Source organism: Lactuca saligna, chromosome 4 (genome assembly GCF_052625555.1).
Source record: "Lactuca saligna cultivar CGN05327 chromosome 4, ASM5262555v1, whole genome shotgun sequence".
NCBI classification, from domain to species: domain Eukaryota; kingdom Viridiplantae; phylum Streptophyta; class Magnoliopsida; order Asterales; family Asteraceae; genus Lactuca; species Lactuca saligna.
In genome coordinates, this window is record NC_136420.1 from 18,262,758 (window position 1) to 18,334,846 (window position 72,089).

The 72,089-nt window shown below is 37.5% G+C and overlaps 2 protein-coding genes across 2 annotated transcripts; both read right to left on the minus strand.

Moving 5' to 3' along the window:
- Positions 1-31,566: 31,566 nt before the first annotated feature.
- Positions 31,567-32,697, minus strand: LOC145039338 (uncharacterized). The gene is made up of 2 exons (XM_078987408.1): positions 32,094-32,697; positions 31,567-32,030 (listed from the first exon to the last, which is right to left on the minus strand). Exons 1-2 carry the CDS (start codon positions 32,695-32,697, stop codon positions 31,567-31,569), a joined length of 1,068 nt encoding a protein of 355 aa, XP_078843534.1.
- Positions 32,698-52,318: 19,621 nt separating this feature from the next.
- LOC145039339 (histone deacetylase 5-like) lies at positions 52,319-53,965 on the minus strand. Its single transcript, XM_078987409.1, has 7 exons — positions 53,947-53,965; positions 53,693-53,795; positions 53,404-53,615; positions 53,255-53,319; positions 53,103-53,177; positions 52,836-52,913; positions 52,319-52,375 (listed from the first exon to the last, which is right to left on the minus strand). The coding sequence occupies exons 1-7, from the start codon at positions 53,963-53,965 to the stop codon at positions 52,319-52,321; spliced, it is 609 nt and encodes a 202-aa protein (XP_078843535.1).
- Between the last annotated feature and the right edge of the window lie 18,124 nt (positions 53,966-72,089).

Genomic DNA, 72,089 nt, shown 5'->3' on the forward strand with positions numbered 1-72,089 from the left:
GAGGTTAAGGTGCTTAAATAGGGTTCAAACCCTGAAAATTAGGGTTTCACTCTGGCAGCCCTACTCGTAGAGTCGGGGCTCCCCAACTCGTCGAGTAGGTCTCTTAACCCATGTCCCCCAAAATATTCCCTGATTGACGAGTTCGTGGCTTCCAAATCGTTCAGTCCCTCTTCAATAATGAATGAATTATTTTAAAAAACATACTCCAGGAACCGGGGGTTGCAAATCTACCCCATTTATCTTAAACTTCATCCTCAACATCTACCACAATCACCTATACCAAAAGTAACCACACAATAAGCCCACGACTCCTTAGATTTATCATGAACCAACTGTCATTTCTTCCACGAACTAACACTTGCCATCCTGAGGGTACAACCATCACCCTGCGTGATCAATGGCTTTCCCAAGGCAACTGAAACTTCTATCCTATATATATCACCCGAACCTTCAGCCTTTGTGAGCTACTTCTACTTTATGAAACCTGAAACGTATCATAATATGACTTCCCGTCCACTCTCCCATGCTAAAACAACTCAAAATAACTCTCCGTCAATTCCATCAACTACTAGTAAAACAATCACAACCCTTCCAACTTCGTTCATATATTGGCCTACTCCGATCTACTGAAACCATTCTTAGAGTAACTCATCAAATTCAGTGAAGAACAACTCCTCGATATCTGAAATAAAACCAACCTTTCATATCTAGAATTTGAAACTTGTGTTTCAATGGTATGGCTCCCTATCAAACCCTTCACACCGAACTGCCATCATCCCATCCTCATAGGGTCTGACACCACAAAAAATGTTCCCAGTCCTTGGCCACATTGTCGTCTCGATGGAGACAACATCACCAACCATATTTCACCTAAGAACACTTATCTCGACATGAGGTTCAGATAATCCCTTGAGTAGAAGATTCATCCCTGCAACGGTTATACTCATACGAGAGCTGCATAATAGGGCCAAATCAACTACTCTGAGATGATTTGATCCCACCGCGAGTGACTCATCACTTCCTAATCAATCGGTCTCTTTGTTCGTACATGACATCCTATAACACCATTACCACTCGAGACACTGAAGTTACCTGAAGTACCGAACTGCATGTAACACTGAACTATCCGAAACACTGAACTGCCTAAAACAGTATGTTGCCTCTCGGTTGCCTTCCAAACCCCACCGAGACCTTCCTAGTCTCAATTCATCTGTAAATCGTATGAAATACCGAGTTCCTACCTGGTTACTGAGCCAAAGGCTACCATAAACTCTCCCCACACGAATTTCGAACAAAATCCTCATATGTCGATAGTTACCATTAGTTATCTTACCATTATAGCCCTAACGAGCTCCTGATTGAACCGATCGAATCCATACGTCGAATCCTGACGTCACGAAATTCGAGGCTAATAGTGATTTCTGCATGACTGAAGATAGCATTATATCACAAACAACCTTATGCGGTCCATCGATTCCTTAATCCCATGACTGTCGTGGTTTTCCTACAGTCTATATCACTGGCTCAACCAGTTCTAACCTATTTGTGTAATTCTGTAACCCAGTCCATAGATATTCATGCCCTTACTACTGCACCCAACTGATGGGTACTATTGTTTTCCTCATGATCTAACATCACTCTCATACTATATATCAACGGTAACGCTTGTGTTTCTAGGCTAAGCATTAATGTTGATGTAATAGTGTAGGTTAACCTTTATAACCCATTTTGAAGTAACAGAAATGTATTATTTGAGTATTATGTGTTTATTGCTTAATTGTGTGATTCAAATGAACTAAGGATAAAAATTAGAGATCAAGTAAAATATTAGATAAACCCTATATCTATGAAGGAAGTTGTAGTGGTCGTGACAAGGGTTGCGGATATATAAAGAATGCCAAAATCCAAGTTATAACGAAGAAGTTATGACATGTTGAAGTTTCATGACAGAACCAATACGACACTGTGTGACATAAATAGTGACTTTACGATAGAGCGATATTTAGCCTTAGTAATCTAAACGAAAGTCATAGAATACGTTAAACTGAGAGCGTGCATAAAAAGAACGTCTAAATCTGATTTCGTATGAGGAAGTTATGATTTATCGAAGTTTTGACTTAGCGGTATGTAGCCCAAAGTTTGAATATGAGATCGAGTGATTTCTAGCCGAAACAATCTAAACGATAATCGAAGATCTCATCAATAGTAGTCCAATAGTAAAAAGACAGATGAAAATGGATGTCAAGTGAAGGAGTTGTGAATTCCTAACGGAGTTTTCCTATCCCGGCCTAATAAAAATAATATAATAAAAGTTAAATTCAAAATTAGCCGATGAAAATGAATGAGAGTTGTAGAGCATAATCTCACCTACACGTGTATCTAAAAAACATAGAAAACAGAGCTCGTATGCGAAAAATATGAATTTTCTGATGTTCGGGGCGCAATCCCTGACATTGTGTCAGAGTTCACGAAGTGAACACAGTGTTCACGACGTGAACTCAGTATTAATGACTTCTAGAGCCTAACAGGCCCAAGTTGCGATGATGCACTTGATGACTAGATTTACGATGTGAATCCAGAAAAATGGCCCTATAAATAGAAATCGAAGGGTAGCCGGCCACGGTTGCTAATTCACTTACTCTATCACTCCCGATACCCTCTCTAGCCCTCTTGAAGTACCCCCGAAGCCCCAGTATCACTCCGAGACCTGAAGTGAGTCCCGAAGAACCGAAGATCCCGAGAAGAAAAGAGTTTTCGAGTCGAAGCTCTACCCGCGAAATACTACACTTAGAGTCGTAGTGTTGTCCGATAAACATTTTATCAAATGAGTACATAGTCCCTTTTATATACACGATTTTAATACAAGTATTGATGAATGTATTAGATATATGGTATGATTAAGTGTGTAGGAACTTTTTGATAATACACATATATGAATTATACTCTATGAAATACATGCTATGTGATTATATACTATTTGTTATGTAATATGAGTATTGAATGAATATGTTATATAGGTTTTAAGTTGTATATAAACAAGTATATTTTATCTACAAATATGTTGGGTAGAACATGGGTAGATAGTGATGCGTGATTAAATAAAAATGATGAGAGGCCTCGATGTGATTTTGATCTAGTTGTCCAGTAGAATATGGATGACAACCATAGACTTTTCTAGACAATTCAATGGAACGCTGGCATACTCATAACCTGTAGGTGTAGTGAACTTGGGTGTTCATTTGTTGTATTCTATCCCCCTCATGGTTGCCTTTAGGACATCTATTATTAAGGAAATCCCTTTACAGTAGTGTCCGTCCCGATAAAAATTCCTAGACTAGGTCCCTTGTGATAGTTGTTGTTTTAGGGACGTAAAGTGAGGATAAAGGGAATGGGTAATCAGGTTATTGTTGGTTGGTGAAACTAAATATAATTATTTATTGTGGGTTGAAAACCCTATAAACTCACCAGGATCTCAAGTCTAACTCACTCAGTTTCTTTGTATTACAGGTAGAGGGTGCGAGAGCATAAGTTGGAGAACTTGTGAAGATGATTTTGTTTATAGACTAGTATTTGTATGTAACTAAGTAAGGTCTATGTTTTATTGTTTACGCTTTTGTGTCTATATCGGAACATGACATCCTGAGCTTTGGTATGTAACAAAATACATTTTTATAAAGAAATGCTTTGATAAAATGTATTTGATCATATTGTGTTTTGGTGACAAATTCTGCAACTCTTTTAAATCAACGGATTTACTCTAAAATTATTTTAAAAGCATAAATAAAACCAGTCTTTTCTAGCCATGATTTTGGGGATCATAAAGACCTAGTGAAAGCTACAACTACCTTCGCAAGATTACAACACTCTTAATGCTATCTGACAACCTTGTGAATGCTGCGGCTACACCCGTAGTCTTACAACACTTCTAACGCTCCCTATCAATCTTATGAATGCTACGGCTATCCCGCAGTTTTACAACACTGTCCATACTGACCGACTGCTATGGAATGTTACGGCTATCACGCACTCTTCCAACACTTTTCATGCTAACTCAACCGTTGACCATGGTCTTACCTTTGATTACTAATCCGAACACACCCAAAGTCGAGTATACATACACGATCCAGTATCCCAAGCTGAACTTATCTCCTGACTGAAATCCATGACCCAGTTTCCTAGGGCATGCTATCAACCATCACAAGAATGTGATATCAATGTTGGCGAGTCTCCTGACTTCTAACTTACTCTACCCTCAATCCATACATCCATTTGGGCTGTCTTTCTTCCTGACAAGGATGAAAAACTTATCCTAGTTTTGCCCCTATTTATGCTCCTGAATACCCGATCGATTCTCCCCCACTTATATTTGACTAAGTCTTCACGGCACGTGAGAACTAAAGGATTCCCAATCCTTCTTACTCCCTAATAGACCACTGTCGACAACATGTGCTTACCCATGCTAGCTATCAATTACAAGTCAAACCCTAAGATCATCCATCCTCTAAAATCTTGAATTGTACTCTTGAATTCTGGTCCAGTCCGATACCTCAATCCACTTTTCATGCTATAATAACAACTCTTTAAGTTCGCATGCTGGCGACTAGAAACCTTAACATTTACTCCGGCTGATGAATCCTCGTAGAACTACTAAACTTTAATAAACCACAACCCATGCGAAATTACAATTTCCTTGGAACCTCCAATGGTTAAACAACCCATGTGACTATACTCGTATCCATCTGCTACAACTCCTCTCCTAGCGACGATAGTGCCAGAACCCAAAAGTTCTCCCATAGATCACCGCCGATCATACCAGGATAGATGATGTAACCACTATACCCCCCTCGATACTGGTTGACTAACTCGATGAAGTTGACCACAACCTTCTACATAACGCCCCTGACCGATCTCTACTACAAACCGACAGAACACTGTACTCCCCGGACCTGCAAAAGGGAACGACCTTTAACTAATCCCTAGTAATTCATGGTATGCAGTTAGCATATGACATTTCTTAAAATATAATCCAAACATAAGTTGAGAGCTGACCCCATGGATACACTCACTCAAACCCGATGCAAGAAAACAACCACAAAATACAGGTAGAACTGAAAAAAGAGAATAGGATGTATACCTGTAACTTCTCCTGCTAAAATCCTGATCTCTCCCTCATGTCACAACATAGTCTAACTTCCCTCTGCTGGAGCCCTATCTCCACTCTCTCGCCCATTGTTAATCCTTAAGTGTCTAGGGCAGGTGCACTCACTGATTCTCCCCTTGGACAGTCGGCCTTCTTGTGGCCCACCTGATCGCAGTGAAAAAAATGGGCTTACCCTCTGAGAACAATTTCTACTGACATGACCAACCCCACCACACTTGTAGCAGCCTAAACCCCTTGAATGATAAACTCCCTTATGCACTTTCCCGCATATGTTGCACTTACTCCGGCCCTGCTGGCCTTTCACTCGATGATTAGAAGTCTTGGGTCTCTTCCTGGAACCCTCTACTATATGTACCTGGCATGAACCTCTCTTCTCAAACTGCTCCAAATCGATCGCACATCCTCGTACTTTGGAAGTCATATTCTCCAGGGTCTGACACTCTGTCACGCTTACTAGCTTACTTGCCAATGGCTGACCTATAGCAGCTGGAACATCCTCTGCCCCCAAACAGGGTCATAAATCCTCCCCGAAGCTTCTTAGACTCTCACCAATTCGAGTAAGGATCATGTGGTTTCAGTAGTATGGGCCGAATGCTACCTTCCACACCTATCCATACTTTCCTCAGCAATCCTCAAACTGATACACCAATGTCTCACTAAACCTCATTACTAACCCACTGAAGGATATCATAGGCTTTCCTAGGTTCCCGAACCCACCTAGTCCCCAGCTGATGAACGATTCCCATTAATGTCAACTAGCAACCACATGAATATAGCCACATGCAACAGAGATTTGATAATCCTTCGAGTAACAGACTCAATCCTAGAAAGGTTAGTGTGACAACCTGAAATTTCAATCTTGTGCATCCATTCGATTCAATCAAATTCAGACTTGCTTTTGGGTATCTTTTAGCCCTGTTAGAGGTCTGTTTTAGTGTGTTAAGCCTAGTACCTTAAAGGATATAACATTGGGAAGCATCGTATGAATTTAGGGTGCAACTCACAAGCTGGAAACTCCAACATAAGGCGTTTACGGCCGTAAACCCCTCCCATGTCGTGCACTCGCCCCTATAAGTATGAGATGCCTTCTTCCTTCACCTCTTTCGCACCTCTAACTCAAGAAAACGAATTTTCTCTCAGCTCTCATCAAGCTTTCACCCTAATCCTCCAAAATGTAAGCATTCTTCTATTTTATTTTGTGTTATCCTTCTTAATCTTGTATCACCCATTGATTTCATCCATGAAATCATGTTTTTGGGTAGATCTTCAGGTGCTCATCATTCTCACCAAGAACACTCACTACTTCTTGGGCCGTGACCCCCCCCCCCCCCCCCAAGCCTCTAAAGTGTAAGTATTTCATTCATCTCCTAGTTAGGCTTGATAAAACTCTGATTTTTGGCCCTAAAACATCATTTGGAGCATGAACACCAAGAGTTTACGGCCGTAAACCCTTACATGGTCGTAAACCCTTGTGTTGGTTCATGTTTTGGCCTTCAAACTCATCTAAGTCCAAACCTGGAACCAAGAACACTTAGGGAATGTTTGTACAACATTAAAACACATCTTTGGCACAAAACATTATAAGTTTAAGACCGTAAACTCATAGGGCCGGAAACCCTATGGTCGTAAACTCATGTGGCCGTGAACCCTTGGCCGAAAACACCAAAGTGTGGACATACTCCCCTTATATACAATCATATGTGATTTATACCCTTCCATTCAAGTGCATCCTTACCCATAAGATGTTTTCCCTTACATGATTAGTTGTATAAACACTAATTATATACATATATGTACCATTGTATACTTATTAGGATCTACTTGTGCTTGAGATTTCACTTAGCACTCAGCATCCTTTTCCGATCTTTCAGTCAAACCACTCACTACAGGTGAATTCATACCCCTGAAATCACCCTTTTAAACTGTTTTAAATGCTTTTAGGGGGTGCGGGGGGCGGGGGGGGGGGGGGGGGGATAAAAGTGAACACAATTGAAATTGTGTTAGTATGAACATTCATATACTTGCTAAACATCTTGTTTCAAACTGCTTTTAAACATTGTTAGACTTCATTATAAAACACTTTTTAAACTAGTTTTAAACTCTTGTCAAACTCTTTTACTTTCAAAACCATATTCATTTATGTATTAGCGTATAAGTATGATTTAATGGACTTAGGAATATTGTGGATGACTTTGACTCCTGTTCCTTGTTCGGTTGTGGGCTTAGGGTAGGATAATCTAGTCCGAATTTCGATTAACTCATAGTTAAGCATGCTAAATACGTAATAGAATATAAATTTTTATCTTTAAATGTTATACCTAACTCAATTGTTCAAGTTGAGCAATAGAGCCTTTTCTACAAGTCAAGATAAAAACAAACATCTAGTAACTATAATATGTATAGTTTAGTGAACATATACAAACAACGGAAGCGAACATATACATATGCATATACATTTACATATAAAAAGAATGGAAGCGAACATATACATATACATCTACATATACAAAGAATGGAAGAGAACATGTACATATACAAGAACATGAACGAACATATACATATACATATACATACAAGTACAGTAAGAACACGCTAACTAGAATGTGAAATACTACTTTATGATACAATAATACATTGTTGTATCATATTTGTAACCAGAGTCTCCTAGAGGGAGAGCGGGCATCATGTGTATAGATCTATACGAGACAGGCACTCCCACACCCTGATTGCTAGCCATAGTCCCAGCCGGTAAGGCCAAGGGGTGACAAAATGTTACCTTACTATTTTATGATGCTAGAAGGTCGTCAGGTATTCAGCCGTCAATCAGTATGGTTACAACAAATTCACATCTAAACCTTAAATTAACCAAATCAGAATTAAAGGCAATAAGACTCTCCAAGGAGTACAATACATTTAATACGACCTTGAGTCTTCATTTTTATCATTTCATATTCAGTAGTGTCACTGTTGAGTTAAAACATTCTATTTTCCTAATAGATGATAGTAATAAATGGGAGAAAACATACTTTTACACATATATAAAGTACTACTATATTTTTCCATACTATTCTAAGTATATATGCGAACATTACATTTTTACGAGAGCAAACATGTAAAACAGTCGGGCCTCGGGTAGAAGTCTACTTTAATTATAAGCAGGAAATATAGGATTTTCTAGGAAAACTTTACAAACTTTTCAAGGTTTTAATACAAACATTTCGAGGTTTTAATTACTAAATGATACTAAACACTTATGAACTCGCCAACATTTTATGATGATACTCTCTTTCAAAATAACGTGTATTCTCAAGGAACCAGTAAGACAGGTACACCCATGTAGCTTTTGAAGGACGAAGTGAAACATCCAAAAATATGACCCAAAATTTTTGTTGAATAATTACTAAAACACCATGATAAAATCATAAGATAAACTCGTACGTCAATATCTCACAAACAAAAGTAAAGTGTTATGAGTAAACTGTATCAAGACTATATCAATCACATCTATGTAAATCAAAACAACTCCCAGGACAGCTGAAGCTGTGGTGTGTGTGCGATGCCATCAACCCGAGCTCTTCCCTTTGCTTGCTGAAGTACCTGAAACCAAAACTGAAACTGTAAGCACGAAGCTTAGTGAGCTCCCCCAAACTACCACATACCATATAATACATATAAACACATACTGGGCCTTGCCCACTGCATCAGACCGAAGTCCGGAAGCTGCACGGACCAAAGTCTGGAACTAACCAGGGTCTTGCCCTCTGCATCGGATCGGGATCCGGAACTACTGAGGCCTTGACTCCTGCATCGGACCAAAGTCCGGAACTGACTGCATCGGACAGAAGTCCGGAACATATTGAACATAGCATCACATAAGCATATCAACTAACATGAGTACATAGATAGCATACTACATCGGGATGTAACCCGGAACACATAACACAAAATACTGTCTGAGCCACGAAGGCATCAAACATACTAGAATCTGCATCGGACCGACATCCGGATACTACTGCTAGCTGAACGGGCCGACATTATGGCCTTAGACCCGTTCCTACTGAAAGGAAACTCACCTCGTGATCTGGCTGCTGAGTGTGTGGCTCCGGGAACTATCTGTTGCTGTTCCGGTATCTCCCCGGCTACAAATCCACAATTACACTCAATCAAATTACTAATAACTGCATTGGGGTAAATGACTCTTTTACCCCTGGCTAAAGTCAACTCTCCTGGTCAAAGTCAACTTAACAGTTGACCTGACTCGCCGAGTTGGGCCGCCAACTCGCCGAGTCCCTACTCTCATTTCTCAACCCTGCTCGCTGCTACTCGTCGAGTATGGCATACACTCGACGAGTTCCCGCTCTATATGAACACTCAGGTCATCTGCATCCGACTCGCTAAGTCGTATGAACAACTCGATGAGTTGTTCTTGAATCATAAGAAGATTGCCTTGGACTCGCCGAGTTGTATGAACAACTCGTCGAGTCCCTCCATCACTGAGTCCACTCTACCACTCACAGGTTCCCACTCGACATCAATCAAAAGGGGAAAAATCGGGACTCGCGGCTTGACTCGCCGAGTCGTTCTTCCGACTCGCCGAGTCGCATCCATGCAGCTACTCAAAACTCGATTTTGCTTGAATCCAACGTCTAAAACTTATAGATCTGGGCTTCCTTAGTTCGATTAACACGTAAAGATTCTATCTTTACGTGTATCTAAGCATCCAAGAAGATAATAAGGTTCAAAAAGCATGATAAAGGCTTGATCTAGGGTTTTCATACAAAGCAACTTCAAAAAGGCAATAGATCTGGGCTCTACAACTCCCAAATGAACAGATCTAAGGATATCTCGACCTATTAAGGCATCCAATCAACTATAAGGTTGGAAAAATACATCAAACTAACCCTAGAAATGTTCTAATGGAGATTTTAATCATAAAACAGGAGGATTCCGAGAAATACCTCAAAGAACTCTGATTTTGACCTTAGATCTTTGCTCTACACCTCTTCTCTTTGTTCCTTTCTTCTTCTTCTTCTTCAAGCCTTCAAGAATCCACACAAAGACACTTCAATCAATCAAGGGATGGGTTTAGGGTTTCTCACAGCTCTATGAGGTGAAGGAGGCGAGTTTGGGGCAGATAAGGTGGTTTAAATAGGGTGCAAACCCGGAGATTTAGGGTTTCAACCTGGCAGGCCGACTCGCCGAGTCCCGAATATGGACTCGCCTAGTCGCCGATCTATAAGCTGATCAACAACGCGACCCTACTCGACGAGTCGGGACATAGACTCGCCGAGTTCCTCTACAAACTTCAAAAATAAATACTAAAAAGCAACATACCAGAGACGGGTCGTTACACAAAGCGGATTCAAGACTCGTCCTTATTTTGATTATACATTTTTGGTGTCATTTAAACCTTACTAAAGAATACACATGTATTTAACTATTCTATTAATCCAATGGATGTTGTTGCTTGTTTTACTATTATGCATTGTTATGATACTGTACATGACGTCCTCTACCTCCGAATGTTTCCACCAATTCGGTTTGGGGGTGTGACAGATTGGTATCAGAGCATTGTTTATAGTGAATTGAGTATATCAACCCATAAAAGATATACAAACTATAAATGCGTTGGGATTAAAACACTCTAACCAAGAGTTTATGCTTTTAAATAATAAAATATTTAACTAAGTATACGTACATGCACTCATATTAAGGTCAGTATCATACTAGAACAGAACAAAAGTATTATGATTGTTGAATAGTACAGATAGTATTGGGGATGTATGGTCAGTTCTGGGAATGGCATAACCTGATCAACTATGTCAGTCCGAGAAGTGATTAACATATGCCCAAGGATGGTTGTGATGTTGCAACAAGTCTAAAAACTTACCAACACTACTACAACGAAAAGTTTAAAACATAACATAAACTTAGAATACTATAGGAGTATTTTGTGTTACCATAATTACTTATTTGAGAACTAAAGGTCTTTATTAGTAGTTCAATAGTTTCTTAGTGGATACGCTAAGGTTTTATGTGACTAAGATATCATAGACTTAGAATTTGTGATCTTTGCTTTACTTCTTGTTCCTTGTTTGGTTGTGGATTTAGAGTTAGGATCGCTTATTCGAAGGTCTATCCGATTTTGATTACATGTAATTGGTATGCACTAAGTAGGTATTGAAGTAACTAATAAAGATCATCCTATAATTATCTTAATTGGTACATCTAATAAATTCTCTTTCCCTATTCTCGCGTAGATAACATGGTTGGCTTCCATCTCCCTGGCGATCCGTGCTTTCCCAACCAAGGCAATGGTGTATGGATCAATGATGAGCCTGAAGAAGAACCTGCAATCCCCTTAGATGATGACTTCGCTGAGAACTTTTCGGAGGATTCTAACTCCGAGCCCGAAGTCAATAATCTACCCCCCTGTGGCTCCTATCCCAAATCCTAACCCTCGTCCTGCTTTTCAAGGACCGACGCCTCCATGGGTGGAAAGCTTAAAAACATGGAGTCAAGAGTAGGATCAACCCATGTCATTCAATGGAGACAAAAGCTTCTATGATCTGAGCGAAGGAGGCTCAGTAGACAGAGTCCTGCCGATTCTGGTCCGCAGAGTTGCTCGAAATGAAATACAGTGTAGGAAAGCCCTAAACTGAATCATGGAAGTGGATGCCAATGCGAGAATGCATACAATCTGCACCATTCATCTTGAAGATGCTTGTGAGAGTTCTATGAGAGACAACGAGACCCTGCAATAAGAGCTTGCTGCAACGCGGGCTGAAGTCATAGAACTCCGAGTACGCCAAAGAGTATTTGAACGACACTAGGGGTGTCAATTTATGACACGACACGACAAAAATAAACGAAACGAAACGAAATTGGGACGAAATCAAAATTCGAATTCGTGTTCGTGTCGTTTTCGTGTCAAGATTAAAAAACATGATGTCGTGTCGTGTCGTGTTCGTGTTCATAAATCAACACGAAATTGACACGATTAAGCATATGGTTGTTGTGTTTTTCGTGTTTGTCGTTTTTGTCGTGTTATATATCTTTAAGTATGAATGAAATACACTAATAGTTATGTAATATTATCTTTGTCGTGTCGTGTCGTGTTTTAATTGGTTCGTTTTCGTGTTAATGAAAAAAAACACGACATTGTGTCGTGTCGTGTTCGTGTCATCCAAAACTTTGTCGTGTCGTGTCGTGTCAGACAAAAACACGACACGACTGCCCGATTTGACAACCCTAAACGACACCTTCTTGACATGGAGCATCAGCTGGCAAGCTTGAGGGTTCACCCGAGGGGTACCCATCGCCGGTAGAAGATGCTCTACTCATCCTCTCTTTTGGATTAAGGAATAGCCTTCGTATGTATGCTCTATGTAGCACTTTTCCTGTAAAATATTCCTGACTTTCAAGTACTGTAACGAAAACTTCTATGCTATCAAAAATTTCCCTCTATTGGTATGATGTAAGACCTACTCCAAGGTCGAATTTTTTTAACTCTATGTAACTCCATACCAACTATAATGACAGAAGTAGTTTCCACTATATGATCGTCTCTTTTAAATTCTATTCTGACACTGTATTTCTCTTGATAACCCTAAATGAAGTATTATTACCATTTTATCTTTTATAGATAAAAGATGCCACCTCGCAAGCATCAAAATAGAGGCACGCCTGTAAATCAAACTCCACCACCACCACCCCCTCCGCAGTTTGATGCGGTGATGTTCCAAGCTGTTGTGACCGTGGTCGTGACCGTAGCCATGACCCAAGTAAATTCTTGTGGTGCCAGTGGAGCTGAACCGGTAACAACTCTAACCATGGTGAAAGCCAAACGCGTGCACGAGAGTGCACCTATAAAGACTTCATCAACTGCAAACCGGTGTTCTTTAACAGAATTGGAGGAATCATTGCACTGTCTCAGTGGTTTGAAAGAATAGAGTTGATCTTTGAGATTTGCTCCTGCCCCGAAGGAAGCAAAGTAAAATATTGTAACGCCCGTAGATCCGGGCTACTCAATTTAGAGGTCATAGGGGTCGAAAATGACTTTTTGACAAAATATTATTTAGAATAAATAATCTTAACCAAGTTCTAGAATATGTCACAAGGTTTCCGTACATATAAAGAGCGTCGAAATCCGAGTTATAACGAAGAAGTTATAATCCGTCGAAGTTTCGCGACGGAACCGTCACGGCACTGGGAAGCGTAAATAGTGATTTTACGATGGAGGACTTTTTAGACTTAGTGATCTAAATGAAAGTCGTAGAATATGTTAAACTGAGAAAATCCATAAAAAGAACGCCCAAATCTGACTTCGTATGAAGAAGTGATGATTTTTCTAAGATTCGGCTTAACAGTACACGGCCCAAAACTCGAATTTTAGTTCGAGTTTTTGGCTTACGTGACTTAAATGAGAGTTGAAGATCTCATTAATAGGAACTTAACAGTAAAAAGACAGATGAAAACAGAGTCCATATGAAGGAGTTACAAATTCTTCGCGGTCATTTAACAGGCTAAGCGCCTCGTACTGTTAAATTTAAGATCGGTCGAGAATTAGCCGAAGGAGTTAAAATGAAAGTTTTAGATATTATTTTTACCTACGCGTGGATATAAAGAACGTCAAAAACGGAGGTAGTATGTGAAAGTTACGGGTTTTAGACGTCGGAAGTGTGCTGTGCGAAAATAGGTGATGTGGCACAATCTTGGCCATTGCTTTCTCCCCAAATCTTGCCACTAGATGGTGACATGTGGCACCAAGTTCATCCATTTTCACCCTATAAATAGAACCTCTCCCACCCTCATTTTTTCACATATTTCTCATTCTTTCTTCTCTTTACTCTCTCTCTCTCTCTCTAGAACCTTTCTCTAGCCCCGAAACCCCCCGAAAAGCCTAGGGAACCTCCCTAACACAAGGCGGAAGCCCCTGAGTGCTCGATGGCTCCGAGAAGAAGGTCTTTTCTGCATGGGAATATTGATCCAAGCAAAGCCTGGTTTTCTATAAAAACCTGCTGTAAGTGAGCTACGTCTACGCTATTTTTAATATAGTTTTTATTTAATTATATTAACGTTATTAAGAACATATAATAAGTAATTGAGCTATTATTATGGGTTATATAAGTATTATTTAACGGTTATATAATAGTAATAATAACTAGACTATTAATTAGTCTCGGTGAATAATAGACTAAACTCTAGTGGTAATAATACTAGGTTTCGTCAAAGGAAATTATTCTTTTTCAAGAAGTGAAGCGTTGATTGAGTTCGGAATCACCACCTTTTCAAGTGAGTGCATAGTTACTTTCATCTTACACATAGATATGAAGTATTTTATATAAATTACGTGGTATATGTGCATATTATCTGAGTACTTGTTGTCTATGCTAAATGAACGATTTTATACATGTTTTAAATGATTTAAACTGTATATGTATTTTATATCTACGGTAATGTTGGGGTAAACATGGGTAGATATAATAGATGGAATATGAGTTGAATGATGAGTTGAGAGGCGTTATAGACCACAAGGTGAGCGTGAGAGGTGGACGATGTGAGAAGCTTTTTTCCCAAATGATGGCCCCGTCATTCAGTAGAGTATGGATGACAACCACAAACTATTCTAGACAGTCCAGTGGAACACTAGCAGGCTCGCAACCTGTAGGTGTTGTGAGCGATGTGTTCACCCAGTGTACTCTAAACCCTGGTGGTCATGCAGCCTTGATGCCTAAACCCTGGTGATCATGTAGACTTGATGCCTAACCTTGGTGATCATGCAGACTTGATGCCTAAACCCTGGCGACTATGCAGACATAGTGCCTGTTGTGTAAACCGTGGCAGCGATGGACTTTGTGCCAATTCCTTAGGATGATCCTTAGGAATGAATGAACGAGGAATAGCTAATTCTTAGGGTAGATCCTTAAGATTAAAGAAGATAATGGGGATGGGTAATTTGGTTGATTGTTTGATTGTTTAAACATAATAATTATATTATTGTGGGTTGAAAACACTATGTACTCACCAGGTTTCCCAACCTGACCCACTCAGTTTATCTCTATCACAGGTGTTAATATGAAGTCACATTACACTGCGAGATTACAGAGATGTAGATCACTAGTGTAAATAAATGTAAGTTCTGTTTATGCTTATGTTTCTGTATTGATGATGACATCCTAAACGTTTTTAAATGAATAAAATACGTTTCTTCGAAAATATTTTGATAACGTATTTATCGTATTTTTCTAGGAACAAATTCCGCAACATTTTTATGAAAAGAAGTACTCTGATTTTTATAAAGCATAAATAAAATTGGTCTTTTCTAGCCGTGAAAATAGGGATGTCACAAATATGTTGCCTGCACCTTTTCTGAAAGGGCCCTATCGTGGTGGAATGGCCATGTCAAGTCACTCCCACTGGTAGTGGCTAATGCTATGGAATGGGAGACACTGAAAGACCTGATGAAAAAGGAGTGTTGTCCAAGGGGCGAGGTTCAAAAACTCGAAGAGGAACGTTGGAACCTTAAGATGAAGGGTTTCAACATATTGGCCTATACAGCCCGATTCAGCGATCTGGTGACCCTACGTCCGAACATGGTCCCCACCAAAAGCAGAAAGATTGAGAGATAGTATCAAGGAAATGTTCTAGCATCGAACCCTGCGACCTTTGATAATGCCAAGCAATTGGACCAAAGGCTTATCGATCACGGGGTTCCTCCTCCAACAACAACTACATCTGCTATCTCAGCACCAGCCAAAGGAGTCAACAACAAGAGGAAGCGCTAGAACCGAAAAAACGGCAAATCAGCTCAACCTTCTTCTAAGAACCAACCAGTTGTGGCTATCCATGCTGCCATAACCCTTGTTTCCCCTGTACCAGCAAAGCAATATGCAGGGAGTCTACCCAAGTGCACCAAGTACAATTTCGATCACAACGATCCCTACCGGGAAATGCACTGCACCAACTGCAACCGGAAGGGCCATACTATCCGGTTTTGTAAAGCACCACCAAGACCCATCACCCAGATCCCTGGTACAGGAGTAAGCCAGGCCTGCTATGGGTGTGGCGAGATAGGGCACATCAAAAGAAACTTCCCTAAAGCTGGGAATACGGGTGGAGTAGAGAGACTACTTTCTATTGGTCACAATGAAGCCGTGGCAGACCCCATGGTGGTCACGGGCACTTCAAAAGAAACCCCTCGGTATCCCAATCACAAAAGTGAGAGCATAATCTAAGTGCTTTGAAGCTTAAGGAAGAAGGAGGAGCTTGGGGAAATAAGAAGAAGCTAGTAGATTTGGCCACATCACCTCATTTCCATCATTTTCTACTAATCAAGTTTCTATCTTGGTCATTAGTTCATTAGATCTCTTCCTCTCTCTTTTATGATGGTTTATGGTCCAAGAATGATAACTTTTGGTATTTGGACGTCCTAAGCAAGTATTCCATTAGATTTGGGATCACTAAGGGTTGTTATGGCATAAAGGTGCAAACTTTATGACATTGGAACCGTCATGCAAGCTTTAAGGAGTTATTATGGACTTTTAAGCCCCAAAAAGCCATGCATGGAAGAAAAATGAGAGACTTTACGTGAGCAAACGATGTCTAAGGCCTGGATCTATGTTAGTACTCCTTAGCTTGGAATACTATGGCTTTTGGACAAGAATGTATGTCTTAAGGAGTAAGGGTTTGATCTTAACCCTTGTAGGAAAGGTATTAATGGGTAAAGTTGGAAACTTTACCCATCTAATAATGTTTCCAGAGTGTATAAGGAGTTTGGAGTGTAGATCTGAAGTGTAGAGGGCTTAATCTGTTAAAGTGGCCCAAACTAACTGAGGGACTTGGCGAGTCCAGGGAGGAACTTGACGAGTCTAAGCGAGTTGTCCCATTTCTGTTCATGCTAGAACTCAACGATTCTGAGGATTTACTCGATGAGTTGGATCGCGATTTCAGGATCCTGATTTATGGAACTCAGCGAGTTGAAGGAGCAACTTGGCGAGTTGAGTCAACTCGGAGCGTTGACTTTGACTTTGACCAAGGTTGACCTAGCCAGAGAAATATCAGCAGGACGTCAGCTTATGAGGTGAGTTTTCTACAGTAGGAACGGGTCGCAGGCACCAATTCTGGCCCATTTATGTATGTTAGTGTATACAAGATTTAGATCCGATGTCGGGGTTAGCCCAATGTAGTTTATATGTTACAGATTTTGGTCCGATATCGGGCGAGGCCCGAGGAAGGTTTATATGTATGTTACCGACCTACGGTTCGATACCGGGTGGTACCCAAGGAAGAAATGCATGCTTAGTTATACGTGTTGTCTTTGTGATACTTTTATATGCCTGTTAGGGAGATGAGTGTGGGTGGAGGCCCGTACCTCATCACTAGCTGAGTGTGGACAGGGTTCCATATCTTATTAGTAGCAGAGTAGGGGCGGGACCTAAGATAGGTGGGACCTTGAGACTAGCAGTTATAGTGATGTGTTTGCTTTTTATGTACTAGCTTAATTATGATTATATGTTTGCATGTGTATAGTGGGCAGGGCCGAGACAAGCGGGGCCTAGTAGAAACAAAATTGTATACCGAGCGGGGCTCGATGCTAGGCGAGGCCTGATGTCGGATTCGTCTGATGTCGGGCGGGGCCCAATGTAGCAGGATAGGCCCAATGCTTGAAGTATGTGATTATGTGTATGGTATGTGGTAGTTTGAGGAGACTCACTAAGCCTCTTTCTTACATTTTTCAGTTTTGGTTTCAGGTACTTCAGTTAGCCAGGGGAATAGCTCGGGGTGACTACATGGCACACACCACAGCTTTTAGCCTGGGATGATTTACTATGATATTTTGATACATCGATTGATATGATGTTTTTAAATATTTTCAGTTATATTTTCATGAGATGATTTGGATTACTATGGTTTATTTATGATTTAAAAAGAATTTTTTTGTGGACCGTATTTTGGGGAAGTTACAAGTTAGTATTAAAGCCTTGGTTTGAGGGATTCGGGCACACTTTCGGGTGTGTCTGAACTCAAACTAAGAAATTGGTATAGAAATTTCCAAAAAAACCCTTTTTATAAAAGGATTTTGAGAAAAGAAGAGAGTTTTAGAAAAAGCAAAAAGAATTTCGAAAAAAGAGAAAAGTGTGTGGTGCATGCAATCAGTCGAGCTCAAGTAAGTACTTCCAATTTACCAATACAAGTTTATGTTATGATATATGTACCAGCTTTATGATAACTACATGCTAGATTAGGGATAAGGATCTAGGGAGGATGCCTTATGTGATTGTTTTGTGTGAATCAACTTTATGAACTGCATGCTAGTACAGATTAGTTAGTATGATGGCTTGATTGGAATATTCTTGATTATGTGTACTCAATGCTCGAATGTTACTTGCTTTGTGCTTGTAGGAGTTCTAGTTGTCATTTACTAACTAGTAAATGAATATGTTAAGTTACATATTGCAAGGACTAAATAATTTCAAAAAGCTAGGTCTACCTCTATTTCGTAGATCTTGTTTGAGTCCAACCATTGAAGGGTAGGATCTCTCATTTGAAGAATTATCTAGTCTTAGTAATATGTAATGGTATTCGTGAGCTAGTTAGGGGGAGATAGCAGGGACTTCTTATGCAGCTGATGGCGGAGTGTGGGATGGTGATTACCCTAGGGAAAGCCTAGGATGAGAGTAGTGTTGGGAGCAGTAGTAGTAGTAAGGGACTTGGTTGAGCCAAGGCAATCCTTGAGGAAAGTACGGATAGATATGGAAGGTAGTATGGGCCCGTACTACTAAAAGCAGAAAATCCGTGCTCGAGTCAAGGAGGGATAAAATAAAATCGCGGAACTTGTAGTGTGTGCGTGATTCCTCGATAGTGATGAGTATTCTGATGGTTGTTATGTTATTATGCAGTATGGTGATGCTACGGGGTAGACCAGTGGGTAGTTCAAGTGACAGTGAGGGATCAAGCTCAGGCTCTGGAGCAAGGTAGCTAGATGAGCAGACTAGGGAGTTCATCTCCTCTGAGGTCACGCGCAATATGCTGGATCAGACTCTTGTGATCTTTGGCATGATCGAGGAGGGTATTTTAGAGCTTTTGGATGAGAGATTAGGTGCATTCTCCACCGAGATGACGGCCCCGGTGGGGGGGCGCATTGGCATTCGGGGAGCTCAGATCTTGTGGAGCTCCCGATTACCACAGGGCTCGGGACCCCATTCCGAGCATCAGATGGATGGCGGATGTCACCAATGCATTTCGCACCAGTAGATGTCCCGAGGGGGACAAGGTCCGACTCGCCTCTTGTCTTCTGAAGGACAGAGTACGTGATTGGTGGGAAGAGGTTGGACATGCGATTGGGGATGATGTTGCATTGGACGGGATGACATGGAGTGACTTCTCGGGCAGGTTCAAGGCCAAGTTTGCACCAGTTATTGAGGTGCAGCAGTTAATACGGGAGTTCCAGGACCTCCAACAGACTATAGAGATAGTGGCAGAGATCACCGCCGTGTTCATGGAGAGATCCCTTCTTGTTCCGCAATATGTGGCGAACAAGGAGATGAAGAAGGCTCAGTATCACGAGATATTGAGGAGAGACATCAGGCAGTTTGTGAGCCGGTCCAGCTGCAAGACGCTGGAGGATATGATTGCTCGATCCAGAAAGAGGGAGATTGACTTAGAGGAAAATAGGACGTGGAAACCAGTCGAGGTGCAGACATCCGTGGGATCAGGAAAGAGGCCCAAGATATCAGATACTAGATTGAGAGGTCATCAGGATCAAAGTCGATGTGGGAAGTGCGACAGGAGACACAAGGGTGCATGTAGGATTGGCACTGGTGGCAATTCTAGATGTTCCAGGTATGGTCAGATCAGTCATTATAGCAAGGATTGTACTGCTACCACCACTTAGGCATCTAAACTAATCTGATTCCATTATAGTCAAAGTAGCCACAAGAAGGCCCAATAGTCAATTTTGGAAGTAGCGGGTCAGGTGATAGAACCTGCCCCTGCAACATTGAGGATCACTGACGGCCGTTAGGGCCGGGCAGATGCGCCTGCAGTGAGGAGTAGGGAATTCCAGTTGGTTACAGAGGAGACAAGAGCAGCTTTCGATGTTGCAGGTGCGTATCATTTTTTTATTTATGATTTATTATTATTTTCTCACATCCGTATGAGTGATTATATCGTGGGATTATACTTGCTGCTTATGTTTGGATTATATGCCATCTGCATACCATGGTTCTTAGGGTAGTAGTGTGGGGACGTCTATGTATAAAATGAATTCTTAGGATGTGGTAGTTATAGCAAGTGTGATTAGAACACGGGAAGTGTTCTGATAGTCTTAAAGGGTCTTACTGCTTTAGTTTTGATTGGTTTTGGGAACAATCACAGTGATAAGCGTTGGTTACCAGCAAGATTGATCAATGGATGGTACGAAGGGATGAGGATCTTTCTAGGCGGATGTGATGTAATGTGTTAGTGGAACAAAAGTGAGGGAGAAGAAAGAAGGTAACTCGATGAGTAGAAGAAAGATTTGGACATGGGTGGAAGGACCTACTCGACGATTCGGGGAGGGCCTACTCAAAGAGTTGGTCTGGGTTTGGGAAACTGTAAATCCAAATTTTATACCTTATTTAAGCGTCCTTAACCCACACCCCCTGACCTCATTTAAAGCCTCCATTGTCGAAACCCTAATCCACGAGCCCTAATGCGTTGTTTGAGATACTGATCCATTATTGAGTGTTCTGGAGTTCTTTAAATCTTAAGGAAGAAGGAGGAGCGTGGGGAAAAAAGAATAAACTAGTAGATCCGGCCACATCATCTCACTTCCATCATTTTCTGGTAATCAAGTTTCTATGGCCCAAGAATGATAACTTTTGGGATTTGGACGTCCCAGGTAAGGATTCTATCAGATTTGGGATCACTAAGGGTAGTTATGGCATAAAAGTGCAAACTTTATGCCATTGGAACCCTCACGCAAGCTTTAAGGAGTTATTATGGCCTTTTAAGCCGTAAAAGGCCATGCATCGAAGAAAAGGCAGAGACTTTACGTGAGCAAAGGATGTCTAAGGCCTGGATCTATGTTAGTACGCCTTAGTTTGTAATACTATGGCTTTTGGACAAGAATCTATGTCTTAAGGAGTTAGGGTTTGAGCTTAACTGGGACATCCCCAAAATCACGGCCAGAAAAGACCGGTTTCATTTATGCTTTTAAAATAATTTCAGAGTAAATCCATTGATTTAAAAGAGTTGCGGAATTTGTTCCCAAAAACAAAATATGATAAAAATAATGTTTACCAAAGCATTTCATAAAGAAATGTATTTTTATTATATAATCAAAACTCGGGATGTCATCTTCCGATAGAGACACAAAAGCATAAACAACAAAAGATAGACCATACAACAGTTACATATAACAACTGGTCTAATAAACAAAATAACTTGATGATTCATCCATCGTATGCCCTCGCGTCACTACCTGTAATACAAATAAACTGAATGGGTCAGGCTTGGGAGCCTGGTGAGCATACAAGGTTTTCAACCCACAATAAATAATTATATTTAATTTCATCAACCAACAATAATCCGATTACCCATTCCCGTTATCCTCACTTTACATCCCTAAAACACATCTATTACAAGGGGCCTAATCTAGGATTTTCATCGGGACGGACATTACTACAAGGGGTTTCCTCAGTAATAGATGTTCTAAAGGCAACCATGAGGGGGATATAGTACACCGGTGAACACATCGTTCATAACACCTACAGGTTATGAACCTGCCAGCCTTCCACTGGACTATCTAGAAAGAATCTGTGGTCATCATCCATACTCTGCTAGACGACTAGGTCAACAACAACAACATCGAGGCCTCTCATCTGTTTATCACACATCAACTATCTACCCATGTTCTACCCAACATATCAGTAGATAAAAATATATATTTTTATACATAGTTTAAAAACTATATAGCATTCTCATTCAATACATATTCCAAACAACAGATGAGACACATACACATAACACGTATTTCATAGAGAACAAATCATATCAATGAGATAGAAGAAAGTGAATATACATTCACACATATAACAACAAAATATACACATAACACATATTTTATATAAAATACTTCATAATTATGCGTTAGAAGAAATTAACTACACACTCACTTGATCAGAAGATGATCGGATAGCACCACGGCTCTAAGAGTAGTATTCTTTAGTGAAACCGTGATCTCTTCACACATTGGGCTTCTTGCGGGCAGAGCTTGGGCTCGGGAAACTCTTTCTTCTCGGGATCTTCGAGGCTTCGGGACTAGCTTCAGGTCTCGGGATGATATCGGGGCTTCGTGGGTACTTCTGTGCATGTAAATCGAGGTAATATGGGTGAGAGAAGGGTGAATTAGCAACCTTGGCCGGCTGCCCCTGCAAATATATTTATAGGGAAAATTTCTCATTTTCCACGTCGTGAATAGTGTTTTCACGTTGTGGGCTTGAACGTCATTGCATGTGTCATTGTCCACTTGCTCTGTCAGGCTCCAGAAGGCCTCACAAGTCATGCCACGTCGAAGGCACTGTTTCCACATCGTGGCTACTGACACAGCTTTGGGGTTCACACCCCGAACTTCAGAAATTCATAACTTTCGCATACGAACTATGTTTTCGACGTTCTTTATATCGACGCGTAGGTGAGAATATGCTCTACAACTCTCGTTTAGACTCCGTTGGCTAATTTTGACTTTATTTATGAATATATTATAAATATATTACTTTTATATTATTTTTAGTAGGCTGGGACAGAAAAACTCCATTAGAAATTCATAACTTCTTCATCCGACGTCCGTTTTCATCTATCTTTTTACCGTTGGACTACTATCAACGAGATCTTCGATTCTCGTTTAGATTGTTTTGGCTAAAAATCACTCGATCTCATATTCAAGTATTCGGGCTGCATACCGCTAAGTCGAAACTCCGGAAAATCATAACTTCCTCATACGAAGTCAGATTTTGGCGTTCTTTTTTTGCACGCTCTCGGTTTAACATATTCTACAAATTTCATTTAGATTATTAAGGCTAGATATCGCTATATCTTAAATTCTTATTTTACGTCATTCATCGTTGTGTCGGTTCTGTCGCAAAACTTTGACAGGTCATAACTTCTTCATTATAACTCGGATTTTAGCGTTCTTTATATATTCGGAAACCTCTTTTCGACCACTACAAAATGATCCATAGATATTGAGCTTATCTAACATTTCATTTTCACGCTCATTCTTAACCTTTATTCAATTAAGACACACAAATAAGCACAAAACACATAATAGTCAAATAATACACTCCTATTATTTCAAAACAGATTACAAAGGTTAACCTAGACTATTACATTAACATTAATGACAAGCCCAGAAACACAGGCGTTACATTAACCCTTGTAGGAAAGGTATTAATGGGTTAAGTTGGAAACTTTACCCTTCTAGTAGTGTTTCTAGAGTGTATAAGGATTTTGGAGTGTAGAGGGATTAATCTATTAAGATGGTCCAAACTGACTGAGGGACTCGATGAGTCCAGGGAGGGACTCAATGAGTCTAAGCGAGTTGTCCCATTTCTGTACTTGTTTTCTTTGTGATACTTTTATGAGCCTGGTATTGAAATGAGTGTGATTGGGGCCCGTATCTCATCACTAGCTGAGTGTGAACGAGGTTCTGTATCTCATTAGTGGTAGAGTAGGGGCAGGGTCCTTGAGACTAGTAGTTATAGTGATGTGTTTGCTTGTTATGTACTACCTTGATTATGATTATATGTTTGTATGTGTATAGCGGGTGGGGCCCAGAGACAGCCGGTGCCTAGTAGACATAGATCTGTATACCGAGCGGGGATTAATGCTAGGTGGGGCTTGATGTTGGATTCGTCCGATGCTAGGTGGGGCCCGATGTAGCAGGCTAGGCCCAATATTTTTAGTATGTGATTATGTGTATGGTATGTCGTAGTTTGGACAGACTCACTTAGCTTTGTGCTTATAGTTTTCAATTTTGGTTGTATTTACTTCAACTAGTCAAGGAAAGAGCTCGGGATGAATGCATGTCACACACCATAACTTTTAGCTTGGGATGATTTGGATTACTATGGTTTATTTATGATTTAAGAAGAATTTTTTTTGGACCGTATTTTGGAGATGATACAACCGATTACCAGACTGATTTAAATAAAAAAAACAGTTTCTAAACAATTGATTATCTAGTTTTTAGGTGTTAAAATTTGAGGCAAGTAAAACAACAAATAAGGAAACTATTAATAACCATAACATTTTTTTTAAAAGGAAAGATAGGAAAGGGAAAATCGAAAACCCTAGAGGACTAGGGGTTTTCTAAAAACAACGGGTATAACCTGGTTTTTCTAGTTTTTCACTAATGTGGATATTATAGGAAAAACCCTAGGATTTGATACCTCTGATGGGTTTTGTAGGTTACATTAAAATTAAATTAACATTAGTTGCACAATGGAATTTACATACAACATTTTATGGGCACATGCAACCTAGAAATCTAGGGCTTTTCTCAAAATAGCAACATACTTTGAAAACTAATCTAACCTATGTATTATTGAAAATCACAAGATTAAAAATGCATACCTTTTGCTATAATCAATTATAATAATATAATTTCTTCAAACCTATAACATTCCATTTAAAATAGAATGGTTAAATAATAAACTGGAACCCCAAGAAGTAATTTTATTATTATTATTATTTTATTATTATAGCCGAAAATCAAATAATAATTAGCAATGTGTAGGTTTCGGGAAGCCAAATGACAAGATTTGAATCTCTGGGGGTTAAAGTAGAATTTCGGGGCTTATTTAGTAAGGATTTTGGAAAGGAGGGTGTAATTAGTAACATTTGGACTCATTCTGAAAGGAATCTCCGAAGTCATGGTAGAAAGAGTAATATATGGACCTATCTTGAAATAAATGGAGGAAGGAAGGGCTAATAGTGTGATTATGGACCAAATTTTATATGGATCGGGTTTTATAAGCGGTCATCCCTCCGTAACCCTAACCCTAGTAGCATTTCAATCGTCACCCTCTTCCCTATGACCTCCGGCACCGCTACTCGCTACTATTGAAGTCGTAACCCACCGTTGAAGCCCTTGTTGCCGATGACAATAAGGGCCACCGGGAAAGAAAGTTACGTGGGTTTGTGCCACTGTTTACTCATTAGACCGCCTTTCCTTCCCGACGGAGTCAAGTAAAAGCTAGTCCCCCACAGTCTTCTTCTTCTTTTGTCGCTGCAAGGTCGCCATTCTGGGCGGCTGTTGTGGCTGATGTTCTCCTCTGATGGCCATGCGGCACCGTTCGTATTGATGTCTCCCTCTCCTGCCGTCATCATGTGCCACCAGGTTGGTGGCTACATGTGTTTTGGTGTGTAAATTTGAGTGATGTTGTGATCATCGTCTTCTTTTGGAGCGTTTTTGTTGGCCGTAAAACCCGAGGAAACCACCACAGCTTCCAACCGTGGTGGCTGACGCTGCTAGTTCTTTTCTGCCACCCTTAACCACCATGTACGAGTGGCTGTGAGTGTGGTTCAGTGTTTGTATGCGTGTGTTTAACTTGTGAGGGTTGTAGGATCGTTTCTTGACCGGAGATTCAAAGAAAAACCCCGTTACCACCACCGTGAGATGGTGGTTGCTACCATGAAGCACCACCGGCCACCACAAGGGTGGTTATGTGTGTGTTATTTTATGATTGTGTGTGTGTGTGTTATTTGGATATTTTTGTAAATTGTATTGTAATCGGTATAAGAATAATAGAAGGAAACTTATAACCACCACCGTTAGGTGGTGGCTGCCGCCTCCTACCGCCACCAACTGCCGTGTTAGGTATCGGTGTGCCTAGTTTACATTTTGACTCGTTTGGGGTGCTTGGACAGAATGGGCCCAATGAAACCTTAGTGGGCCCAACGAAACCCTAATGGGCCTAATGAACCTTAATTGATCAAAAGACTTAGCTATTGGGCCTATTGGGCTAAGATGGAATTGGAAACCCTAATTAGGGTTTAGAAAACCCTAATATTGGATTTATGTGCTTTGGACTTATCGGGACCCACATTTGGGCCATTGGAATTGGACTATGTATTAAGCCCAATCACACCATATGATTTATCTACTAGAGTGGTGGACATAATGGATTAAGTCCTTAATGGGTTAAGTGAGAAACACTTAACCCTAATTGTCATTTTATGTGAAACCTTAATTTCACTTGGGATTTGAGTTAGGTCTTTCTATTGGGATTTGGTGATTTGGATATTGATGGGCCATCCAAGAAGAATTATATGGACTATAATAATTTAATGGGCTTTAGGGTAAGTCCCATGTGATGGTTTGGGCCCAATTTGGAAAATTGGGCCATAATTGGGCCTTTATGATTATGAGATATTGGGCTATTAGAAATGTCAAATGTTTAGACTGGACTAAATGGTTGGGCCTTTGAATGAGACCATGTAAAGTTTGGGCCCAATTTGGAAAATTGGGACATATGTTGGGCTTTGGTCCATGGTTTGACTTTTGGGCCTTTGGATTAGGCCTTAGACTGAATAAAGCTAAGTTAGGGTAAAGTAGTCTTTTACCCCAAGTGTGGAGTTGTGGTTATGCATTGGGACCCAATTATTAATTGGGTATTGTTTGATGTTGACAGTTCGGGAACCTATCAACCAACACTGGAGTTTTATCTGCAGGACTTCAGTAGTGCCAGGTGAGTCTCCTCACCATACCAATGTGTCTAAGGCACCAATGCCGACCCATTTTATGATATGTGATACACTAACTGAAGTTGTATTATGTGGCATGTAGTTGATTATGTGATAAGGAGTATGCTAGTGATTATATGGTATGCTAATTGATTGCATGGAAGACCTCGGGGGGGGGGGGTTCCGGGGCACTTAGGTGTAAAACCTTGGAGGGTTTCCACGCATCCTAGGTAAAGACATTAGGGGGTTCCATAGGCACTATAGTGTAAGACCTTGGAGGGTTTCCATGGCATCCTTCGTTAAGATCGGGTGGGGATTCCCATGGTATTGGGCTAAGACCATGTGGGGGCTCCCATGGCACCTGGTGTAAGACCCTGGAGGGTTTCCAGGGCATCCTTATGTGTTTGCATGTTTAGATTAGATGTTGGTATGTTTGGTTTGATTGGTAGTTAGTGAAGAACATGTGGGGGTTCCCATAACAGTGGACTAAGACCTTGGACGGTTTCCAGGGCACCCCGTGTAAGACCTTGGAGGGTTTCTAGGGCTTCCCTATATGTTTATATGCATCGTTGGTGTAGTTGATATGATTTACATGAGTATGTGAATAAGACCTTGGAGGGTTTTCATGACATCTTTATATGTGTATATGCTTGCTTATGCGATGGTTAGGGTTTATGTAGCTATTATAGCTGATATAGATTATGTGGTTATGTGGATTGTGTGGGGTATGCTCTGGAGAACTCACTAAGCCTGGTGCTTACAGTTTTGTTTATGGTTTCAGGTATCATCGATTTGGAAAAGAAGGGTTTGGATTGATCGCAGTGCACACACCTATGATTTCCGTAATGAATGATTTTGGGATAAGCTCTGATAAATATTTTACTTAATGATGATTTGAAATGTTTGAAATAAATGGTATCAATGCTTTAGCTACATTTAAAAATGAAATTTTTACTCTTGATTTTTGGGTCGTTACAAATCCCTTTCTTGGAAAGCAAGCACCATAAGTATGGTGCCTCTAATGGCTCACAAACAATACCCTACAAAGATAAGGAATGATTTGGAGAGAGGAAAGAGGATGTATTTCGGATATGACTTCTCAAATGGTAATCCTTATAAGGTAAGGAAGGTTTCCAGAACCCTTCTGGAACCAATGTTTTAAAACCATTTTTTTAGTTAAACCAGTATGGTGATTGATTTCCGCTTCAACCGGTTCGATCGTCGGGTCAACGGTTTCTATAATTTTCATATGTTTCCTATTTCCTACAAATACATACATACATAAATTAAGAATTTCAAGTTCACAAGTTCAAACATAAAAAACACACATAAAATCAAGTTGTAGATCAATCCAAATACATTAACATGACAAATAACCATAAGTTTTACATCAATCCACACACGTCAAAAAGAAAATAAAGTTTAATACCGAAGCAAAATATAATTTTAGATGAATACAAGCAAAACAAAAAACTTCATAACATTTAACATATGTTTTTATTTAGTAAAATCTAAATAGATGTGAAAAATTATCACCAATATTTATTATGCATAATGGTTCTTAAATATGTTCTTATTCAATTTTATAGGTTTAATATAACCGGTTTAATAATGTTTTTATAAAAACCGGTCGATTTGTTTCGTTTTAAAATAGGCATAAAACTGATAACAGTTGAATCACTCTCTTCCCCGGTTCAAGTTCCAACTGGTTCGACTGATCGGTTCAAACCAGTTTTTAAAACACTGTCTGAAACCCCTCCAAAATCATCCACCGTGTGGAAGGTTCTGAAATTGCATTGTTTGCTCAACTATTGAACAATTGCAATCCAATCATTGCACCTTTAATTAATTCTGATTAATCCAAAATTAATTTCCAATTAATTCTGATTAATTTTAAATTAATTCTTAACTTTTTTAATTAATTTATTAATCCTATAATAAATTAACAAATCAATTTATTAATCCTATAATAAATTAACAAATCAATTTCTTACTCTCCTAAAGATGTTCTTAACCATTTCTAATTATTAAGGGTAACAAATCAACTATTGAACCACTCCCTTCCCCGATTCAAGATCCAACCGGGTCGACTGGCCGGTTCAAACCAGTTCTTAAAACATTGTCTGAAGTTGAGCAACTCAAAATGTAAGTCGTAAGCTCTATAAATTAGCCAACTTCGTGTGACACTATTTATAAATTAGCCCGCTTTTGTTCTCCAACTTTTATATATATTATAATTTCGGCCTCCTAAATCAAAAGTGGAAGTAACTCGAAATGTAAGTCGTAAGCTCTATAAATTAGCGAGCTTCGTGTGGCACTTTTTATAAGCCACACAAAGATTAATATTCATACCTATCAAAAAAATTTACATTAAACAATAATAAAATATTTTTCAATCGATCAACCCACTTTTTCCCCATTCTATGTTTATGTTGTGTATATTTTCTCTCTTATAACCACATATTTTCTGTTTAAAAAATAATAATAGGTTTAATTTTTGAGAAATTAAATATCTTTCTACTTTTGTTCCTACAACCAATTAAATAATAACATGTATCTCTTCCCCGGTTCAAGCCCGCTTTTGTTCTCTTAATTTTTTTACATTTAATCGAAGAAAGTAATGTTAAAAAGTAGATAAGGAGGAGATATGATGCAACACAAATAAGTTGGAGACAACTACACTTTTCTTATTATAGAAGTTCACATTTCAAGCAATTTTGAAACTTTAGCCTTTTGTACTTACATTTTCAATTATTTGATAGATATGGTACAAGTATACCTTTTGACTTAACTAATTGCATTAAGGGTTAATCACTAAAATGCTAAGATGATTATTGATTACAAAAAAATTATGTTTTAAACATTTGTCATAAAATAGCGATACATCTTGTGAAATATGTTTTTTTTTTTTTTTTCATAAAATTCCTATTTTTTCCAACATGATAATAACGTTTTGTGAAATGATAATGTTTTTATATAACAAAATGGTCTTGTTTTGTGAAAAAAAATGAATTTTGTGATTTTTTGAGAAAAAAAAACATTGTAATAAGATGCATTCATAAAGCAATTTAATGAAAAAATAATGTGTCCATTTTTGGGAAATATCAAAAAGATGTAAAAGATATTGTAACAGGAACCATTCATAAAGCACTTTCATGAAAGAAGACTATGCCTATTTACGGTAAAGTTAAATATTTATAATATGTATATTTTATGAGAGAACCTCGTATATTTTGGTCATTTTAATAACTAACCATTGGTGAACTTTAAATTTTATGTATAATAGCATCTCCATTTTTTATTCATTCCTCTTTGTTTATAGAATAAAAAATAAAATAAAATTATCAATTCAGTTTTCTTTTACACTTAAGAAATAGATAAATAAATAGAAACATACTTGGTTTCTAATATATCTAGTTTGGTTTTATATAAACCTACTTTACGTAATTTATGTAATTTTGTGTTTATATAATTTAAGAATACTATTAAACTTTAAATGTGATAAAATTTCAAATGTATTAAATATTTTAATAGTTTTTAATAATTTATAATCTGATAAAAAAGAAAAAAAACGTATTCACATACATTCATATTTTACGAAAATTCAAATTGACATGGACACATCTTATATATATATATATATATATATATATATATATATATATATATATATATATATATATATATATATATATATATATATATATATATATATAGACACACACGATTGAATTATTATAATCAACTCATCATTTTTCAATACTAAAAACGTCAATCTTCTTCAAATAGTGTACCTAAGCTATATATCTAGGCTAAAAAAATAACAATTTTTTTTTATTTTTTTTCAAAATTTACATGCATGCACAATCAGCAGTTGTACGGACTGTTGATAATCACAATCAGCAGTCATATGGACTGCTGATATACACAATCTGCAGTCATATGGACTACTGATGAGCAATCAACAGTACATATGAGTGTTGATTGTGCTCATCAGCGATCATACAAAAAAACCAAAAAAAAAAATCATTAAATTTTTTTTTAGCTTAGTTATGGTTTAATTCGGTTCAGGTGACGACTCAAAATATAGTGAGAACTTCTAGGACTAACCGTGACCAGTCGAACCCCTTAAGGATATTTATGTCCAACAACAAATTAAATGGCTTGCGATCAAATTAAAAATAAATGTTGGCAGGTAAGGCACTTAATCAAATATGAGCCACCAAAATCCCACATTATAGCTATTGCACTGTCTTATATGGGTTACTGTTGTGCGTATCAACGGGTCTGATGCAATGTTAAAGATTTGGCGCCTAAAAAAAGGTGAAGCACGACCGTGTACATTGCATTAACAAATTCCACTTAGGTGCTGTTTGTTTTTTCGAAGTGAATCTGTTTGAAGTCTGCGGACCACCTCTGCAGACCTCTGCAGCAGAAGAGGTGGACCAAAGTGCTGCAGACTGTAATGAGAAGCATGTTTGTTTTCTTAACGTCTGCAGACTGCTGCAGATATTAAAAAATTTAAAATAAAGTAATTTAATAAACCGAAAATAGTTTGTTAATACCAAAAATTTAATAATTGTAGTCTTAAAACATTGAAATAAAATTCAAACAACGAAATTAGTCTTACAATAACATTTTTAAATAAAATTCATACAACCAAACTTTAATAATTTTCATTCCATATTTTGCATCAATTGTTCGGCAATTTCATCCCGTAACTGGCTCATATATTCACAGTCCGCAGCAGTACCATGTGTTGGAATCTCATCTTCATCATTATCAACGACCGCATTGTTATTTCGAACCGAGACATTTGGTTCATCATATCGTGCAAAAAACTCATCACGTAGTCCCTCTCTTCTTATAAAATTATGAAGCGCAAAACATGCTAGAGTAATGTTTCGTTGTGTAACCAACGAGAATGGTGTCATCCTCTTCAGTATAGGGAATCGTGCTTTCAAGACACCAAAAGCACGTTCAATGACATTCCGAAGTTTTGCGTGTCCATGGTTAAATTTTTCTTTATTCGTTAATGCACGTCTTCGACGGAAATCTCCAAGCCAATACCTAACATTACGGTACGGTGCCATAAAACCTCGAATGTTTGCATAGGCGGCATCACATAGATAATATTTATCTGTAAAAAAAAGTCATTTATTTTCAAATAAAGATAAAACTATTTAAATAACCATAAATTTACCTGGAGGTGGAAGCGGGAATGGTGCATGTGGATTTGCTAATGCTTCTGATAAAATTCTAGAATCGTGTGCTATCCCTTCCCAACCGGCAACAACAAACGTAAACATCATGTTAAAGTCACATATTGCCAATACGTTTTGGTAACAATCGCCTTTTCCCCTACTTCTATATAAATCCTGTTTGTTTGCAGGGACAACAGCATGTATCAAAGTGCCATCAAGTGCACCAACTGCTCCCTTGAACACTCGTCGTAGCCTCCTATTATGTCCCGGAATGTTTGGATTCGAATTAAAAGATGTTGGTACTATAATGTCATGTGCGAAAAGCAACATTTTGGCCAACACTTCATGAAAAAACTTATGAATTGTTTGCTTTGAGTGTTGAAATCTCCGCTTGATAATCACATAACGTTGGTTATGACCGATCATCATCAAAAACATAGCCATCTTCTCCTCAACCGACACATGTTTGCTATCCTTTAACGCGTAGTTTACTCTAAAATGAGCACATAGTCGGACAAATGATTCACGAGACATGCGTAACACTTCAAGACATTGTAGAGGATTACGATGAAGTAACTCTAACGTAAATTCATGTCCTGTCATTTCCGAATCGTTGTCCCGCACTCGTTTTACACCCCTCTTCCAAAAGTAGCAGACATACAAGTACATAAGAATTATGAGTAGTATCTTTTTGTCGTGATCCATTACAAACCTATTAATAAAGAAAACATATAATAACATAAGATAATAATATATCATAAGATAATAATATAACATAAGATAATAACATAAATCTCAAGTACCAAAAAAATATAACATAAATTTCAAGTACCAAAAAACATATCATAAATCCCAAGTAGCAAATAACCAAATAACAAAATAACATTCAAGTACCAAAACATATCATAAATCCCAAGTAGCAAATAACCAAATAACATATAAACTTAACGAACAATCTTTCCATCCTTTAAAACTCCTAAACTTGTAGTTGTCATCTCGATCCATCCTCTTAATATTTGTGGATCATTGGGCAAATTTACCCACATCTCTCTAATATTCATGGTCCCTCCAAAAATGTGATACGCATCAAATCGTATAGGGTCTATTGGGTCTAACTCGAGCAACTCAAGCTTCTCTAAACACTGGGGAATTGTTGGCCCTTGAGTCAAATGGCGTAGAGCTTTTTGCATCTCCAGTGCTAAATCATCAGCAGTAATAGAAGCTTTAGGCGAGGCACAAGAAGGTGGATCAGGTGAGGCACTGGGAGCTCGAGGTCTAGGAGTTGAAGGTTTAGCCCTTTTGTTGGGGTTACCAGAAGGTGAAGCAACATAAGGTGAATCAACAAAAGGTGAAGCAGCAGAAGGTGGAGTCTGAGTAAAATGTTCACTTGTATGATTGGAAAAAAAATCATCTTCATCTATGTTAATGGAAGGCGCGTCCAAAAGCTGTAATGGTGCGCCATGGAAAGAAGATGATCCCGATGGTGTTTGGGATGTGGCATAGCTGAGATTACCAGATGCACTGCTTCCATCAAAGAGTTCTGCACAAAGCTCTGGAAACAATAATGGGACGGTTTTCAAAGAAGCAGCTTTCGGATGTCCCTAAACGCAATCAATGTAACAAAAGTAATATAAGAATAAATATGTGTGTGTGTGTGTGTGTATATATATATATATATATATATGTATATATGTATATATGTATACCTTTTTAAAGTCCTCCCACTCCTCATTTGTTAAGTTAAAAGTATTTGTTTGTGGGTTGTAAAGGTTTCCAGTTTTGTTTTTTAAGTATAACCATCCTGTGTATTTGGCTTTAAGGTTATCATAGGCGTTTTTTAATTGTCGTTGATTCAAATCCACGCCATACCTTTCCTTAATAGTTGTTCCTAACTTGTGCCATGATTGTTTGTGCAAACTCAAACCTTTTCTACCCACGGTTTGCACTTCTTCAATACAAGTTTGCAATAAGCATTTTGTTTGCTCATTGGTCCATGTGTGTTTATCTCCCATTGCTAATAACAAAAAAAAAATATAGAATACATACTTTAGCTACAAAGATTAATCATATTCCAACATAATCAACAAATAAGTTTAGGATATTCAACAACAATACATCATGAATGAACAAAAAAACAAACAATTAAGCAAAGATTATGATTTTGAAACCGAGGGCATGCAAGAAATCACAAAATTGGTCCTCAAATGCAAAGAATCGGTACTCAAATGCATAAGAAATCACAGAATTTGTACTCAATTTCATACAATCGTTAGTCAAATCAATAAGAAATCAAAAAAAAAATAAAAATAAAATAAAATAAAAAATAACTGATCTAGAAACCGAGGGCATTCAAGAAATTTATAATTTATAATATAATCATATATTTGCAATATTGTAAAGCCACTTAACATTGCAGGAATTTGAGATTCCATTGCTGGAATTTGAGACCTCATTGCTGGAATTTGAGATTCCATTCTCACTTAACATTCCTATGTTTGATTCATTCCAAAAGATTACAATCAACATACTTTTTTCCTACTTTTATGCATACTTTATACAATGGTATTGGAATTTGAGATTCCATTCCCACTTAACATTCCTATGTTTGATTCATTCAAAGAATCGGTACTCAAATGTATAAGAAATCACAGAATTTGTACTCAATTTCATTGAATCGGTGCTCAAAGAAATCAGAAAAAAAAAAAAAAATTTACCTGTGAAGATCGAGGGCAGCAGTAAGCGGCGTAGGCGACCGGCGATGGCTGGCAGCGGAGGCGACCGGCGATGGCCGGAGGCTGGAGTCGTCGGACCGAGAAGAAGCCGAGAAGAAGAACGGGAAAGAAAAGGCAGCGGCGCTTTTTTTTTGTTTAGGGCATAGAGTGATTTTTTAGATGAGGTTAGAAGTAGTTAGAAGAGGTAAGCCCACTGCTGTGTGGGGAAGAGGACGGGAAGAGGTTTTTAAGCCCGAAGTCTGCAGAAAAACAAACAGCTGCGAACCTAAAAGTGCTGCGCGTGTGCTGCGCCACGCAACACTAAGAGGTTAGAAGAGTTTTTTTCTAAAAAACAAACACAACCTTACTGAACACTTTAATTTCTGTAATATTAAATGCGGTGGAACTTGATTTTTAATATTATTATATTATAATCTTACAAATTATCACAACATATACCATTTTATTGTTTATTATTTTTAATACTTTTATATATCTGGCTATACACATATATAAGTCAAGTAATATATAATTGCAATTCATTAATTTTATTATTTTTATTAAATTACTTTTTCTACAAATTATCACATATCAACACACTTTTTTTGTTTTAATATTTTTTTTTTCAGATTTATAGTTTCTTTTGTTTTTTTCTTTTTTTTTTTCTTTTTTGGTCTTTATGATTTTTTTTTATAATTTTATGATATTTTTTTCTAATTTTTTCAACTGTATTTCAGTATGATTTTTGAACTTTAAAAATAATAAAAAATTTCAATATTAAGAATCATAATATTTTTTAATCATATTATTTTGGATCATAAAATATTTGGATCATATCATTTTGAATCATATGATTTTGGATCAAAATATATTCATTATTATTATTATTATTATTATTATTATTATTATTATATATATATATATATATATATATATATATATATATATATATATATATATATATATATATATATATATATATATATATATATATATATATATGAAAGTTCTTAAGAAAATGAATAGTGAATTTGCCATTTTTTAGTAGAATTGGTTCTTGTACTATTGTTGGGCTTCAAAGTTAGGAATAGAAATTTAGATGTTTTTGGCAACTTTGCTCCTCATTCTTTATCCATTTTGACACTTTTGGTCCTTACAATCAATATTTTTACATTTTTTAGGAACCTTTTAATATTTAAAATTTGGCTACAAAACTTTAACGATTTGATAACTTTGATCTCTTTTCTAAAAAAATTGTTAATTCCTACCCCTTTAATTATTTATCCATTTTGACACTTCTGGTCTTTGCAGTCAAAACTTTTACATTTTTTCATAAAAACATGAAAAAAACGGTCCGGAGCAAAGCCCAGACTTTTCATCCTTGCACTTTCTACGTATGTCATATTTATCGATTCGGAAACAACATTTAGCGGGGGTAACCTTTCTAGTTTTAATTATGTTTTTGTTCATAACAAATATTTGATCGTTATTTTTTTGGACCGTTCAATTTTGAATTAAAAAATAAACTATTAAGGATCATATAATTATTAACCATAACATTTTGGATCATAAATGCTTTGGATGATATAATTTTCTATCAAAAAAAATTTCAACCAAAAACAATATTTTTTCTCACAACAAGTTTTTGATCATAATTTTTTTGAATCATAAAATCTATGATTGAGGATCTTAACATTATCTAATCATAATATTGTTGAATTTTTCGTACAAACTCACTAAAATATTAATATGAAGACCTCCCTTAACGTTTCTTTGATTTTGGAAACAAAAAAAAATCTATCACTTTAAATCTTTAAGTAAGTGGCACCAAATGTCGTTGTAGGTTCTTCACCTATAGACAATGGAAAGATCATATTATTATGTTGAGCACTTTACACTATATAGAATAGTAAATCAGCTAGACAAAAAGACAATCGAATGATATACTTCATTCAACAAAACCCTGAATTAATTATAGTTCTAAAGAACTCTACTTGATTATTGCCATTACTATGACTCACTATCATATAATTGTGATCCTTGTTGAATCAGTGTAAAAGTGAGTCAATAACCAAAAGTTACAGGCCCATAAAAGCTTTATTCCATAATACACAACATAGATGTTGATTAAATACAAAATGGATTTCTTATGTCTCAATCTGAATAATTAATTTAACAGAGAATATCTTCAAAATGTATATGGAAAGTGAAACCACCATATGTAAATGAAAAAGATTATTTTACTCAAAGTAGTTAAGCATATGGCTTAAAACCAAATTTTATCATAACTAAGTAATCAAGTACATCACATCATCAGTAAAATAAGACAACATTAGGTTGTATCAAAGAGAAAAAATTTAGGTGGAAACAATAATAACAAAAGATGAAAAAAGAACAGAGAATATATATAAATAACTATATAGCCTTTTGATAGCAACTTAATGTTGAGAAGCAAGAACACTGTTAGTTACGGTGTTGTTTGTTTTTTCTAAAAAACCTCTTCTGATCTCTTATTGCTGCGTCGCGCAGCACACGCGCAACACTTGGCCCTTCGCATCTGTTTGTTTTTCAGAAGACTTCTGACTTAAAAACTGATGCGTGTGTGCTGCGTGACGCAGCACTAAACCAGCTGCTTCAAACCTCTTCACGTCTTACTTTAACTTACTGCAGCAGTCTGCAGACGTTAAAAAACAAACAAACTTTTTTTAAATGTGTGCAGCCGTTTGTTCCACCTCTTCTGCTACAGAGGGTTGCAGAGGTGGTCCGCAGACTTCAGACATTTTTGCTTCGAAAAAAACAAACAACACCTAAGTGTCCCATGTTACTTGGAGATCTATTTAATACAAAAATGGAAACAAAGTACACTTTAGAAGGTACCTACAAAGACAAGTAGAGCCGCATCCTCTTTCCATAAATCTACTTATATAACAATATCTTTGCGCTTCCTTTTTGCACATCCCTACGATCTGCACCAGTTGAAAAATTCAAAGGAAAAGATGTATGAAGAAGCAAATTGTTTGAGATTAAACTTAAACTATCAACCGTGGATTGAAAGTTGAAAGTTTCATGTATACAAGCTACAGAATCCAAATAGACTAAATGTACTTTTAGACATATTGAAATCCTTAATTAGTCTATATTTTCATTTGTAGTTCATCTAACTCAAAGTAACTACGGTTTTGTAGATGCACTAAAATCCATCAGCCTGCACAACTTTCTAATCAAGATGACTCTTCCATTTTTTTTTTGAAAAGCTAGCATATGTTCTTAACTACATTTTTTTTAAATCATCTGATATTAGAAATTAAAAATAGAAAACGAGTTACCAGTTCATAATTGTTATTAATTTAATAAAATGAAAACAAAAGTAAATCTAACCTTCTTCCTGAACTTGAAAATCATATTTGAAAAATCTGACAAAAAACTCTGAACATCAAGATCTTGAATTGCATCATTTAAGAATCATAATCGAGACTAATCTGTACATCTCCTTCTCCATCTTCGTCGATGATCGAAAAGCAAGTCGAAACAAGTCGATAGTAGCAATGAAGGAAATCCAAATCCTAGGATGATGAATCCATTTCCAGAGTACTCAATGTTGCTGCTAGATTTTGATTCAAGGACAGTAGCAGGAATCAGATAAGTACCTTTCTAACTACAATGTAAATGTAAGGATCGTTGATTCTGATAACCGATCGTCGATTTTGTTAGTGAAATGAACCAACATTCCCGATTTGTTTGGGTGTATTCACTCTAAACCTGTGGATCCAGATGAAGAATGTGAACGATGGATTTCTTATTCACTGTTGACAGGTTTACCCTCAAGTATTTTGCCCTTAAGAAGAAAAGCCAAAAAGAGTTCTCATTAATTTCAAAACTGCCACCGCCATTTTGAATGAAAAAAATAAAAAACTCTATTTAATCTCAGTCACTCGTCTTTGAAAAGCAATAGTCCAAATATTTCCTCGCAGTCCTCATCAATTTTTGAGTCATCCAGTTGAACCTAGTTCTCTTTCTCTCTCTCTGTGTGTGTGTATATATATATATATATATATATATATATATAATGTTTTTACAAATGAATGCATATATTTATTTTAATATGTTATGAATGAAGTTATTTATCTGATAAAATATTTGCCCTATTAATATGACTTGAATTATTTTTATACGAACTTTTTATTTTTAGTTAAGTTTATCTAATGATATATATATATATATATATATATATATATATATATATATATATATATATATATATATATATATATATATATATATATATATATATATATATATTAATGTTCTTGCAACAAAAAGATGTAAGACAAATTTATAAAACCTTACAATTGGTTGGGGTATTTATAAAATATAAAAAACTTATAGAATGGGAATCTTGAAAGATTCTTTTTGATGTTTAATACTATAAAAATGTAATGTGGTTTATTTGATTTACAGCTTTTAGACTCATTGGTGTGAGCAACATCCACCGAGGTTATTGTGACATGAACATCAAGGTAACATTGTTACAAGCTTTGAACACTTCTCTGTCGAAACGTTATTAGCTGTTACGTTACGATGTGTTGTTGTGGTAATGAAAAGAAACATCATTATCTTTTGAAAGATAGCTTCTTACCAGCCTTTGAAACGTCATAGTGAAGAAAGAAAATAAAATTTCAATTTAGGTAGCTTTGTCCCCTCAAGTTCCAAATTCTTATAAGTTAAACCCCTAACAAAATTTGTTTTACAAATATGATTTTCAAAAAAAAAAAAATTCATTTGGACCTTGGACTTATATAATCTGTGTTTATTATTATTATTATTATTATTATTATTATTATTAAAATAGCATATTTTATTAATTTATATTGTTTTTTTATAATTATTTAACAAACGAAGAAAAAAGGATGACATGAAAATTAAAGGGTATTATAACATATTATTTGATATTTCCAATTTCCACACTTGGTGTTATTTGACTAGGATGATGATGTTACAACTTTTAGATGTGATAACATGTAATAACATGTTGTTCACACGGCCACACCTAATAGAATAGCCTTATGATTAGAAATATTATATTTTGTTTGATTTATATGAAAACTATGTTTTATATTAGATTATGTTAACTAGTTAGAAACACCATAATTTTTAAGGTCACATCTAATGATCTAATGAGTCAAACACTCTACACGCTATCTGTCAGCGTCAACTTATACATCCATCAGCACCAACATATCAAGCACATCAGCAAAAGCATGTAGTTAGTATTAGCCCTATCAAAAATACCCGTTACCCGAATTACCCACCCGATTTTTCGGGTATCGGGTAAATCGGGTATCGAGTAACCTTTTTCGGGTATTTGGGCAACCCGATTTTTTTTGGGGTTGGGTAAAGGGTAAATATTTGGGTTTCGAGTATACCCAATTACCTGAAAATTTATTGAACAAATAATGGCCCAATATCTTTTATTATTATTGGTGATTCATTATTTCATTCCGTGTTCATCCAAAGTCCAAATCCCATTTGGCCATTCCCAGCTCCCTACCTCCGTCGTTCTATTTTCTCGTAAAAAACCCTCGGTAGATTTCATTCTGTTTTCATCACCGATTGAGTCTCGTCGTTGGTCATCGAGATCAACTCCACTACTTTAGCCGGTCTCCCCCGTCGCCGCCTCACCGGTCACAGCCTCGCAGCTTGCGGTATCCTTGTCAGTCTAGAATCGAGATCAAATCACTTGGCTTGAATGTAAGTGATAACCACTGATTTCTAGAATCATTATTTGATTTGTTTTTGTTTATCTGAAATCTGGCTCGTGTTTTTGTTTTGTTTTTGTTTCTATCTGAAATCTGGTATGTAACTTCCTTGTCTTCTGTAACATTGAAACAAAAATACCGAGGGCTATATGAATTGTAGATTAACAAAAAGTGTAGTATAGCTAAAAGAGTAAACAATACAAACAATTATGGCTGGAAATTGTGTCCTTTAGAAGAAGGATTGACAAATGAGTAAGTTTGATATGTACTCCTCTGTGAATTCCAATCCTCCCTTAACATGATGCAATGAAGTTCGTATCAGAGCATACACCGGGATTTATATCCAGTTGATTTTGAAGTTCTACACGGATTTAATATGAGGGTCATGGAAGTTCAGGAATGACAGAGTATTTGAGCATCTCTTTATCAATCTAACTAAAGGGGTGGATTAACATACACATGGATTAAATGCAGGGGCAAAATGGGTATTTGTAGTTAGGATGAATGGAATGTTTATCCCTTTTCTCTTATGTAACTTCCTTGTTTTTTGTTTTTTGATATGACTCCTCGTTTTAAATGTAAGATACTTTTGTCATCCACCAATTTCTTTTATTTTACAGTTACTATTGTTTGAAATCTGGAATCATTATTTGATTTGTTTCAATCAAGGAAGGGTACAATGGGAAATTCAAATAAATTCAAATAAATCTTTTTCCTTATAACATCAATGATTTCTTTCATTTTGTTGTAACATGATAGGGGGCTTGTATATATTGATGATAACATATTATTTTATTAAAATTATTTGCTGTGAAAGTGACTTGTTTAGTTAACGATAAATAATATAAAACAGAAGTGATGATAATATATTCTACTTTCTCTTATTCCTTTCTTTACTGGTGATAATGTTATTATAAGTTGTAGCTTAGAAACATATTTGAATAACATGTTTGAAAATTACATTATGTTAGAAATTTATATTCAAAATTCATAAAGAGTTTGAATTTATATTTTCAAACTAGATTTTATTGAAAATTATGCTTAAAACACATTATTTAAAAATAAGATAATATTTTTGTTGCTCACATTTTTATTATATTGTTTATTTCTATTTGCTAATCTGTTTTTTTTCTTGTTTTAGATGTCAATAACGAATGACTATATTGAAGTAGAAGATGAGACGATTGAAATTGACAGCCCAACCAATGATCAAGTTCCACAAGAAAAAGAGAAAAAAAAACTAAAGAATTCAACCCAAGATCGAAAGTTTGGAAAGATTTTGAAAGGTATAAGGACGAAAATGGCGTTCAAAAATGCCAATGTAAGCATTGTGGTGGCAGGAATTACAAGTGTGAATCGGGTGTTTATGGGACCAAAAATCTAGGATATCATTTAGCTAGATGGAAAGCTTACTTGGCTAAACTTAATGGTGGACAAAAACAACTAGCTTTCCAATATGGTGATGAAAACAAATTGTCAGCTTGGAAATTTGATCAAAATGAGAGTCGAAAAGCTATAGCTCACATTTTGGTAGTTGACGAACTTCCTTTTAGCTTTGTAGAAGGTGCGGGCTTTAGGTATTACAATAGTGTTAATCAACCATTGTTTAAAGTTCCATGTAGAAGTACAAGCACAACGGATGTCTACCAATTGTTTGTAGACGAAAAAGAAAAAATTCGTAAGTTTATTAAAAAAATGTTGGTAGAATATGTTTGACCACCGATACGTGGACTTCTAAACAACAATCATGTTATATGTGTCTCACCGCCCACTTTATTGATAACGAATGGAAATTGAAAAAAAAGTGTTGTGTGTTTCATCTCAAGAGAGTCACCGTGGGGTTGATATTGGAAAAATGGTTGAGAAGTGTTTAATGGAGTGGGAAATAGAAAACATTTTTACAACTTCCTTTGACAATGCAAGTGCGAATGATGTGGCAATTGACTTCTTGAAAAAAAAATTCAAAACTCTAACAAGTGTTAAATGGGAAATGGATGCACATTCGATGTGTTGCTCACATTTTAAATTTAGTGGTGCAAGATGGCATAAAAACGTTGATAAGGTGGTTGAAATAGTTTGATGGGCGGTTAAATGGATTAGGCAATCGCCTTCTAGAATTCATAAGTTTACCGAGTTTGCTAAGGTTGCTAATCCAGGTATAACAAAACATTTGAAGAGAGATGTGCCAACAAGATGGAACTCCACTTACCATATGTTGGAAATTGCCCAAGCTTACAAAAAAACTTTTGATAGATATGATCTTGAGGAATTTGATTTTCGGTACGAAATTGAAAAGGCAGGTTTGTCGATACCTTCATCAAACGATTGGGAAAGAGTTAGGAATGTATGTCATTTTTTAAAACCTTTTCATGATGTTACTTTAAGGATTTCCGGGATACTTTATGTAACATCAAACACATGCATTGAAGATATATATTCCATTCGTACGCTCTTGGATGATGCTATTTCCGATTCTAGTCTTTGTGATATTGCTTGATAAGTATTTTGGCAACATAGAAAAAATGAATTTATTGCTCTACTTTGCATTGATTCTTGATCCGAGGAACAAAGTAAAGTATTTGGTTATACTACTTGAGGATCGTTATGGAGAAATGAGGGTGGAGGCCAAAAAGAAATATATCATGGATTCTATGTATGAATTATATAATGATTATATAAGAATTCATTCTCCAAGTTCTACTTCAAGTACTACAGAGTCTACCACTTCATCATCGATACTAGGGAAACGCCAAAACCCGGATTTTATGGCACCTAATCCCCCATTGAGAAATAAACTAAGAGAAAAGATGAAGACGAACATAGTTGAATCAACTGGGGAGTTTAAAAAGTATTTGCAAGAAAGTGTTGAAGACGACTCAGAAATGTTTAGTATTCTAGATTGGTGGAAAGTGAATAGTCTAGATTCCCGATTCTATCAATGATGGCAAGAGATGTGTTTGTCATTCCCGTCTCAACCATAGCTTCGGAATCCGTTTTTAGAACTAGTGGGAGGGTGTTGGATCCGTTTAGGAGTTCTTTGACTCCTAAGATTATTGAAAGTTTAATTTGTACACAAGATTGGGTTCGGGGTAGCATAAGTGAAAAAGATTGGGAAGAAAATCAACAAATTGATAAAGGTAATTGTTTATCGTTCATTATTTTAGTTATTGTAAATTTAATATCTTTTGCTTTTAATACTAACATTATTTGACTTTTTTATATAGAATTGGGCAAGGTGAAGTAGTGAATGAGCAAGAAGAACGAGTAGGTGCAAGAAGATGAGTATATTTATGAATGTCTTTTGGAACTTGACATGTTATTATTTTTATTATTTTCATACTATGTAATGGTTTTCTATGTTTTCTAGATTTAAGATGTGAGTTTTTTGGTAAATGAAAAATTGATGCATATACATTGATATCAAGTAATTTAAACGGTAGACTTTGGTTGTTAATATTTTTTTAAGTATTTGTTTTTTTAACATCTTATTAGATTTGATTAAATTGTTAAACGAATACTTGATATCTCAAATATTATTGAGTAAAAAATCTCAGTGTTCAAAAGTTTAGCATGACATATTTATTTCATTACATTTATTTTTAGGTGCAATTAAAAAATTAAAAAAAAAAAATCGGGTAATACCGGAATTACCCTTACCCGACCCATTACCCGAATTACCCAAACCCAAAACGGGTAATTTTTTTATATGAAAAACTCGAATTACACGATACCCGAAAATTTTATCCGATCAACACACCTAGTTAGTATTTAGTATCATTATTCTATGTAATCGTTTGTATATTAAGTAATGATATAAGTAAGTATAGAATAGATAACAAATCTGATATCCCTGTGATGAGGATTAGTTCTTAGTATAGATTAGGTGTAATCCCTTCAGTCAAGGGATATACTTGTATAGATTAGTATATAATCAAGATTAGGGTAAACCCTAATATTTAGTTCATCTTGGTGGCCGTCTTTGTGACAAACAGTCTTCTTGGTGAAGACAAACCCTTTCTTTGTGAAAAGACAATTTGTAGAACTCCCTGTTGTTTACTTTCTATTCTTTGTTTTTCTTATATCAGTTTACTTTCGTTCTTTATACTTGAAGTGTATCTAATCGATACAAACCTCTATTAGGTATCAGAGTGGGGTTTTGATACACTCAAGTAATCATGATGACTTCTAGTAATCTCAAATTATTTGATCTCAACAAAATTCCTCCCTTCGATGAGCACAATTTTGCTATGTGGAAAACTAAGGCCATGGTTGTTCTTGAAACCATGGACTATGAGATGCGTAAAATTGTTTAAAAAAAGGTCCTCACATTCTTATGTATCAACTTATAGCCAACAATGATCTTTTGGTTCCTTGAAGAAAAAACCAGATACCAGCTATGACGACGTTGATAAGAGGCAGGTTAATCTTGATGTAAAATCCAGAGCAGCGATAGGAAACTATCTTACTTATAATGTTTATCATCTTATGAAGAATTGTGAGTCAGCCCAAGAGATGATGGAAACACTAACATTGGCTTATGAAGGCACCGTGGAAGTTCAGGCCATAACCATCAACAACCTCAATCGAAGATACGCACATTTCCTTTCTCAACAAGGTGAGTCCTTAACCTAAACCTTTAATAGGTTTAACTATTTGGTTAATGATATGTGCAGGCTGGAAATCGTCAAGCATTCCTCTCAGTTGGTTCTAAAGTTCCTAGATTCTCTTGGGAAAAGTTGGGAACATCATGTTGATGTCCTTAAGAAAAGTGAAAAGATCAATGTCATAGATCTAAACTCCTTGTTTGGAAATCTGTAAAATTATGAAGAGAACATAGCTCTTCGTAAGGACATCATGAAGGAATTGAACAAGGAAAAGTTTGTTGCCTTAGTTTCTCAAAAGGAAGCAATGAAGCACATCAGCGACCCAGGCAACTCGGGTCAGGGTGAAGAGAGTGATGAAGATATCACTGATGAACTTGTTGCCAGCTCTGCACTTATTGTCAAGTGTCATGAAGAAAGAAGATTCAATAGGGTTCGAAGAGCTCAGTTTAAAGAAGGCAGATCAGCAAGAAGATCCTCTTCAGATAAGAAAAACTCATGTAATCTTTTAACTAGGGTGGCCCTAACCATTTTGCCCGGGACCGTAAGGAGAATAAAGAAGCTCAAAGTGCTGACAACCATGAAGTTTTGTACAAGAAGCCGGTGGCTCAAATGAAGAAGGATAACATTTCTTTGCCAAAAGCTTTCATTGCAAAATAAGAGGATCATGAAGAATTGGTGGAAAAAGAAGAGACATTTGAAGATGAAATGTTGAATATTAAGGGTCTAATGGCTATTGTCAATGAATCCATGATGGTAATCTCAATATGTGTGACGTTGATAATTCTCATGTTGTCCAAGGATCAAGTATAAATCTATAACATACTTGGTAAGTAGATAGTGGGTGCTCTAGACACATGATCAGTTTCAAGTGCCTCTTAACAGAATTTGTGAAGAATGATGGTCCCAAGGTGGTTTTGGCAACAATAATAGAGAAGTTGTCACTTGAGTGGGAACTTTTGACTGCAGGGTGTTCAAGATGAAGGAAGTGTTATGTGTTAAAAGCCTAAAGAGCAATATCATATCCATCAGTCAACTTTGTGACACTGGTTACAAATTTCTTTTTGATTGCAATAAAGGAAAGATTTTTGATTCTGAGAACAAATTTGTGCTTACTGTACTCTGGGACAACAACATTTATATGTTTTGATTTTGTTAGTTTAGACATTGCTACTTTATTTGTTTTTACTTTATGCTTCACTACTTTTAAATTTCTAAACATAAGCTGCTAGATTTTTCTTTTATTTTATATAACCTTTTTTGCTTCAAAAAAAATATTTTTAACTTTTATTTTACCAAAGGGCTATACATTGTACACTTTGCCACTAATATTGCCTACGCATAATCTTCTCTCTCACCTTCTAAATATCTCAAGATCATATGCATCCATCTCGACATTGGTCTTAATTGATTAGTTCAGCGTATTACTCCTTGAATGCATCACACTCCTTGTAAGAGCTAGTTGATTCTCACTTTGCATCTTTCTTTAGCACCAACTATCTTATCACTGATGTTGATGCTCATGTTGTTTGACATGTTGCTTCATGTTGATGAGACCAGATAGGGGAGAACTGTGCTAAAGGATGTTCTTCTGGACAAATATCTCTTTTTTCTTGAACAACCTATTTCTGTTTCAATGTGATGAAGTGAAGTTAGCTAACATAACATGCTTAATTTCCATTGAGATTGTCACTACAACACCATCCACTCAGAGATCCAAAGGTGTCTTCAACAAGACAGTGATCCCACCTTCTCTTCCTTTATGGATCACAATGAGTGCAATCTTCAATTTTGTCTTAGTGACTCTTATAACTCGAAAGTTACATATATTGGATCCCTCTAACTTGTTGGTTACAAATACTGCTTCATGTTCTTCTTTTGTTCTTGGTGAAAATGAAGCTTGGAACCAATATGCAGAATCTAAACAATTGAAGGCTTTCTCTCTCTTTGTTTACTTGAATTGTGTTTCTTGTTTGATATATTTGATCTTGTTTGGTCTCTTTTACAGATAGTGTTTTGAATAGTAAACATCTTAGGAAAAGGAAGTGCATTTATGGAAATTTAATTCAAAAGATTTAATGGATTGAGTCTTTATCATGCTTCTAAAAAGGCTGCAAAAAATCGTTTTTTAGAATATTTCCTTGATTGACTAACTCTTTTTTTGTATTCTTGTATTATTAATTATTATTTTATTGTACCTTGTTAAATGAATTGATGGTGAACTTTATAGTTCTAGAGTGCAAATTAACTCTATGATATAGAAGTTTAAACCACTTCTTGTTAATGAGTTAACACCGTTTATGATTCATGTTGATTCCACCTTAGTGTGACTGAAACAATCCATTCATTCCTTCATTTTTTTCTCAATAAAACTTGAAGATTCAATGTGATATACCACACACTGAAAAAAGTTTGAAACTTTGTGTTAATGGTTAGTCTATGTACCATAGGCTATCACATGCACCAACCCGTTCTTGCCATTATTTTATTCTTTAAATGTAACACCTAGAATCTAGAAGGCCAAGAAAGGAAAGGAAAACCCTAAGGAAAGAAAGGCAACTCGTCAAGTCTGGGGGATGACTCGACGAGTACGAGCGGATTTTGGGTCGCGGGTTAAGTGACCTAGTCGACGAGTTGGAGGACCAACTTGGCGAGTTGGTTTGGTTTGGGAAACCCTAAACCTGGGTCTTGGTGCCCTATTTAAGCATCTTATTCTCCTCCCATCAGCATCATTCTTAGCCCCCAGATCCAAAACCCTAGATATTAAAAACCTAGTGCATCCTTGAGCTTGTGACCTTATTTTTAAGGTTTTTGTATGTTCTTGAGGACTAGAAGCAGAAGAAGGACCTAGAAGGTTCACGGAGAAGATTATAGAACCAACAACACCATCTTATTTCCACCATTTTCTAGTAATCAAGTCTTCAACTAGGCTTATGGTTTCCTAGATCTCCTTATGTCAATTTTATGAGGATTTTGGTCTATGAAGTTTGATCTATGGGATTTAGATGTACCAAGTAAAGATCCTTTCAGATCTAGAGTCCCTAATGGTGGACAAGGCATAAAGGTGCAAACTTTATGCTATTGGAAACCCCCATGCAAGCTTTAAGAGGTTGTTATGGTCTTTTGAGCCTAGAAGGCCATGAATGTATGAAAAGGCAGAGACTTTATGTGATTAACTGATATCTAGGCCCTAGATATTGGTCCTTCTGCTTTGGTTTGGAATAATAAGGATTTTGGACAAGGATTTGTGTCCTAAGGAGCTAGGGTTTGAGTTAAACCCACTAAGAAGGATTAGGAGTGGGTAAAGTTGGAAAATTTACCCTTAAGAAGTTGTTTCCAGCATGTAGATGAAGTTTCGGGTTTAGATCTGAATAGTAGGGGCTTAATATGTTAAGATGACCCTGTTAGACTAGGGGAATCCGTGTGTCCAGGAAGGGACTCGACGAGTCGAAGAGATTTGTCTCGTTGTTGTTCTTGCGAGAACTCAGTGAGTCTGAGGATTGACTCGACGAATTGACATGATAAATAACGACCACGAGTATGTGCCTGGTAGGGAGGTGAGTGTGGGTGAGGGCTCGTATCTCATCACTAGCTGAGTATGGATGGGGTTCCATATCTCATTAGTAGTAAAGTAGGGGCGGGACCCAAGATAGGTGTGGCCTTGAGACTGACACTCATAGCATTGTGTTGATTGTTGTACTAAAATGATCATGATTATATGTTTGTATGTGTATAGCGGGCGGGGCCTAAGTTGAAACAAATCTGTATACTGAGCGGGGCTCGATGATGCCAGGCGAGGCCCGATGCCATGCAAGTCCCGATGCAGCGGGTGGGGGTCCATTATATGTGATTATGTGTATGGGATGTGGTAGTTTGGGGAGAATCACTAAGCTTCATGCTTATTGATCTTAGTTTTGGTTTCAAGTACTTCCTGTAGCGGAGGGAAGAGCTTAGGATGATCGAATTGCACACACCAAGACGTTTTAGCCTGGATGATTATACTTTGATATATTTTGAAATATGTAATGATATTTTGAGATACATGACTTATGGTTTTATATGATGTTTAGATTATTATGGTTTATTAATGATTTAAACAAAAAATTTGGTCCATATTTTGGGGATGTTTCAAGTTGGTATCAGAGCCTTGGTTTGAGGGATTCGAGCATGCATTCGGGTGTGTCTGAACTCAAACTAAGGAATCGGTATAGAAATTTTCAAAAGAAAAAAAAATTTATAAAAGGATTTTTGAAAAAAGAAAAGAATTCTAAAAAAAGAAAAAAGAAATGGATTTTTGAAAAAGAGAAAAGGGTGTGGTGCTTGCAACCCGCCGAGCTCAAGTAAGTACTCCCAAATTACCCATACAAGTTTATGAGAAATGCATGCTAGAGTAGGCCTACGGATCTAGGGAGGATGCCTATGTGCCTGTTATATGTATATCATCTTTATGAATTGCATGCTTGTACAAATTAGTCAGTATGATGGCCTGATTAGAATATGCTTGATTGTGTGTACTCAATGCTCGAATGCTACTTGCTTTTTGCTGTTAGGAGTTCTAGTTATCTTTTACTATCTATTAAAAAAATATGTTAAGTTGCATATTGCGAGGACTAAATAATTTCAGAAGGTTAGGTTTAGCCTTATTTCACAGCTCTCGTTTGAGTCTAACCGTTGTAGGATAGAACCTCTCATTCGAAGAATTATCTAGTCTTAGTGATATTTAATAGTATTCGTGAGCTAATTAGATAGCAGGGACTTCTTATGCAACTGATGGAGGAGAGTAGGATGGTGACACTACTAGAAAAACAACCTTTTACGACGCGCAATGTGTTTCGTAGAATGCTCATACGACGCATAAATGCGTGTCAAGGAAGGCCCTATCATCACGAGAGACGACACACTTTTGTGTGTTGTCTATTTACGACACACATTTATGACACGCATTTACGACGTGCAGTTATGATACGCAATGTGCATCAACGAAGGCCTTGTCATAAAGAAAGACGACACGCATTTGTGTGTCGTAACCTTACAATGCACGTGTTTACGACATGCAATGCGTATCAAGGAAGCCCCTATCATAAATGAAGATGACATGCATTTGTGTCTCATATATTCAGTAACCATTTACGGTATGCATTTACGACACGTCTTTAATATACTAATTTACGCATAATACAAAAAATATGTAAACAAATATATACCAAAACAATCAATTTCATCCAATAACATCATGTCAAAAAATTGTAATACATTTATATTAAGGGGATCTAATTATACATTGTTATTAAGAGGTTTTCCCTAACTATATAACCTAATACTACATTGCTATTAAGGGACACCTTCTGCAATGTAATGCTATACAAACTAAAAAGATATACACAAAGATGATAAACATCAAATTCCAACTATGTAGAGTTACATCTTGTCTTTCATAATTTTTTAAGACTAATGAACCCCTACTCCGATAATTCTTGTGACCTGATCAAGTAAAAGTCAAAAAATTAATATGCTAATATAATTATTAGAAGAATCAAACATGGAATGTTCATTGCAGATAATACCTCAGGCTAATAGACAATCCTTGATCCTATGAACTAGAGAGTATATCATCACAATTCCATCTAACACCAACCATGAGAACCCGTATAGCTACTCAACCAACATATCATGTCATGTAATGTATTTTTTGTCAGTATATTTTCACGTAGAAAAAACATGAAATAAATAAAAATTGTAAGTACCAATAATGATGTATTATTTCTAGTGAGTTGGAGCTTATAGACTATCCCATATTAAAATATGAAGAACCTCAAGCACAAGATAGGTTCAAGTACACCCCCTCTGATTGTTTGGATATGTGCCTGTTCTTCATCCCACCATGATTCCCAACTATTGTCTAATTTCACTCCAACTTCCCCTTTATACATAAGCCAATTAGTCCAACTATCAAAATCTTCCACAACTCTATTCACATCACATCCCAATCATCAAAATCTTATAAGATAGATTCATGAATTTGGGAAAAGAAAATAAAATAATTGGAAGCATGCTTCTGCCATTCAAAGCCAGATGGGTTGAAGATATATGGTACAAACATCCATTTTCCTACTTATTATCAAGTCCCAAATATAAACACTAGACCCCAATAAAAGCAACGAGATCTCACTTGACCACCTCCATTATCCCTATCTCTGTCCCACATAATAGATCCCTTTCATTAAATTAATTATTATTACAATACAAGAAACGCAAACCAGTTAATCAGTCACATACATAATCTCAATCAATAATACATACAGCAAATTCGTTTTTCATTATTCCCTAAAAGCTCAATCAGGTGGAGGGAGGGGGGCTATAGTTTGATCAACATTTTTGTCTAACTTATATTTTCCTATATAGAAAAAAAAAACCATAGCTCTCAAATCTTAAAGGACACTGTGTGTGGTTGGGTGGCTGATGTCAGCACACAACCTCCCTCTAATGACCAATGACCACTAACCAGACCACCACCATTGCCTTTCTTTTTATCATATCATGTTCATGTCCATGTCCAATTCAAAAAATTAAATAAAAAGGAATTGAGAGAGAGAGAGAGAGAGAGGATAGGTAACCGTAATATTAATTCATCAGGGACATGGGGCAGGACTTCACGAACGGTTTCAGCCATGGCAATTATGTTTGAAAAGTCAGCATCTGGGACAAGTGGAGATGGCATGGTTCTGATGAGGGAACCACCCCCACCCCCAGTAGTGTGTCCTCCTCGGTGTCTTACAGTACTTGTGGAAGGATTTGGATTGTTTGAACAAGAAGTAGATGTAGATGTGCTAGCATGAGAAGGATTTATAGGCCACAGGTTCCAAGCAGCGTCTTTAAGAGCAGTTTAGGCATACGCTTCACCAACAACTGTCAGGTGTCTCATCATCGTATGGAATCTTCCTAAACCCACCGATCTCGATAGACCCCCCCCCCCCCCCAAAAAAAAAGCAAAGGGTTTAGTTAACACTCTTCCACTCCCACAGTGAACCTGCACACATCCATTCCCATGATTTAGGTAACAAGGCAATGTGAATCAGCATAACATAATGATAAAAATTATAGTCTTGCATACTATTGACATATCTAAAAGCTTTGATATTTTGGAATTTGTGGTGTCTCATGCTGAGTGGTGAACCCATATATCAACCAGTTGAAACCAATGAACCAAAATCGCCTAAAACCAAAAACATTATGAAAACATAAAAGAAAAATAAAAGTACATAAATACATAGGTCAGCGTATGTGTGTACCTGTAGTGTTTCAATAACAATACTAAAAGGCTCAAAGAATAATAACAAAAACATAGATTATGGTATTGTTTGGTAGATCAGTAGACATGGGACGAAGCAATTGTTTTCTATAATATCGTTGATGAGGTTGCAAAAAACTTGGTGCACATGCGTACTTGAGAATCCGAGCTGGCATTCTTTTTTTCTATAATATCGATGGTGGGACCCACTTTTGACTAAGGTCCATACACCTCACTTCCAGTATACTGGATCGGCCACTGTAAGCATGTTCAACTTATTTGAACAGATAACTGGTAACCCTTTTATTACAACATACACCATACATGACCTCAACTCAAATCAATAAACACACTACAAAAAAGACAAAAAAGAGGGTTTTCTTACCTTAACTAGAGATGTTACTTTACTGGTTAACTTCTCAGGTAACTTCTCTGCAAGTATCGGCCAATATGCGTGCAATTCCTAACGAACGTGCACACATATAATAAAAAAAATGAATATTTCCGAAATTCAGAAAAAGATTAAATAGAATTTTAGATTAAGTTGTTTACTTACCTCTTTGATTACTCTCCAAGTGGATTCAAATGGATAAATCTCAGAGGGTTCAAATATATGTTTGTCTTTTAATCAAACTTGTACACAAGAAAGTACTGAATTTGCTATTGAGTTGAGATTGTATCCTCCCTCCAATTCCATAACTATTTTTACATTGCTAAACTCCATCAACTAAACAAAACCATCAACCACCATTAAATAAACCTTAAGACAATTTCATGAATTATTTTTCAGAAAATGGTGCTAACCTTCTTCAACAATATAGCAAAACCATGTGGTGTGATACGACAACCTCCAAGAGGATCACCAATAGCTGTTTAAAAATACAAAAATGAAAAATTATAGTCCCATAAACATAAATTTATGAACACTGAGAGTTAGTAGAAGTAGAACTGACATGCATCAAATCCTGCTGAAACTAGAATTATATTAGGTTTAAATTCTCTTGCAACATGGATCTGTATATGGTCCCATACCGTAATATAATGTGCATCACCAAATTTTCCATTTTCCCATGGAAAATTTATATTGTACCCTTCACCTTCTCCCTCACCCTTCATGTCATATGATCCATCATCACCACAAGGATAAAAAGTTCCATACTCATCCCTACATTATATATAGTTTTTTTAACCACAAAATTTTTAATAAGAGATTATTATTATTATTGGTAACTAATCATTTACATGTGTACAGAGAAGAACAACACTTGGGAGTCCTTATAGAAGGTCTTTTGAGTACCATTTCCATGATGAACATCCCAATCAACAATTAGTATCTTGTTAATACCTAATTCATGCAACATACATAAGAAGAATTAATTTAGATAATTCGATAATCACAATATTATAACCAACAAAGTTACAACTTCAAAGAGACATTTGATCAAATGGGTTGTGTGCATATATTCTTACATGGAATCTACCGTTATACCTTATACCATTCTTTCCACTATTCATGAAGTTTTCCCCATCTAGTTACAGGTAATAACTGTTGTGGAAGGAAAGAAAATAGATGAATAATGGTAAGCACGACATACCTTAGTGCAACCAGAAGAGAAGAATCAGACCTGCTTCATTGAATGGAATGGGATATTTCTTGAAATCGGACCTAGGGATTGTAACCAGAACAAAAACTCAAAAAAAAAATCATGCTATGTAATCTCCACTTCCTTCACGTTCTGCTCAACATTCTGAAAATTCAAAAGAAATTGGAGAAATTTGAGTCAACAGTGGAGCGATTTGTACATCTAGATGTCGTAATTAAGTATGTAGAGAAGAGGAGAGGCAAGTCATAGAATTGAATGTGAGCTCACTCAAGGAAACTCTAATTTCAGAAGACCATAAAAATACATAAACAAGAGCGTCAATAGTAGAGCGAATTTTTTTCATTGTCAAAAACCTAACTGTTATGAGAGAGATTAGGAGAGGTGAAAGATTAGTTTGGTTTTTATGGTAATGAATAAGGTTGTGGTTTGTTGGTGGCGACAGGGGAGAAGAAGATAGCTCTAACGAACGTCAAAAATATGGAGCACGAAAGAAGGAATGGTAAGAAGACATCGTCGTGAATGCCCAATAGTTGTTTCTAGGGTTAGAGAGAGAGAGGTGGGAGAGAATGGCTCTGCGCGATTTTACGAGAGATAAGGCGATCCAGAGGAGAAAGTGCAGAAGCGGGGTATTCAAAATTTTAGAATTTTAGAAATTTAGAGGATCCCTCTTTAAAACGCACATTTAGTTAAAAAAATATATATATAAAACGACATTTGTAGATGACACACACTTAAAATAAGCGCCCTCCGTATTTTTAATTTTTTTTTGTTTGACACTAATTTTAGGGCACACACAAATGCATGTCCTCTATCCTTCAAATTTTGGAAAACCGACATTAATTTTTAGGGCACATACAAATGCGCGTCCTCTATCATTGTGTGTCATTAATTGCACGTCATAAAAGGTTGTTTTTCTAGTAGTGTGAGTGCCTAGGACAAGCCTAGGATGAGAGTAATGCGTGAATCAGTAGTAGTAGTAGTAAGGGACTTGGTGGAGTCGAGGTAATCCTTGAAGAAAGGACAGATAGATGTGGAAGGTAGTATAGGCCCGTACTACTGAAAACGGAGGATCTGTACTCGAGTCAGGGAGGGCTGATATGAAACAGGGGAACTTGTAGTGCATGTGTGATCCCTCGATAGTGATGAGTATTCTGATAGTGGTTGTGATATTATGCAGTATGGTGACGCTATGGGGTAGACCAATGGGTGATTCAGGCGTCAGCGAGGAATCAGACTTGGGTTCAGGAGCCGAGCACCTCGGGGAGCAGATGAGAGAGTTTATATCAGCTGAGATTACACGCAATATTCTAGACCAGACTCCTTTGATCTTTGGTACGGTCAAGGAGGGCATGTTTGAGATTTTGGATGAGAGGCTGTAAGCCTTCCGTACTAAGATAATGGACATGATGGGGGCGCGTACACTGACATTCCGAGAGTTCAGAGCTTGCGGAGCTCCAGAATACCATGGGGCTAGGGACCCCATCGCTAGCAGCAGATGGTTGGATGACATTGCCAACGCATTTCATTCTAGCCGGTGTCCCAAAGGGGAAAAGGTACGACTCGCCTCTTGTCTTCTGAAGGACAGAGCACGCGATTGGTGGGAGGAGGTTGGGCATGCTATTGGGGATGATGCCGCATTGGATGTGATGATATGGAGTGAATGATAAGCCAGGTTTAGGGCTGAGTTTGCACCAGTTATTGAGGTGCAACAGTTAGCACGGGATTTTCAGGACCTCCGGTAGACTACAGAGACAGTGGCGGAGATCACCACCAAGTTTAGGGAGAGAGCCCTTCTTGTTGTGCAGTATGTGGCGGAAAAGGAGATGAAGAAGGCTCGATATCATGAGATGTTGAGGAGCGACATCAAGCTGTTTGTGAGCCGATCCAGCTGCAAGACGCTGGAGGATATGATTTATCGAGCCAGAGAGAGAGAGAGAAAGAGAGAGAGAGAGAGAGACTGACCTGGAGTCAGAGAGGAAGAGGAAATTGAATGAGGGTCAGTTGTCCACAGGTTCAGGCAAGAGACCCAAGGGGTCCGATTCAAGATCAAGAGACTTCCATAGTTGTAATCACTATGGCAAGTGCGGCAACACACACGAGGGTGCATATAGGAGTGGCAGCGGTGGTGGTTCGTGCGGACAGACTGGTCACTTTAGCAGAGATTCTACTGCTACCACCACCCAGGGATCAAATCTGACATGCTTCCATTGCAGTCAAAGGAGCCACAAGAATGCCCAACGCCCAAGTTTGGTTACATCAGGACATGTGATAGCACCTGCCCCTGTGACTTTAAGGATCACCGACAGTCGTCAGGGCCGGGCAGAGGTACCCGCGGCAAGTAGCAAGGCATTCCAGTTGGTTTCAGAGGAGATGCGAGCAGCCCCTGTTGTAGCATGTGTGTGTATTTCACTTTCCTATTAGTTTTTTTATGATTTATTTGTTATTGTACTGCATCGATATTTGTGAATGTACTTTCAAATTTTGTTTCCTACTTATGATTGAGTTATATCTCATCTGCATACCATGGATTATAGAGAGTAGTAGTTCAAAAACATCCACTTTTAGAGTAGGTTCTCATGATGCAGTAACTGTAGCAAGCGTGATTGGAACTCGAGATGTGTTTCCCTAGTTTCCAAGGAGGGGTATTGATTGGTATCGATCAGTTAGATCACTAGTAGTGGTGAGTGTAAGATTGCCAACAGATTGATCATTGGATGGTAAGAAGGATTGGGAATCCTTTCCAAGCTGTGAACTGTAAGAAATTAGTTGAATTAAAGTGGGGGAGAACCACCCAAGTCGTCAGAAATAGAAGTAATTGCGAAACTGGGATAAGTTCGCAATCTTGTTGAGAAAGAAAGCAGCCCAAGTGGTTGTTTGGATAGAAGAGCGCATGAGGGGGGGGGGGGGTTAGGAAACTTCCCTACGTTGAGTTCGTGTGTTCATGATTAGCTGATGACTAGTTTGGGAAACCAGTTTAGAGATTTTTCCTGGCAGGACACAAATTAGTAAGGACGTAAGACTACGGGATAGCCATAGCATTCACCAGCAATTGGTAAGTATGGAAAGTGTTGGAAGACTGTGGGAAAGCCATATCATACTTTATCAGCTTTGTTAGAGGAGTGTGGGTGGGGGATCGTACCTCCTAGTTATCATGATAAGAATTAATAAATGATAGCATGTTAAGATTCGATGAGGAGTTGGACCTGCGTAGCCCTAAGATAGGTGAGACATGTAGAGAATGCCGCTCCATAGTATGGTTTGGGTGGGACCCGTGGATAATGCCTGTGTGCTTATAGCAATGCAGGTGGGACCTGGTAGATAACTTAGGGTCAAGGTAGGGGATCGAGGATCCCAGGACTTGTAGAGCCGGAGTTGCAAGATAGATCGAGCAGTTTTAGATAGATGAAGTTTTCTTTGGAAGTCGTTGGGAGCAACTGAGAGATTGAGCTTGGGTTCAGTAACTAATGGGAGTCCAATATTCCAGATAATGGCAAATTAGTTAGGACCAGGGTGGTCTCGGTCCATCCATAAGGCGGATAAGGGGCAGCATGATCTTCGGGCATGACCAAGGATAGGAGAGAAATCTTGCGTGGAGTAGCTAGTTGACCGAGTGGTGCTATGCCCCTCTCAACTAGGTCAAATAATCTCAGAAGAAAGGATTTGTTTCTGTTAAGAAACTCTCTTCTGATTCTAACCTTTGCAAGGATGAATATTTTACTCGAAGGATTATCTGATCCATTCGCTGGGTTGGGTGTTGTCACAACTAAAAATTTTTGTGCGTTGTAACTACAACACTTAGTCAAATTATGAATCAAAGACATAAGATCATGTATGATGCATACTCTATGACAACAAAATTTCAATCAAACACACCATGCAAGCATTTCAAGTAGTCAATAAGCAATTGGAAACCCTAGAAGTTCTTGTTTAAGTCCATTTTGGACCAGGACTTCCTTATTGGGCCCAATGGACCAATAAGCTTCCAATTTGACCACCTTGGGCTTAGAACTCTTAAATGGGCTCTAATTGGACGCACTTCCATTTATTTCAATATTTTGGGCCATATTAGGCCTAGAATGAAATAAATTAATTATATGAACCATTTTGGGCCATAATTAACCTAATTTAGCCCTAATAGGTCATAAGACTCACATTTATGATTATTTGGACCAAACATCACTTAACATAACCATGAAAAAGGCTTAAGCATACAAGGCCCAAATTCTTTTCTCTTCCTCTCTAATTCTCGGCCCAAGCCCAAAAGGAGAAGAAGAAGTTGACTTTTGCATGACACCTCATCTTTGCATGGAAGATATCTAGGTTATTACACTTCAAACATCCATGCCATCTCATGTTTTCATGCAAATAACTTCAAAAATAACTCTTCTCTCCTCTCTCTCTTGCTCTCAGCCAATTCCAAGCACACACACACATTTCTCTCACAAATCTCTCAAGGAAACTCCCTCCACTCTTCATCAAGTTCTCAAAATTTAGAAGGTTTTTCAAGAAGATATTTCCATAAATTCTTCATCTAAGGGAAGATCATGCTTGGATCTATGATCTAGGTTCTTTGTTTTATCAAAAATCTCTTTCTAATCCATGCAAAATCATGATCACTCTCTTAGAAACCCTCTAAGTTCGAAATCATCAAAGGAAGGCTTGTTAGGGCCGAAAACAACATCAAGCTCCTTCCAATCTTCTTCAAAACCGAAACTACAACTCAAGGTGAGCTTCACACCCCCTCTTTTTCAGTTTTTATGAGTTTTTATGGGGGATAATATAAGCAAATGTGTAGATCTATGAGTAAATGTATGCTTTGTGTGATTTGATGCATGTTTGTGTGAAATATCATGTGTTGTGATGAATATGTTAGCCAAAAAGTACCTAAAAACCGAGATCTATAACATGAGGGATGAAATAAACATAACTTACACCATTTTACACTAATCAAGTCAAGAAAAATAGTTCATTTGGTTAGGATGAACATATTTGTACATAAAACCCATTTTTGGGGCTTAAATTGTCAAAAATATAAAACTAAGGGCCCAAAATGACAAATTATAATTTCTGGAGGTTGAAAAAGGTCCAAACAGTTACTAATACAATTTTTCTGAATATCAACATTTTAAGGGGCTTAAAATGTAAATTTTGAACCTAATGGGCTAAAATGGGCTTTTCGGCCCAATAAGCTCCAATTTGCGAAATTTTTAAATTTGAGGGGCTGGAAATGTAAATTTCTGTAAAACAGGGGATTTCAAGTGTATTAAAACCATTTCAAAGGTCAAAAATGTTTTTCAAATTCAAAAGGGATCAAAAATGCAAAACTTTTCCATTTTGGGCCAAAACTGTAAAAGTTGCGAAAATGGGGGTTCCAATCGAGAAAACTTCATTTTTGAAGGACTTAAGCTGTTTACAAAGTAAATTTGGGCTGAAAATGTCTTTTCAGTAAGTTATGGTATTAAAGTGTCAAGAAAAAAAATGGTTTGAGGACTAAAATGGAAATTCTTTTATATAAAGAATTAAAAGTGCAAATTTTATCAAAGAAGGGTCGTGAAAAGGTAAAATCTTACTTTTAAACAAATAAACCCCTTAAGACAAAATACGAGATCCACGACTACCGCCGAAACGTAATAACAAATACACTTTCAACACCAATATCGTTACCAAACGAATTGATTCGGTCTCGAATCAATAACAAATCAAAAATCAATAAACAATAGTACTTCAATAAACGCGCAAAATCTACGAGGAGTCAATATTCAATCTTTGGGCTCAAAAGTTTCAAATCGTGCTTGTTGGGCCTTGATAGCCCAATAACATGATCTTTAGGCCCGAAGGGAACGCGCTTACATGTTATTGGGCCTTCTATGACCTAATTCCATGTAACAATAGCTCTATTGTGTTGTTAGGCCCCAAGGGTCCATTGGTACTGCTAATGAAGTCGAGAAGTCAAATGCGAGTCGGGCCAAGTGCCTTTCGCATTCCCGATAGCCTTGAGCAACTTATGGAAATAAAGGGGGCTTCATACCCTCCTTTCTCCTCGGTTGTGGGGCTATGAGAAGTCAGGGTGGTTGGATTAAGTGAGTAGTACGGACGACGCCTAAAGGATCATTTGTAATTGGTAGTTATAAACTAGTCATTTTCATTAATGCGTGATTATAACAACTCACAACCCATAATTAATCCAATGTCACCTGGGTAATCAAAAACAATCGTCGTATCGGTATAACAATAAACAAGACACGTAATTTTATGTATTGGGAAAACATTGGGTTTTCCTGGGGAGTTCAACACTTTTACTTATGTGATGTATACAAAGTTCAACAATTATACATGTTTACAAAAATTGACAAGCATACTTACGGATCTTCACACTTTTTTTTATAAACAATACTCTTTTCAGAAAATATCGGATTTTCTGGGTTTTTCAAACTTCACAAAAATCATTTTTCACAACATTACTTATGAACTCACCAACATTTCATATGTTGATGTTTTTCCAAAATACTTGTATTCTCGGGCAACAGGTAAACCGAAGAATAAGTACCAAGTGATGTCATGGTGTTTTGCTTAAATTTATTATCGAACAGTTTATGTTATGGATTTGTAATGTTTAAAACAATGTACCGAATGTAAACAATATCAGTTGTAAGATTTCAATGCATGGTGATGAATGATGTTATGATTCATTTATAATCATTGTGATGGTATTCAATTAAGTCACAATAGCCATCGGACGTTTCCGCCGTCTGGTACGGGGGTGTGACAGGTGTTCAACACTAAGACATGATAAGAGGAAGCATTTAGTGGGTAACATCGGACGACCAGCACTAGGAGTGGCTGGAGATTTAGTTACAACAAAAGGTTTTTTCTACATAGAGATAGGAAGACTTTGTTACTTATAGAAAGTTGTCTTGGGAAGGCCAACAACTACACAGGGTAAAGGGGTGAGCCCCTTTAATGGCAGGTATAAGTACTCAGGGAGTACCAAAAGGATTAACAGTTGGGTAAAGAGTGATATACTCAAGACTTATAGTGATTGGATTGTTCTCAAGGTGATACATCCGAGGATTTGCATTTCGTTCAGCAAGATCGGATGGAAGGCCAATAGAACCGGTTCTTCAAGGATTGGATCGAGCAGAAATAGTATGCATCATATAGGAATGCTGTGAGAGGGTGCAGCATAATTGGCCGTAGCAAACCCCAAGGAAAGAAAGGAAACTAGATCCAAAACCCTAGAAGGCCAAGAAAGGAAAGGAAAACCCCAAGGAAAGAAAGGAAACTCGTTGAGTCTGGGGATGACTCGAAGAGTAGGAGCAGATTTTAGGTCGCGCGCTAGGTGACCTACACGACGAGTTGGAGGACCAACTCGGCAAGTTTGTATGGGTTTGGGAAACCGTAAACCCTGGTCTTGGTGCGCTATTTAAGTATCTTATTCTCCTCCCATCAGACTCATTCTCAGCCCCCAGATCCAAAACCCTAGATCTCGAAACCCTAGTGCATCCTTGAGCTTGTGAGCTTGTTTTTGAGAGTTTTGTGTGTTCTTGAAGACTAGAAGAAAAAGAAGAAGAAGAAGAAGAAGGGTCTAGAAGGTTCAGGGAGAAGATTGTAGATCCAGCAAAACCATCTTATATCCACCATTTTTTGGTAATCAAGTCTTCAACTTGGCTTATGGTTTCCTAGATCTCCTTATATCCATTTTATGAGGATTTTGGTCCATGAAGTTTGATCTATGGGATTTAGACTTCCCATGTAAAGATCCTTTCAGATCTGGAGTCCCTAGAGATAGACAAGGCATAAAGGTGCAAACTTTATGCCATTGGAAACCCCCATGCAAGCTTTAAGAGGTTATTATGGTCTTTTGAGCCTAAAATGCCATGAATAGATGAAAAGGCAGAGACTTTATGTGATTAACTGATATCTAGGCCCTAGATCTTGGTCCTCCTGCTTTGGTTTGGAGTAATGAGGATTTTGGAAAAGGATTTGTGTCCGAAGGATCTAGGGTTTCAGTTAAACCCACTAACCTAAGGAGCTAGGGTTTCAGTTAAACCCACTAAGATGGATTAGGAGTGGGTAAAGTTGGAAACTTTACCCTTAAGAAGTCATTTTCAACGTGTAGACAAAGTTTGGGGTTTAGAACTGAAGTGTAGGGGATTAATATGTTAAGATGACCCAATCAGACTAAGGGCCTCGGTGTATCCAGGAAGGCACTTGATAAGTCGAAGAGATCTGTCCCGTTGTTGTTCATGTGAGAACTCGGCAAGTCTGAGGAATGAATCGGCGAGTTGACATGATAAATAGCGACCACAAGTAACCAGGGAACTCGGCGAGTCAGGGGCTGACTCGACGAGTTGGATCACGGTTTCAGGTTTCTGAGTTTTAGAACTTGGTGAGTTGATGGAGAAACTCAGTGAGTTGAGTTATCTTGGAGCATTGACTTGGACCATTGACTTTGACTTTAACCAGGGGTAAAATGATCATTTTACCCTAAGAAGGATTATCGGTTCTTGACTATGTATTATGTTACTAATGATAGTTTAGGGAGTTAAGTGGTCAGCAGTTCGAGGATCTGCCAACTAGTAGCGAGAGGATTATTAGAGGGATTTTGTAGTCAATGAGTGAGGTGAGTTTTCTCCACTAGGAACAAGTCGAAGGCACCAATGTCGGCCCGTTTATGTATGTTAGTGTATAACGGATTAAGATCCAATGTCGGGGTTAGCCAGATGTAGTTTATATATTATGTGTTTCGGAGTTAGGTCCGTTGTCGGGGTTAGCCGATGTAGTTTATGTGATATGTGTTTTGGACTTCGGTTTGATGTCGGGGTAAGCCCGAGGAAGGTCTAAGCTTTTCCGCACTTCAGTCCTATGTCGGGTGGGGCCCGAGAAAGGAATGCATGTTTAGTTATACTTGTTGTCGTTGTGATACTAGTAAGTGCCTGGTAGGTAGGTGAGTGTGGGCGGGGGCCCATGTCTCATCACTAGCTGAGTATGGACGGGGTTCCATATCTCACTAGTAGTAGAATAAGGGCAGGCCCAAGATAAGTGTGGCCTTGAGACTGGCAGTCATAGCATTGTGTTGATTGTTGTACTAGCATGATTATGATTATATGTTTGTATATGTATAGCGGGTGGGGCCCAAGGACAGACGAGGCCTAGAAGAAACAGATCTGTATACCGAGCGGGGCTCGATGCCAGGCGGAGCTTGATTTCGGGTGAGGCCCGATGCCGGAGCAAGTATGATGTTGGGCAAGTCCCGATGCAGAGGGCAGGGGCCTAATATATGCGATTATGCGTATGGTATTTGGTATTTTGGGAAGACTCACTAAACTTCGTGCTTACAGCTTTCAGTTTTGGTTTCAGGTACTTCTGGTAGCGGAGTGAAGACCTTGGGATGATCGAATTGCACACACCAAGACGTTTTAGCCTGGGATGATTATACTCTGATATATTTTCACAGATGTTATGATATTTTGAGATACACAACTATGGTTTTATATGATGTTTGGATTACTATGGTTTTATTAATGATTTAAACAAAATTTTTAGTCCGTAATTTTGGGATGTTTCATTAAATCTTTATGATTCAGCATAATGTACCATACACTGATGAGAGCTTGAAAAATCTATGTTGATGGTTAAGCTAAAATACTAAAGCTTACCACACACATCCAACCATTCTTTGCTTAAATTCTTCTTTAGAATTTTATGATTCAGCATATGATACTAGACACTAATGAGAATTCAAACAATTTGTGTCAATAGGTATATCATTGTTTGTGATATATTACCCACACCTACCCACTCTTTCCCAGCAATTCTTCTATTAAGAAGTTAAGGATTCATTGTATTATCCATAGCCTGATAAAACTTCGACACTCTTTGCCGATGGGTACATTTCATACCGAAATGTACTACACGCATCATACCTCTCTTGCCCTTTTCTTTTAATAAAAGTGATTAATGAGTCAGCATATGAAACCACATGCAGATGAAGTAATCGCAATACTATGTCAGTGAATGGTAGTTTAAGCCCACACCATTAGGAGGCATTACAAACTTACTAGGTGACCGTTATCAATTCATTTACTGATCGATTACGCTGATGTTCATTGACGCTGATGACATGTCTTACTGATGTAACTTTCTTATCTTAATGTTAACTTTTGGATAATGATTAAAAGGTACATAATTATCTTGGCATATCTATTCAATCATGATTACATAAAAGGGAAGAAACTTTTTGGTATAAATTAGGAATTCTCTATCATATGTCCCTTTTACAAACTATTAAGGCAACTCTCTCTCTCTCTCTCTCTCTCACACACACACACACACACTCTCTCTCTAAAAAGAAAAGACTCTCTCAACCATCATATTTCTCAAAGCTTTCACCATGTTAAAGCCTTTATACGAGATTTCACACAGTGCTAATGTCATAAAAGGTCTTCATGCCCTTGCTTTTCCCATTATCATCCACGCAAACAATGTGTCATTCACTAATGAAATCCCAAACCAGTTTGCAAACTTAGGAATCGAAGACTTCGTCGAATATGTCAAGAGTTGTCCTCTTCAATATACCTTCTGCAACTTCCCAGATCCATTCTACCCCAAACAAGTACGTGAGTTCTATTGTTCATGCTATGTTGATACTAATGCTCGAACCATAACCGAAACCATTGGAGATGGTTAATATAGGGTTCTTATTAATGTGGAATCCTTTCATACAGCTCTTCGTCTTCCTCAATTAAAAAATTACTCTGGAAATTCCTCGGAAGATAGGTGCAAGTTTGTTCGTGAAATATTAAGGTATAACTTCAAAATTAAGGGCACCACTCGTGATCCATACAAATACACTTTTCGTCAATGTTTAGTGTAGGGTGGAAGTACTTAATTAGGCTTATTGGAAAATGGCTTGGACATAAGACTGGGAGTTTGGATTAGCTAAATCTTTTTGAGCAAAGGATTTATTCTCTATTTTGTACAACAAAAAAACTAGATTTTGCTCAACTTTTTATTGATCAAGTGATTGATTGCATCACTGGGAACAAGAAACTAGTGTATGATCCCTATCCCCATTGTCTTGGACGGATCTTATCTCGTGATGAGGGCTATATTGAATGTCATGGAATTATCATTCCAATTCTTTCTCTCTCTCTTCAAAGATCAATAATACTACTCCTACTGAAGATGATCTACATATTACTGTGAGGATGCAAAATTGGATTAATAAAACCTATGTTGTTGAATCCTCTGACACTGAAGAAGAGAATGACGAGGATGATAATGATGATGATGAACACATTGGTAATAATGAAGGGGATGGTGAATAAGAAGAAACTGATAAAGACGAAGAAGAATCAACCATAGACAATGGAGAAGACCTTGCTCAGGGAATGAACTTTCCTCCAAGGATGAACAAGCACATTCGGTTTTCATCCACTCCCTCTATAATGATGTTGTACAATGTGGATCAACCCCAACTTTTATGGAAACTACTGAACCAATGATCCAAGATGGAACTTCTCCAAAACTAGCATCACCTTCTCCTCAAGATGAGATTGTTCCTCCTATGCCAACCCCTATCAAGACTGCTACTTTTCATCAGGGTAATCAGGAAGAATCCAGCTCCAACTTTTAAACTATTGTGCTTTATCAACTCTCTTTAATAGAGTAGATAAATCAATCACTGGGAAAGACGTTGACTAAAGTAGAAAGAGATGTAGCTGACATGAAATGATTTATGGCCCTGGATGATGATGATGATGATGATGATATGGTTACTGATGACAGCCCACTAAACTCTCTAGGTGATAATCCTCTTCCAACTCTACCTTCATCCACAAATCTTCCTGTAACATACACGTTTTGAAATCGTGTTTTGTAATGAATTAAATTGTGAAAAACTATGTGAAATTGAGTGTTGAGTTCTAACAAATGGTTTTTACTAGAAATGAAGTAAAACTATGTTTAGAATCACTCAGAAAATATTGGAAGTTTTATGAGATTCCAATTAAAAGCCAAATAGTGAAATTTAGAGAATATATAAAATTTTAAATAAGTAAAATTTTATTATTTAATGTTGTAGAGAATCTCGTTAGAAACTTGTAGGCGAAAACCTCGTCAAAATTCGAGTTATAACGAAGAAATTATGATCAACCGAAGATCCGCGACAAAACCGGCACGACACCCAATGACGTAAAAAGTGAGTTTTTGATAAACTACTTTTTAACCTTAGCAATCCAAATGAAAATCATAGTATTCGTTAAACCGATAAATTCGATAAAATGAACGTCAAAATCTGACTTCATATGAAAAAGTTATGATTTTTCGAAGCTTCAACTTAGCAGTAGACAGCTAAAAACTCGAATTTTAGATCGAGCGATATTTGACCGATACATCCTAAACGAGAATCGAAGGTCTCGTCATTTGTAGTACAACGGTACAAAGTCTGACGAAAACGGATGTCGGATGAAGTAGTTATGAATTTTTAACGGATTTTCCTGTCTCGGTCTGTTAAAAATAATAATATTAAAAATAAAATCAAAATTAGCCGACAAAGTCTAAACGAAAGTTGTAGAATGTAATTTTAGCTACGTGTGCATATAAAGAACGTCAAAAACAGAGCTCGTATGCGAAAGTTATGGATTTTAGAAGTTCGGGCCCCGAAAACCGAGAAATCTCGCATGAATAGTACCAGCCACGTCACCTCGCAAGAAGCAGGTGCGTCACCGGAGACGTGGCCAAATCCAAAGCAAGCGCATGTTCCCTTCTGATTCGCTGAGGCCGAGGTCCAGAAGGAACGAGACACGTCTCGCATTGGTAGCCAGTCCGATGCGAGACACGTCTCGCCTACCAGCCTCGCATCCGAACCACACTCACCGAGCCTCGCATGCGCGCCAGCTGTTCCGACCCTCGCATCCGAACCTCGCCTTCGCGCCACCTGCCCCTCGCTGCTGATGCCACCGAGCTGCTTCGCTGCTTGATTCCTTCCCACCCGACTCCGAACCTCGGCCTATAAATAGGAGGGTGCGAACCCTCCCGGCTAGAATTTGAAAATTACCACTTTTAGCCCATCTTTCCATATTTTCACTATTTTGACTTTTCCCGAAGCCCCGATATCAATTTTAGCACCCGAAACATGTCCCGAGACCCCCGAGAAGCCCGAAAATTTTATCTTTTCGGTTTTGAAGACCTACCTTCGTAGATCCCGGTTTTCAATTAAGCTCCCAGTTTTCAACATCGAAAGACATATTTAAAGCCGAAGTGCTGTCCAAATTACTATTTTAACCACCGGTTAACTTAAGGCGAGTTCAATATATAGGAACAATTGTATGTTATGTGTTATATGTGTTATGTGCTTTTTAGTGTTATTATTCTGAGTTATTTTCTCATGTTATTCTCTATGTTTATAGCAATTGTAATACCTTTGAGCATGTGATCAGTGAAAGGACTTAGATTCACATTGGTACTGGTACGTAGCCTCTGGCCATGTAGTTCATGTCTCTGTAAGAGAATGACTTCTATTCTATGGCATTGGCAAATGGTTAGACAGGACTATAAGCCTGAAATCTAACAAGATGTTAATCAGAAATTGCATGTCTTCTATGCCATTTGGGCCAAAGCTTTATTGATGTATATCAAGAATTGAAAAGTATATCTTTGAATAAAGTCTTTGATTGATATGAACGCTTGTCACATGATCTCACATACATCTTTTAGTAAAAGTATTAGGTAATAGTAAACCCTAATATTCTAAAATACTATCTTACTTCGTATTTCAAATCGATGGCTGAACAAGTAAGTAGCCATACCCCTGATGTTGGTGGAGATCCTCAACCTGAGGAAGTGAATACTCCAGTATCTCCTCGTGAGGAGCGACTCTTAGGTAAACTTACCGGTGTTATTCAACATACTCTCGAAGAAAACAAAAAGAATGATGATAAAGGAAAAGAGAAAGTCACTGGAGAATCTTCAAGCGGAAAGGTGAAGCGTCCCTCGTTCAAAGATTTCAAGAGTAGTGGTGCTACAGAGTTTTCTAGTGTCCTTAATCCTATAATTGTTCTAACTTAGATTCAGAACACCGAGAAAGTGTTTCGTGTTTCTCATGTGGATGATGAAGACAAGGCTATCGATGCTTCTGCAATGCTCATTGGAGAAGCTTTAGTCTGGTGGGAAACAACATATGAAGCTCTCGATGGATGTGACCAGGAGAAATTATCCTGGGAGTTGTTCAAGACTTGTGTGCTAGAGAAGTATTGTCCTCTAGATATGAGGAGAAGATTGGAGAAGGAATTCCTCGAGCTTAAACAAGGAGGAATGACTGTGAATGAGTATGAAACTCAATTTAATCAAAGAGAAAGTTTGGCTACGAAGTATATTCCAACTGAAGACAAGAAAATTCAGTTATTCATGGAGGGACTACGACACGAAATAAAGCTGTTGAGTATGCTCGAAGGCGTGAGCAAGACTTAGAAATACGTGGTGCCACTCTTACTATTCCAAAGCATCCACGTACTGAAAGAATTACTCCTGCTTCCACTATTCCACCAGCTCAATCTATTCGAACTGATTCTAGCAAGCAAGCACAATCTTAGAGTGCTTTTCGTGGCCGTGGTAGGTCACAATCTTTTTCTATTCAATCACCGTCATGTCGTGTTTGTGGAAGGAATCATTTGGGTCAATGCAAAATAGACAAGGAATCCATTGTCTGTTATGGGTGTGGAGAAACAGGTCATATCAAGCCAGCTTGCCCAAGGAAGGATGTGACTTGTTATGCATGTGGTATTACTGGCCACAAGAAGCGTTTTTGCCCTACTCTTACCAGCCAAGTGACAGGAAGTCAAGCTTCTGTTTAACAACCAGCGAGAAGTCAATGGGTCGTGCATTCCAGATTACTGCAGAGGAATCACGTGAGGACCCAAATTTCGTAACGGGAACATTTCTTGTCAACTCTAGACCTGCTCACATCTTATTTGATTCTGGTGCCTCAGATTCTTTCGTATCTTATGAATTTGCGCATTCTTTTCAAACTATTTGCTATGCACTCGCGCAACCATTTCACATAGATACTGCAGGAAGTATATCATTACTTGCTGATAAAATCTATAGGGATTGTGTCATAGAAATTGAAGGCTATAATTTTCTTGCTAACCTAATCCCTATCTCCTTGCCTAATTTCGATATTATTCTCGGCATGGATTGGTTGTCAAAGAACCATACAGAACTCTTGTGTTACGAAAAGATGGTACACATTCCTATTGAAGGGGAAGATCCTATTCATGTCTACGGTGAACAAAGGATCTTAAAAATAATCTCTTTCCTCAAAGCTCGTAAATTCATATCGAAATATTGTTCTATCTATCTGGCCTATACAGTTGACACCTCAAGAAAGGAGAATAAAACTGTAAATGATATTCCCATTGTTAACAAATATCCCGATGTTTTCCCCGATGATCTGCCTGGACTTCTTCCGGACAGACAAGTAGAATTCTGAATTGACCTTGTGCTCGGTGCTGCTCCGATTGCAAAGACTCCTTATCATCTTGCGCCAGCCGAGATGAAAGAAATGATGATCCAACTTCATGAATTACTTGACAAAGGCTTTATTCGGCCGAGTACCTCTCCATGGGGTGCTCCAGTATTGTTTGTCAAGAAGAAGGACGGATCGACGAAAATGTGCATTGATTATCGTGAACCGAATAAGGTGACTATCAAGAACAAGTACCCACTACCTCACATCGACGATTTATTCGATCAACTTCAGGGTGTTAGCTATTACTCAAAGATTTATTTGAGATCTGGCTATCATCAGTTGAAAGTACAAGAGCAAGATGTACCGAAGACTGCTTTCTGTACTCGTTAAGGGCATTTTGAATTCCTTGTCATGCCATTCGGTTTGACAAATGCTCCTGCCGTATTCATGGATATGATGAATCGAGTGTGCCGCCCAATGCTCGATAAGTCTGTCATCGTATTCATTGATGATATTCTAATCTATTCCAAGTCTGAAGCCGATCATGCCGTTCATATTCGTGAAATCTTACAACTTCTTCGAAAGGAGAAACTTTATGCTAAATTCTCGAAATGTGAATTTTGGCTTCGTCAAGTTTAATTTCTCTGCCATATTATTTCTAGTAATCGTGTATCTGTAGATCCCATCAAAATCGAAGCCATTCAACATTGGGAAGTGCCCCGTAATGCTTCCGAAATTCGAAGTTTCGTAGGTCTCGTAGGATATTACCGGAGATTCATTAAAGACTTTTCTCGTATAGTCGTACCTCTCACAAGTCTTACACAAAAGGAAGTGAAGTTCAAATGGGGTGAAGCTCAAGAAAAAACCTTTCTCAACTCTAAAAGATCTTTTGACTCATGTTCCCATCTTATCACTCCCAAAAGGTGATTATTATTTCTTCGTGTATAGCGATGCTTCAAGATTGGGACTCGGTTGTGTGTTGATGCAGCGTGGTAAAGTGATAGCCTATGCCTCAAGACAACTGAAAGATTATGAAAATAATTATCCCACCCATGATCTTGAACTCGCTGCAGTAGTATTTGCCCTAAAACTTTGGAGACATTACCTTTTTGGTACGAAATGCCAATTATTTACCGACCACAAGAGTCTCAAGTATATATTCAGTCAGCAAACTCTGAATATGAGACAACAACGAGCCATGGAGCTGATCAAGGACTATGATTGCGAAATCCTGTACCATCCTGGAAAGGCTAATGTGGTTGCAGATGCACTTAGCAGGAAAGTTTATCGTAATAGTATGTGTTATACTATTACTCACACTATGGTGAAGTTCACCATTCTTGATGAACTAGAGAAGTGGAAAGTTGAAGCCTTAAAGTCAGAATATGTGAAGAAGGAAGGAATGGTACATTATGCCGATGTTTTACTTGATGATCCACAAGGATTAAAAGTATTTAAGAATCGGCTATGGATTCTAAAGATTGGTGGATTAAGACAGAAGATTTTAGATGAAGCTCATAAGTCTAAGCTATCAATACATCCTGGTACAAGGAAAATGTACTATGATGTAAGAGCTGATTATTGGTGGCCTGGATTAAAGAGAGACATTGGAGGATATGTACAGGAATGCTTAGTATGCTTACAAGTCAAAACAGAGCACCAAAAACCTTATGGAACCCCAGAAATTCTTAGTGTTCCTGTATGGAAGTGGGAAGAGCTGTCCATGGATTTTATTATCAAATTGCCAAAGACTGCTAAACAGCATGATAGCATTTGGGTAATCGTCAACCGCCTGACTAAGAGTGCACATTTTCTCGCCATGAGCGAAACGGCTCCAATGGAGAAATACGCACAAGTATACTTGGATGAAATTGTTGCAAGACATGGGGTGCCACTAAAGATCATTTCTGATCGCAATACTCGCTTCAATTCTCACTTTTGGGCGAGTATGCAACGCGAATTGGGATCTCTAGTTGCTCTCAGCACCGCTTATCATCCCCAGATAGATGGTCAGACGGAGAGAACAATCCAAACAGTAAAAGATATGCTTCGTGCATGTGTATTGGAGTTCGGTGGTAATTGGGATAAATACTTACTGCTTGTCGAATTTTCGTATAATAACAGTTACCACACTTCAATCAAAATGCCACCATATGAAGCATTATATGGTCACGAATGTCGTAGCCGTTATGTTGGCGTGATGTAGGACAGAAGATCATTGGAGGCCCTGAAATGATTTAAGACACCACCGACAAGATTCAAATCGTACGAGAAAGAATGAAAGCGGCCCAGGATCGACAAAAGTCCTATACGGAAAAGAGAAGACGACCTATAGAATTCCAAGTGGGTGATTTCGTGATGCTGATGGTATCCCCGTGGAAAGGCCTTATGCGATTTAGGAAGAAAGGAAAGTTGAGTCCTAGATTTGTTGGTCCTTTCAAAATCATCCAGAGAATTGGAAAGCAAGCATACCGCTTAGAATTGCCTCAAGATTTAGCAGGTATTCATGATGTGTTTCATGTAAGTTATTTGCGCAAATGCTTGAGCATCTACGACGAGACAG

Excerpts from the sequence above, each read along its gene's own strand:
- LOC145039338 (XM_078987408.1), bottom strand. The coding sequence starts at position 32,697 with ATGACAGGACATGAATTTACGTTAGAGTTACTTCATCGTAATCCTCTA. Across the intron at positions 32,031-32,093 it reads ATTCCCGCTTCCACCTCCAG|ATAAATATTATCTATGTGAT; the intron begins GTAAATTTATGG and ends TTTTTTTTACAG.
- LOC145039339 (XM_078987409.1), bottom strand. Across the intron at positions 53,320-53,403 it reads TTCAGCAGGATTTGATGCAT|CTATTGGTGATCCTCTTGGA; the intron begins GTCAGTTCTACT and ends ATTTTTAAACAG. Across the intron at positions 52,914-53,102 it reads TCAACTCAATAGCAAATTCA|GAATTGCACGCATATTGGCC; the intron begins GTACTTTCTTGT and ends CACGTTCGTTAG.